The 71,796-nt window shown below is 41.0% G+C and overlaps 4 protein-coding genes and 1 long non-coding RNA gene across 6 annotated transcripts; 4 read left to right on the top strand and 1 right to left on the bottom strand.

The window, feature by feature from the left end:
* The first annotated feature begins 2,948 nt into the window (after positions 1-2,948).
* On the top strand, positions 2,949-3,909 carry LOC120106337 (tryptophan synthase beta chain 2-like). Its single transcript, XM_039119335.1, has 3 exons — positions 2,949-2,955; positions 3,103-3,320; positions 3,394-3,909. The coding sequence occupies exons 1-3, from the start codon at positions 2,949-2,951 to the stop codon at positions 3,907-3,909; spliced, it is 741 nt and encodes a 246-aa protein (XP_038975263.1).
* A 157-nt stretch (positions 3,910-4,066) lies between these two features.
* Positions 4,067-6,344, top strand: LOC120106332. The gene is made up of 2 exons (XR_005508515.1): positions 4,067-4,128; positions 5,870-6,344. It is a non-coding gene; the product is annotated as an uncharacterized LOC120106332 (long non-coding RNA).
* Positions 6,345-9,672: 3,328 nt separating this feature from the next.
* Positions 9,673-15,941, bottom strand: LOC103712730 (protein FLX-like 2). The gene is made up of 5 exons (XM_008799338.4): positions 15,786-15,941; positions 11,478-12,054; positions 11,212-11,369; positions 10,997-11,097; positions 9,673-10,362 (listed from the first exon to the last, which is right to left on the bottom strand). Exons 2-5 carry the CDS (start codon positions 12,032-12,034, stop codon positions 9,949-9,951), a joined length of 1,230 nt encoding a protein of 409 aa, XP_008797560.2. The 5' UTR covers positions 12,035-12,054; positions 15,786-15,941; the 3' UTR covers positions 9,673-9,948.
* A 1,610-nt stretch (positions 15,942-17,551) lies between these two features.
* Positions 17,552-38,472, top strand: LOC120106333 (dol-P-Man:Man(5)GlcNAc(2)-PP-Dol alpha-1,3-mannosyltransferase-like). Of its 2 annotated transcripts, none has more exons than XM_039119323.1 (13): positions 17,552-17,790; positions 17,919-17,953; positions 18,209-18,346; positions 21,245-21,313; positions 28,217-28,374; positions 28,519-28,585; positions 28,678-28,731; positions 31,361-31,449; positions 33,873-33,989; positions 34,777-34,895; positions 35,009-35,087; positions 37,793-37,849; positions 37,957-38,472. In XM_039119323.1, exons 1-13 carry the CDS (start codon positions 17,655-17,657, stop codon positions 38,123-38,125), a joined length of 1,287 nt encoding a protein of 428 aa, XP_038975251.1. In that variant the 5' UTR covers positions 17,552-17,654; the 3' UTR covers positions 38,126-38,472. The 2 variants fall into 2 exon arrangements, with proteins under 2 accessions (XP_038975251.1, XP_038975252.1); XM_039119324.1 differs by having other exon boundaries at positions 17,657-17,790; positions 18,205-18,346.
* Positions 38,473-60,436: 21,964 nt separating this feature from the next.
* On the top strand, positions 60,437-61,348 carry LOC120106338 (putative F-box/kelch-repeat protein At3g17570). Its single transcript, XM_039119336.1, has one exon. The coding sequence runs from the start codon at positions 60,437-60,439 to the stop codon at positions 61,346-61,348; it is 912 nt and encodes a 303-aa protein (XP_038975264.1).
* The last annotated feature ends 10,448 nt before the right edge of the window (positions 61,349-71,796 follow it).

Raw genomic sequence — 71,796 nt, forward strand, 5'->3', positions numbered from 1 at the left:
AAGCGCGAAACGGCGTGCCTATTTAAGGAGGCGGCGTCGATTATAAGGTCGAGCCGCCACCTCATCGGGCCTGGGGAGCCTCGTTATGAGCTCGCCGTTCAAAGTGATCTCGGAGATCTAAAGGGCGTAATCATCATCATGGCTGCTTCGAGATACGTAAGGGTGCAGACCCCGTCATAAGTCCGCTGTATAAAGCGATCTCGACGGGCCAAAGGGCGCAGCCCACGCCATAACTACCTCGAAATGCCTAAGGGCGCGGACCTCATCATAAATCCACCACATGAAGCGACCTCGAAGGTTCAAAAGGCGCGGACTTCGTTACAGAAGCTTTAGGGGTGCGGGCGTGGTCCCCTTCGACCTCGATAACCACGATAACAACTTCTACTTCCCACGTTCGAGCCTGCAGCTCGAACTCGAAAGTCGGGGGGTAGTGTTGGGGGAATACGGTTTTCCCCCAGTAATACAATAACCCTGCCACCGGAAGATTACGCAGTCGACGACCCCGGACGACTGAGGTCGGCGCCCGACCCCAGAGCGTCCGATCCCGGATCATCCGACCTAAAGGACTTCCGACCTCAAAGGCGGGTCTTTGTCGACCACCTGCCGCGGCCGTACCTCTCCGAGGTCCGGCCAAGGGCCATATCCTGCCACTGCCCCAGCATTTATTACACATGATCCCGGCAAATCCTCAGTTCACGCAACAATTAATGTGAATCTCCGGCCTATGCAACAATTAATGTGAATCTCCGGCCTACGCAACAATTAATGCGCGTGGCTCCTTTCATCTACGGATCCTCAGTTCTCCACGGCAAATCAGCTCGGCAGAGTCCTGTCCGCCATGATAAGTCTGACCCCAGCCTCACCGCCGACATCAATGCAATGATTCACCCGATCGCGTGACGGCTCAGGTCGTACGACGGCCTTACCTCCGACATCAGTGTAATTATTTACTTGTCCGTGCACCGGATCAAGCAACATGCCGAGCTGTACGACGGTCTTGTCCGGTCACATCGCAGGTAAACCCCCTCCTATAAAAAGGGGAGGGGGGAAGAGAGAAGGAAAGAAGACTACTGCTCCCATTTTCTTTAAACACTATTTGCCCCCTCTACTTAAGCATCGGAGGGCCGGCGCCGGAAGACCCGGCCACCGGCTTTTCTGCAGGCACCCGACGAGGACGCCGCCCGCCGACGCATCATCACTCCCTCGCGTTCGCCGACAGCTCCCCCTCCTCGACGGACGATCGCCCCCGGTCCAATTTCCAGCAATAGGTTATGCTTTGTGGTTGATATCATGTCCAGTCATGGGACTAGTTTGATACTTGGTTCATTGGGCAAGAATGAAGTCATATGCTGCAAATATGATTGCACTCTATTTGCAGAATAGGTGACCAATTCCCATGGTAGCAACATCGCATTTGTGGAATGCAAGCCCATTTAAATGTCATCATTTTGGAACTTCCACTACTTGACTGTTAAAACTCACTAATCACGTCAAAAAGCTGAAGTTACACAGACAGTTGCTTGCTTAAGAATTAAGGTGAGTATATCGAAACCAAGAGAAACGGATGTAAAGAAATGATTAAAGGTGGTTCTTCGGATAGTCCGTGGGCCAGCTGTCTTAATCGCACATAGTTGAAAATTTCAAGCTGAAACTGAAATGTTTCCGTCAAAACGTTCTATGATTTTGAAACGGTCAATCCAAAATGCGAAAGTTGAACCCAGGTTTTCCTTACTCAAGACGCCGCTCTAGTAGTTTTTCGCATTGAAGCTAATAGAGGTTACTTAAAACACTGCCGTTCAAGCTCACAATCGGGACCCATATAAAATCTGTTATCTCTGGCCTTGGCGACTGATATTTAGTTTCAGGGTAAGAAGGAAACATATTCATATCTGGCAAAATGCTTCTGACTACATCTCTAGCTGAAACTTGGCTTGGCCCACAAAGCCTTTAGACACTGATGATCGGATGAGCCAATGTGTAGGTGTAAGCAGAATGAAGGGTTGCTATCCGGCTTTAGAGAAAAAACTGTTGACTAAGTAAATATGCAGAATCTCATGGCATGCTTTAGCAAGTTCAACGAGATGAAAGCCTTTGTATAAACAATGTAGCTAAATATTGAAGATAGTGAGATTCAACAACCTTTTTATTTTGCATATTAAGTAGGTAAACAAACCGTAATGGTTACACATTGAGCATGATCGAATACCAGCCTGCCTTATAGCAGCCCATACAAAACAAGAGAAGAGAAAGAATGCAGACTCAAACTACATAATTGCAAAACTTGGACTTGGACAGCCCCCGATAAGATTCATACTAATCTCAAGAAGTTTCATTCTCCTTGGGTGGATTTTGAGCAAGCATTGTAAATTACCTAAGTTTGAGTAACATGAGCCATTATTTACCAGAATCTCTACTGTGACGCAGAATAAAAATAGGAAAGCTTTTTCCTATACTTCAGATGAATCTTTTGATTCCTGATTGTTATGGCCTCTGTTCCTTGGGAAGACATTGTATCTAGCTTGTTTAAGTATGCTGCTTCTACTATATTTGCTACATAATTTTTCACTGAACTGTTCTAGTGTTTATCTTTTGAGATATTTGGATATATATCTATAATATGTACAAGCTCATCCTACTTCACGGACAGAACATAAATATAGATCAGTTTTGCTGTTTGTGCTCCATAGATATTGAGGAGCCATCACATGGTTTCACACACCAGTTAAAGCTTGCAGTGTATAAGAGGCACTCATGCCAGTTTGCCAAATAAGAGTCAGAGCAAGTTCCAAGGATCTAAACATAGTAGAAATCCTAACCGATGGTATAATCTTGTTGCTGACCTCCACTGAAACCTCCTCCAGCTCTGCATCCAAAGACGCACAAGCCACTAAAATTTGAAGACTTGTCGCCCCTTTTCCCAGATGAGTTGATTAAGCAAGAGGTGAGTAATGACAGGTTCATTGATATCCCAGATGAAGTTATTGAATGTCTATAAGCTCTGGCGACCGACGCCTCTGATTAGGTTTTGTCTTGTGACATCGTCATATATTCTGTGACCATTTAAACAAGAAAATGGAACTTATATTTCTTATTGATCAATAGAGCTAGGAGACTGGAGAACGCTGATCGACACCCCAGCAAGAATCTACTACAAGTATGAGGGCACTAGCCCAGCTGGTTCACACAAACCCAATACTGCACTCCCACAAGTCTGGTATAATGCTCAACAAGGAGTGAAAAATGTTGTAACTGAAACTGGTGCTGGCCATGGGGCAGTTCTTTGGACCTTTGCATGCAGTCTATTTGGACTCAACTGTGAGGCAGGTATATTAAGTTGTTGCTAAGGAAGTTTTTATTCATGCAACTAACTAGCTTAGTTGATTCATTATCCAGGTCTGGCAGGTCCGTGTATCCTATGATCAAAAACCTTATAGGAAACTGATGATGCAAACTTGGGGAGCCAAAGTGCACCCATCACCATCTGGTGTAACTGATGCAGGAAGGAAAATCCTCGAGACAGATCCTTCAAGCCCTGGTAGTTTGGGTATAGCAATCTCAGAAGCTGTAGAGGTTGCAGCTACACATGCTGACACCAAATATTGTTTGGGAAGTGTTTTGAATCATGTCCTGCTACACCAAACTATCATTGGTGAGGAGTGTCTAAAACAGATGGAAGCAGTAGGTGAGACACCAGACATGATCATTGGCTGCACTGGTGGTGGGTCTAATTTTGCGGGTTTGGCATTTCCATTCATTCGAGAAAAGTTAAATGGAAAGATAAATCCAATTATAAGAGCTGTGGAGCCTGCAGCATGCCCTTCACTTACCAAGGCATTTACACCTACTGATTATGGTGACGACGGAGGGATGACACCAATTGTTGAAGATGCACTACCCTTAGGGACATGACTTTGTTCCTGACCCCAATTCATGCAGGCAAAAATTCTGTCTGAGTTCTGGAAATTTGATTTCACTCTCTCTTTTTTTTTTTTTGGATTTTGGCTTATTGATTTGGTCATTAATGTTGCAGGTGGCCTGCGCTACCATGGAATGGCTCCACTAATTTCACATGTTTATCAACTGGTTTTATGGAAGCTGTTGTGATACCTCAGACTGAATGCTTTCAAGGTGACAGATTTCAGCTATTGACTTCTTTAGTGATAAGGACATGCTTGAAAATTGCAAGAAAAGCTATTTAAAACAGAAAGAAAGAAAGGAGAATTTTGCGTAGTAATGGTAATTGAACTTACAACATTGACAACTGTCAAAAATCACATGAAATAATCACCAATTGATTGTTAAATATACTTAGCTGCACTTCATTGAAAAAGAAGTGGTTTAAATGTTGGATGTAGTGATATAAAATATTATACTGTATATACAACACAAATATGCATATTCAGTTGCCCTCCACATATTTTTCTGATATATTCAGTATGTACATGTATGCATATTACACCATCCACATGCATTTCAAGTGCTACCTCTAAGTTCATTGGAGTATGAGTTATAGTGGTGTATATATTGGATCATGCCCTCATGAGAAGATTTATATTGACTACAATTTTTCTCCAAAGGGCTCTAGGACTATTAATGTAGATTGAGAGACATCTTTAATAATCCAGCCCACCAACAGCATTTGGTAAAATTGAAAAGCTTCGTTAGCATCTTTAATGCTGCTTTATGGTTTGGGTGCATGACTTTTTTTAATTTTTTTTGGTTCCAATCTCAACTTTTCTGGAGGTCTTACATGTTAATGACTTTGCACATTATCCTTGAGCTTCATGTTTATACATTCCTGAAACATATTTCAGTTTAGCTTGTGCTCATGGTGCCTTGGTGACTTTATATCCATGTCATTCTTTGGTTCTTATGCCCAGCTTGGTTTCCTCCTTTCCCTTTGATTCATCTATTAGTTACTGCAATGGTTGCTTTTAGTAGATATACAACTGTCTGATGCTTCAATATGCGTTGTCTTGCCACTTGAAATTTCATGGATTGAAATATCCATAATTTTATATAAGTGTTCTTTGAACAGGGCACTTTGGAAAACCATACCATGTATCAACACTTTTGGCTGAAATAAATAGGATACTCTTTGAGAAGTCAAGAATTGTAGTATCTTTTCCAAATTCCCAGGAGTGTCAACAGGCTATAAATCATGAAATTGAAGTGTCCATAATATTGGTTGGGATCTGTGGCACTATATCTCTACGTTACATGACCGGGCTTCAAAACACATTAAATATAATATCTTGTGATTGATGAACTAGACATGCTTCAATAATATGCATGTCTTGGCAAGTAATGTATTATACCTACTCATGGTTAGTTTGTTCGCAAGCATCTGTGGCTTTGGAGCAAATGTGTATGATTCTATACACATCATGCTGGAATTTTACTGAAAAAAAATGAAGATGTCCCATTTGGTTAAATATTGACCTCAAGTAAGCTGTGGTTTCCCAGTAAATTTTATCAGTTGTAGATATTATGCTCTTTTTATATAAGAAATTCCAAGAAAAAAAAACCAGCAGGTTCTTGGACTTCACCATACTCTGCACTTCATGCTTCTTCCATCCACAAAGAAGGTCAGGGTAAATTAATGCGTCAATACTTGGTAACCGGTCAGTCTAGGCTTCAGTTTTGCGGCTTTCTCTTGCTTCTTTCTTGAAATATTATTCCTTTTTTAACACATTAGAAGTACATGCATATACTTGTATCATGTGGTTATTATAAGTCAAAAGGATGAACAACCTATTTTGTTACACTCACTTTTCTCTACTTAATAGGTTGCTAAAAAGATAGGCGGATACTAAGCAAGGATTTTATAAACAGAGTGGTTCTGAAATTATTATTTTTTTGATTACAGCTGCTTTACAATTTGCCCGTACAGAGGGTCTGATTCCAGCTCCAGAACCAACTCATGCTATAGCAGCCACAATTAGGGAAGCATTACATTGCAAAGAGACGGGAGAAAGAAAAGTTATTCTGATGGCTATGTGTGGTCATGGTCACTTCGATCTAACCGCGTATGAGAAATATTTGCAAGGGGATATGGTTGATTTATCATACTCCAGTGAGAAGGTACAAGCATCTTTAACTGCTGTGCCCTAAGTCATACCCTAGAATATTAGGATCCGACTGCAAATTATTGCTAACAGAATAAGATATTATGAGTGAATGCTGAAAATTATTTATTGCATGGCTGATTGAACAAGCTAAAGTGCTAATACCTGAACTCATTTCTCATGCCTTGGGCTTTCATTGGTTTTCTTCTGATATCAAATCACATTGTTTGCCCCAACTGATTTCAGCTTATATAAGCTCTAATTTTCTTCTCACCACCACTTACTGGCTAGCTGTGGATTTGCCAAATGTATTTTAGTAGCAATCATGCTCTACATAGTCCAGCAATTTGTAGTTTCCTTGTGTAAATATACAATTACTTGGCACATCCAGACTAATGAAGATTACTGTACTATTTTTGCTTGGTGGCACGCCAAGTTTTGCTCTCTGGGAGGATAAGCCTAATGGTAGATCTTATATGTTTTTCCTCTTATGGGTAAGGCTGCAAATGGGTCGGGTCGACCGTGACCCGATCCGACCTGACCTGACCCGAATTTTAGGATCTGCGGGTCTGGGTCGGGTTCTAAAATTGGATCTGAATCATTTTTTAGATCGGATCTGGGTTTATCAAACGGATCCAACCCGATCCGAATGGACCTAGAGAGAGAGAGAGAGAGAGAGAGAGAGAGAGAGAGAGAGAGGAAAAGCCCTAAGGTCTAAGGGGAATAGGGTTCAAGCGTGGAAGGATAGCAACAAGCATAGGTTCACAGAATCCAAAGAACCTCAGCCCGTCAGGATACTCTCTCGATCTATTGCACCGTTGATACCTCTGGTGTCAGGATACTCTCTTGATCTATTGCACCGTTGATACCTCTGGTGTCTTGGTATCTGGCTTTTTTTTTTTTCCTTCTGTTTTTTGGTTTTTGTTTCTTTTAACTTTTGAAGGGAGAAAGGGAGGGAACACTGAACTGAATTTGGGTCATGTGCCTGTTTTCTGCAATGGAATTGGATTTTGGAAGAAGGTCTGGGGTTTTTTTGGTCCTCGTGTGAGGGGACTGGGGAGCTGGGAGACGCCAAGTTCCGTCCAACCAGTCATATAGATAAAAAATAGTGTGATATGAAATTTGGCTTGTAGACCGACTTAGTTAGTAAGTCATGGGTCATCTGTTCTGACTGAAGGTCAATTGCAAGTCTTTCAAGTCATGGGTCACCCAGCACCTCATAATTATGATATGGCCAAATTAGATTTGCTCAAATTTTTTCCCAAAAGCACAAAAAATTGGATCTGAACCCGATCCGACCCGATCTGATTTTCAACCGGATTGGGTTTGGGTCCAAAATTAGGACCTGAACAAAAAATTGGATCGGGTCGGGTTCTATCGGGTCGGGGTAATTCAGAACCCGACCCGATCCGACCCATTTGCACTCCTACTTATGGTTCCTACTTATGGGGGATAACCTGATGGTATGTCATATATGTGCAACAAGGTTAAATTTGGCAATATGAGCTAATCGATTGGGTGTTATGCTAGACCACCGGAGCAAGATTCCAGAAATATAGTCCTGACCAATACCTTTATGCACTAAACATGCATATGTAGCAAATATATCAAACATATTTACAAGATGTAATAAACCAGAGGATGATTCTGTCATTAGTAGAATCACTCAAAGCTGGTTATATGGTTGCAGCTTATGGTTCCTGTAGGGGAGGACTATGTATTATTGTGGAACCAGAAAATAACCTGTGTTACGCGGTGGGATTAAATTGAATGACTAGAAAAAAAGAAAAAGCAGGGAACTACATATAAGCAAAAATGATAATTTTGTTGATGTACAAAATGGAATTTAACTAGGACTCCTATATAGCTCAGACTTTTCAACATGAACAGGTCCAATCACAGCACCTGTTCAAGTATTCATTTGACTTAGCTATCCTTCAACTTAGCTATAGCCTTATGTTTTTTGGTGAGGGAGTGAGAAAGAAGGATGGCATCTGGAACATATAAATGTCCAAGAGGGACATGGTATTTGTCCACCCAAGTGACCCAACCGAGTGCCTTACAACTTGCGTTGTTTGGTGATGCGGCACTTTGAGTTGCAGAATCACAAGTTAATTGAAGCCCTTGAAAATATGAGATCAGTGATCAAATCTCAACCATGCAATTGAATAGATCATCTAAAATTAAAATCTAAAACTAAAAATAAAAAAAATAAAATTTGAAAAATCAAAACTAAATTTCTAAGTCAATGTTCCAAAGTTACAACCACATCACCGATAATGCAGCCTATTGTAGATCTAAGGCTGATTTTCGAGTATGAGGGTTGAATTGACTGAGAGAAAGAGAAGGGGGAGGGGTGAGAGAGAGAGGTGGAGGGTTGCCGCATCCCTTCACTCTCCAAGCCATGCTTAGCTGGACAGGCGGCCATGCTGTAGGATGTCCTTCATGTACAGGGGAATCGAGGGAGGTGAGGGGCATATGGTTGCATGATAGAGGTGTTGACCTCAGCCCTTCTTTCTAAGATGGAGAGCAGATGGTTTGGAAGAGGTGTACTTCGGCCATGCTGCCATTCCAACCTCTATGAGCTATGCTTGGCAAAGATAGGTAGCCATGCCGTCGCTGATCCTCCCTCTCGAACAAGAACAAGGGAGGTGCAGCGAGGGTGCCGGAGAGGGCATGCATCCTTCATATTACTAACCAAACGGATTGGCTGCTCTAAACAGCCACATATGGCACGTTAAAACTGCAGCGTGCTGAACGTTCATGTCGTGGGACATGCCGAGGGGAGTTGAACCCTCCATTAATATAGTTGCATAGATGAGCAGAGATGACTCTGCAGTATTAGTGTCTACAAAAATAAGATAAAGAAGTAAGCTGATTGCATCCCTCTCTACATCTGAAATTATAGTTTGTACTTTTTCACTACTGTATTTGATTAGAGAAGCTCCAAAGCTAAGATGCACAAGCAAGGCTGCTGCCTCTGGCTTTCGAAGTTTCCTAACCAAGATCATCATATATTCACTGACAATATAACTATCGCCAGAATATGGCTCTGGCCTGCATAATAAATGAGAATAAATCATCGACAGCTAGTGTTATCCAGACATCAGATTTGGTGGGATCGGACTTGGACTGTTAATTCGGCCTCAGATTTGGAAACAGCAAACATTAGATAAAGACTCGGATAATTTAGCACCCTGTCAAAGAAGCTAACCATCAGATACCACATGATGAAACAACACAGCGACCATGACCTATGCTTAGCCTCCGGTCATCTGAAAAATAAGTGCACCTCAATCCATCAAGATCACGCTGTGACCACAAAAAACAGCTTAAAGCTTTTGCATAACGCTATTCATCAGCCCACTCAGTGCTGCTAAGAGGCACGTCCTCTGTTTTACAAAACAGAGGCATTGATCAGGCAGCTAACTAGTTCTACAGCAATGAAACCAACATCAACTCACATGACAAATGAACAATTTTGCAAACGTTCAAACTTGCCGGTACAGAGATCCAGGTGCAAGGTTATGCACGCCGAGCTACAATCAAATAAAGGTATCCATGCCAGCAACCCGTAATAACTTGGAGAAACATAAGAAAAAAAAAAAGAAAGGAGGAACATTTGAAATTTAATAAGCAAATGGGAATATCATAAGAAACTCCCACATGATGATTGACCTGCTTGCACATTCCTGTCCACAAAATATTCCCCACCCAATGTAATTCAAATACCAGTTGTAATTCAGATACTAGGAACATTGCCGAGAGCTTCTATCAAGTTTATAGGGTAGAATACCATAAGCCAGAGACGTTTGATGGTGAGAGAACTATCACCAGAAAGTCTCCATAAAGACCAGAAAATTGTGTGATGAGTTGCAGCTTATCTACGTGCAATGTTCCCACCACGAGGTGCTTCATAACCACCTCCTGCTCGGGTTGGTGTCTGTACTGATCCATAGGGTGATGGTACCTGAGCTGACCCATAGGGTGATGGTGCCTGCGTTGATCCATAGGGTGCGGCGGTGCTGCCAGAAGAAACTGCTGCCTGAGGCACCACTGTTCCTCGAGGAGCATCATACCCAGATCCTCTCGGAGCCTCATAGCCAGCGCCTCTGGATGCCTCATAGTTGCTGCCTCTAGAAACACCATAGCCAGCCATCCTCGATGCATCATAACTTGCATTTCTTGGAGCATCATATGTAGGGCCCCTGGGTGCATCATATCCAGCCTGGGCAGAAGCAGGTCCAGCAGGACCTCCACCATATTGAGCTGCACCACTAGAGGGCCCACATCCCTGTATTTCAATAATAAGAGGGTGTCTTAGTGCATATACTAGAGACATATAAAAATAGTACCAATGAATAATTCTTGCTTTATATTTAGTCCATTGATAACAAATTAAGAGCTGAAATAACAAAGGTGATGCCGGGAAGCCCAAAGCAAAGACTGCAATTAGAAACAAAATATTACCACCAAAGTGAAATCCAGAGACGAGATTTCTTTTCTTATCCTCTATAAGTAAAAGAAAAATTAGCAATGCCCATTTATTCAATGTACACTGCCTACTGGAAAGATTCTCAATTTTGAGGTAGCCTTTTATTAATTAAAATTGCCTAAAGCAGTGTCTCAACGGAATCTTCTCAATGGCACAAACCTACTAAATGCCTATTGTTTAATGTCATCAGACTATCTGACTATTGGTTTCCTGAAGCAAGAAAGAGTACATGCGCATGAATGCACAAGCATATAGGTGATGTGTGACTTGTAAAGAGAGAGGACATCTCATAAGTCAGTACGGTTAGAATACTCATTACATTCTGAGGCAAGTGATCTTGACATGTGGGAAACGAGGATGAAAATTATCTCAGTCAAGTATTTAGACAGTAAGTGGATGAACTTTATTCAAACAACGTGAAGATGATGCTCACTTGTGGTACTCCATAGCCGTCATCATAAGCATTTTGTCCAACAGAATGATGCCCAGATGCATCGTTTTCCTTGTGTGCAGACCTGGTACCAAATGGCACCCCTACAACACATTACAAGAGCCATGTGAAGCCCTTGATATCCACTAATCACTATAAGTAAACAAAATGATTGCATTCAGAAAGGCAGTCAGGCGATATATGTATGTCACACATACCTAAAGCACTGGCACCACTTCTATCAAGGTTACTAGCATTTGTCAATTCAGCACGTAGTTTTTCCACCTCCCTAACCATGGAAACATAGTTCTTTTCCATTACCTGGAGAGACTCATAGTGGTCAATGCGCAGTTTTCTTTCATAATCATATGTAGCTCTGCAATGGAAAAACATAAATATTGAGCTTAAACATCTGCATATTAACCCCCGTCCCCAACCCCCCAAAATATCTCTCAACAATAAACTTTACAGCAGAGATTATGACCTGCAATGTTGATATTCCTGTCTAAGAGCATCCAGCTCAGACATTAGTGCTGGGATTTGCTGAGCATCAGCATGGCTCCTCTGCAGATCCTGGGTAAGTTGTTGCACTTTTGAGATGAGTTCCTGTCTCGCTGCAATCAAGCTTTGAGCTTCCGCACGAGCCTGTTGCAACTCCACTTTAACAGGTTCAGAGGCTTTCAAGTCAGCTTCCATCTTTGCTATCTTGTCTTTGAGGACTCTCAATTGTTGCTCTTGCTCAGAATTGACAGCACCATTACGGGTCTGAAATCTCTGCAAATCCTGTTGAGCAGCAGCCAGTTGTTGCCTCAGAGAGGAATGTGTTGCTGCAAGCCTTTCATTCTCTGTTGCAAGCCTTCGCATCTCCATATGTTGATGAGCAAGCTTCTGCTCCATAATTTCTGGAGGAGGCAACATATCAAATGGAAAGGCACCAGGTGGAGGGCGGATGCCTGGACCAAATGGCTCAGGGTGTAGCATGCCAGGGCTAGGAAGAGGCCGACGTAAATGAGGAGGTGGTATACGGCCTTTGCTTCCCATCAGAATCAACAGAATCAGGTCTGCAAATGATGGAATAACAGAAAATTGACACCCTAGGAAAGATGAATAACTTAACAAATATGCATAAATAAAAGAAGAATGTCAAAATGTGCCCCAAGATACAGGAAAAAGATGATTATAAGCTTGACATAATGCAGCAGAGAACTGTGTGCTTAGAATATCTTCTGATATCGGCTCACACGTACCATGGTCCAACATTCAGATGACAGGCAAAACACCAAGAATAAAGAACATAAAGTAGTTCAATTCCAAAGTGGCATTTATTGCACTATCAATTTCAAGCAGCTTATTTTAGACACAATAATAGCTGACCAATATCAAAGGGATAAGTGGATTAGCCTTGCTGCTTGATGGTCCTAGACATGTTCTCCTTGAACTCATTATTGCTTACATCCAACGAACAATTAATTTCCTTGCAAAATTCATCAATCTGTATCCAACGAGTTATCAATTGGGGAACAAGTGTCATGAACCATTTTCCACATATTTTAGCATAAGAATAGATAATAAGCAAGGTTCCAATAATTTTTCCTAAGTACCACAAAGCCAGCCAAGTTAATCAAGCTTGCCTCTTCTCTTGGCAAGGATGCATTATCCAATTCCCTTATCAAGAGTCTTCTGAAGAATATTATAAGTTTTGAGAGGGCTAATCATTCCAGGCCACTGCCGCAAAAAACCAAAATATGCTGCCACTTACAAGGGATGACTCTAATTATTATTGCAGATGAACATATCTACATATGTAAAAGGAGTAAGAAATGTAGAATACATGGAAGTCAATGGAAATAGCAAAAAGAGAAACGACAGGCAACTCTTACTTCATTAGCCATGAAAATTTTACTCCAAGATATGAAAACGAAAGTCAAACAATGACAGCAATCACTTGGAAAGGGAAGCAGGAAATAAAAATCAATTAGGGTAATCGCAGTCCTGTCAAACCCCCCATACTGTTTTTTTCATCTTTAATTTTCATATGCACTTTGGTCTTGTGGATCAAAAACCAGTACAAGTCGGACATTCATCAAACTATGAGCATCTCTTTGGACAAACTATGATAACTGCAGAAACAGCAAAATAGTTAAATGACTTAATCAATAAAAGATAAACATTGATCATCATAATCTTTGGAAACAGCCATACCACCTCGAACATAGCAAAGAATAAATTCCAATTTTGGAAGTAAAACATGCAATAAGGAACGGATGATGAGCTACAACATAATTTGGAACATGATTACCCACCATAATTCACAGAAAATAAGTCTTAAGAGCCTAAAAAAGACACAAATCCCTATAAGCAAACGAGGAAGGCACGTTGTAAACCTGAAATTAGACTTATCCTATAAGTATATATCTAGATACCATACTCCCAAGTTTAGCATTCAAAAAAATTCAGAAAATTTGGAAAAAAAGTTTGGAAAGCATCTAGATAGCAGAAGGTTCAAAAGAAATCGATAGAAATATGACATATACGCTTATTGAATTATTTCAATGGTTATTCACATAAAACAAGCATGGAAGAGGCAAGAACAGTAAATAAGGCAAAATTAACATCACCAGCATCCACGTAGCAATGTTTATGCACGATTCATATATGTTTCTTGAATTATTTATGATTCGGGAATAAATTCAAATTTTTCCAATAATCTGGAATGTATTGTTGCAATACCACGGACAATTATTAACCCCCTCTACCTATTGTATCATCCATCTTTGGTTTTTTGAATTAAAAAAAGAGAAAAAACTCACCAAGGACTCTATCATCCACATCGTCTTTGCTTACGCTTATTGAATTATTTCAATGGTTATTCACATAAAACAAGCATGGAAGAGGCAAGAACAGTAAATAAGGCAAAATTAACATCACCAGCATCCACGTAGCAATGTTTATGCACGATTTATATATGTTTCTTGAATTATTTATGATTCGGGAATAAATTCAATTTTTTTCAATAATCTGGAATGTATTGTTGCAATACCACGGACAATTATTAACCCCCTCTACCTATTGTATCATCCATCTTTGGTTTTTTGAATTAAAAAAAGAGAAAAAACTCACCAAGGACTCTATCATCCACATCGTCTTTGCTTACACATTTGCCACATGTGCAAGAAGCATAGTATGCTGGACCAACACAAAATGCTCTACCTATCAAATTAATTTAGCAATCCCATCTTGCTTCCCATGAACAAAAAAAAAATTAAAGAAATGGGGCAGAAGTCTTGCATGAAAGAAAACTTGAAAACACATCACTCCAAAATACTGGATGCAACTTCCAGTTTCCACTTTATATTTAGTGCTCTGTAACAAGCCAGACACCAGAACTCACACTCTGTGATATCCAATGCCCACCAGAAATGTGATCTATCTGGATTAAAAAAAACCTTAGCCAGACTTAACAAATGGATTGTCTTCCCTCAGTTTATACTATTTGCATGCAAAAAGTCTCTTATGATTGACTGGATTTTTCTCACTCATCAACTAGGATTCTAGAAACAAATACGGATGTCAGAAAAAGGCTACTTGAGGAAGGACGAGAAGGTGCTGAGGTTCTCCCATCCAGCAAGCTAATTTTGTTATCCAAGCACTCTAAGATAACCTAAAAAATGGTTAGTGAGCTAAGAATTTAGTTTTTTCCCTCCTCTTAAATTGTACCCATGGTTCTTGGTTTGTACTCTAATTTGGTTCTTTGTTTTTCAAAACATTGACTGTACACCACCTCTGCTCTCTCTCGCATAATCCTCTCCTTCAACCTTCTCCTTTTTTGCTTCCTTTCTCTTCTTATTTAGCCAAGCAAGCTCTCACAGCATCTCCTCCTCTTCTAATCATCCTTCCTTGCGATGATACAGAAACAAGGACCAGGTGTACCACAACCAAGAAAATCTTTTCACATTTTTAGTGACTTCTTTCATCCTTTCCTTTAGACTTCTTTCTCATTCCCCTAATCTAACATGCCCTGCTTACCATAGTTACAAATTACAATTCCTAGGGGGATCCGTATGATATTATTTGCCCATATGAAGCAATTAACATTGTCAGCCAATAAATTAGCGGGCACGCATCCCTCCTTGGAGTCACCTCAGTTCACAATGAGTGCCATAGGTAGTGCCTAAAATTCATTCGAAGTGTCAATGCTTGAAAAATGGAAATCTTATGCTGTTTACTATAACCAATGAGTCTCATTCCATCCATCTGCACTTGGGATTAAATTTGAATCCTTACCCCACAATCATTCGAGTAAAACTTATGCTATTAGGAATTTTTTCTAATAATTGGGCTTTCGTTAGATGTCTTATCGAATCAGCTCAGCACAAAACTGGAGAACATAGGTTTACTCCACCATCGTCCTTACAGACCCAAATCATTGCTTCTCCCCATTTTTTCTCAAACAAACTGAAAAACCGCCTCAATGAGGCGATAAATGAAGACCAGCAGCGACGTGGAACGATTACTTAATCTTCGAAACCGTAAAAAAAAAACAACCCACCATCTTCGAAAACTACTCTCTGCTTCTTATATTTCTTAGAAAGGAGGCCAAAAATCGAATAAAAATCAAAAGAAAAACGAAACTTTGATACCAGAGAAATCCCATAACAAATTAAAACCATTGAAAGATCGAAGAAAAGAGAGAATGCATCAAAGTAGCCTTAACCCTAGGGGCTTGTAGGTTAGGAGGCGTGAAGAACGAGCAGCGGGAGAACGAAACGGAGGCAAGCGAGGAAAGACTTACGGGTTGCTTGTTTGTCTCTCTCGAGAGGGTCTGAATTGGGATTCCGCCGGCGTTGAGCGGTTGATGGGGAGATAAAAAAAGGAAGCGAGGAAGAGGAAGGAGGAATAGGGTTTGTGGGGGAATTTTCGCGACTCTATTTCTCTGGCGGAGGATGCGGTCACCGGTAGTACGCACCGGGCAGTCATCACCCCCCAGAATCCAATAAACTGTGCCGATATCCGGCATATAGATTTCTATGCGAGAGCAAGATCTGCCCTTCAAAGGCCTAGAAGGTACGGTAGGATGGGAGTCTGCGTGGAAACGTCTATGCGTATATGCGTTGTCCTCTTGCTCGCCATCAGTGGAGCAGCTTGTCATCCCTCGCATTATTATTTGTATTATACATTAACATTAATTTTAAAATATAAATTATACAGATATGTTTAATTATTATAGAATCATACTATTATTATAGAATCATACTATTTTAGAACCAATAATTGACTGATCTACCAAAGATTTTTACTATTAATTTTCATCCGCACGGATCTGAAAAAGTCTATGGCAAAAGTTCATATTTTTTAGAATCTATTTATCCAATTAGTATACAAATAAGTGGTACTTATCTTGCTAGCATAGAGAGCATGATAGGAGATCTAAATTCAGAATCTACTTCATCGCCTTTGATATATTTTAAATCTACAAATTCTAAAAATAATAAATTTTGATACTTAAATTATAGCAAAATAGTATATAATATTATTGTAATTATCCATCTGCCCCGGAGCAAGAATTACCAGCACCTAGGGCTACCATCAAATCTTTATTTTTGAAAGTTCAGCTATCAAATATTTTATATCTAGTGCATGGCGTAACTTGCACTTTATTACATGCATATGATTATATATATATATATATATATATATCTGTAGGACAACACACACGGTATATTTTGTAATAAATTCTATCCGGAGAATGAGTGAGAAATCAAGTTCGACAACTTTAAATCATGTATTGGCCCACTTGAAGAAAATATATTATTAAATCTGATTCGAAAGAACAATGTGAGATGAAAATTGTAGCACTATGTTAAATATTTATTTCTAAAATCCAAATAAGCTGTCTAATTTATGCAAGCGAAGAACCAATCACATTTAACAATCCTTGATTTATGGCACATTTAATAGAACATATAATCTCAGCAACGATAGTCCACTATATCATGCATATGACCTTCTTCTGGGCCATTAAAATATTTAAATGATGCGCTAGTTATACTAGTGCAAATTATCAAATAATTTCACTAATCATAGTTTAAAAATTCCAAGATTGAACTTGAAAATATCTAAATATACACACATACATACATACATACATTATATAGTTACATGCACGCACATCCGTATGCCTACAAATATATGTATACTAGAAAAAAAAAGCACCAATTATTTGGAAAAAAAAAATCTGAAAAGAGATTATATTGAAATGAACTGTAGTTAGTGCTCAAGACAATCCCATCAGACAACTCGAATCGAGTTTCAAGAAACTGAGTGAGTCAAGGTCGATTGGAAACCTGTCTTTTACACGCTTCTGTCAAAAAAAAAAAAAAAAAAAAAAAAAAAAAAAAAAAAAAAAAAAAAAAAAGAGGAAAGAGAGAGACTTTAGGCATTTACCCAAAAAAGGGCATTTATGAAAAAAATTCTGCACTAAGTCGGCGACGACCGCCGACTTCATATTTGGCATCCTAACTCGGTGGAGCTCCACCCCAAGCAAGGGTCATAAATCAAGAACGACAAGAGAGAGAGGCGGGCGGCAGGAGTCGAAGATTTGCAGTGAGTAGCGGCAGAGCGGAACAGAGGAGGGGTCCTTCAAAACCCTCTCCCCGACGCCATGGCCGGAGTCAAATCGGTCGGTAAGAAACCCTGCGCAGCCCTCAGCGGACCCACGATTTCAAAGCCACTCTTCGCTTCGGCCTTGCTGATTCTTGATTCAATCTTGGTCTCCCTCATCATATGCTACGTCCCATGTAAGAGAAAACAGCTATCTTTGATCTTGTCTTTTCAATTCTTTCTCTCTTATTTAGCTAATTTTGATCTGTTTCTGACTTTTTTTTGTCTCCTTTCTTTTCGTTTTCAACGCTTTCCTTCGATTCAGATACCAAGATAGATTGGGATGCCTACATGTCTCAGGTAAAGATCCCGTGAAACGAACCTCAGTTTCATTAAATCTTTACAAGAAATTACGAATCTTGTTTTGTGCATCCATTGTTTCCAAGAAAGCTTGAATCTTGTTTAGAGATGATCTTTCCTTTCGGATCCTTCTGATTGTCGAGAAATTTGGAATTTTGTTCGGTGCGTCCACTCGTACCAAGAAAGTTAGAATCTTGGTTAGTGGAGATCTTTCTTTTGAATTTTTTTGATGGTTCCGTATCGTGTGGAAGGCAGGTAGATGGGTTTCTTGGTGGAGGGAGGGACTACACGAAGCTGGAAGGGGACACAGGGCCTTTGGTTTATCCAGCGGGGTTTCTCTACGTCTACTCTGCCATCAAGTTTATAACTGGCGGGCAGGTCTTTCCTGCTCAGGTGAAACATCACGGCATCTTGATTTTTTTAAATAAAATTCAATTTTAATGTTTCTTGAATGTTTTCAATGCAAAATACATGAAGATGGTATGTGCTGAAAGTTCCTATTCTTTAATAGCTCTAATAATGTGCTACTATTTACGTGCATTTTCTTCAGTTTCTTGGTTTGCAATGCTTACACCTTTTCTTTGTAGAACCTTCATAAGTGTTTTCTTCTTACACAAATTTCTAAAGAGTTGCTTGATGTTGAGCAACAGTACTCAATATTGAAGGTTTTTGAAACCCTAAAATTGCGTGAAAATGGTGTATTCTAGTTTTTAAAAATTTTTGGAGAACAGTTTTGTCATGAGTTTGGGACTTTGATTCTAGGAATTCATGATTTTCTCTGAAATAAAACAGAAATTAAGCTAATTGACCAAGAACTTTGAAACAGAAATTCATTGTTAGAAAAACCCTAGCCATCTATTTCTGAATTTAAGAACATTTGCAGAACAATCATTATACACAATGATAGGAAAATAGGTGCTGGAAAAAAAAGGCACAGACCACAAGGTGGGAATGTAAAAAAGTACTTTCCCAAGTCACCAATATATTCTATTACCACTTAACGTTCAAATATCATAATTATTATAATTCAAGCTTCTTAGACCAGTTGAAAGACAACACAAATCTTCACTTTCCACTCCTCTATACATTCTCCCTTTTTTGATGGATGATGAGCCCCTCTTGCCTTTGTATTTCTCTTTCCAAGGCAGAGAAACAAGAGGAATTCACTAGCCAGAAGTGGGAGTCTATCTGTCAGGGCCTGTTTGGAATATCTAGCAGGATGGGCTAGTTTTACTGCTGGATCCATGGATTCAGCGGCCTATTTGGGTATTGCCCGTATCAACCTAACACCCCCACAAATCGAATTCTGCAGAAGAAAGAAAAAAACCCTCCATGGGTCTTTGTTTCTTCCTGCAGACCAATAGGCCCACAAGCTGGGATTTAGGCTAGGATTTGAGGCTAGGATTTGGATAGGCCCTTTGAAGATCGGATACTAAGTGGGCCAACAAGCTCGATTCTTGCAAAATATTCCTGCAGGAATGCCCAAGCAGGCCCCCTTAGGTTATATTAATAACATACAAAATCTTATATTGGATGGGACTCACAATGTACATGCTTTCTTTCAAATGTTTTTTATGTTCCTATCACTGATATCTTGAAATGAAATATAATCTCATGAAGAAAAATGTACAATATTACATTATATGACATAAAATTAAAATAAATATGATACTTGCGTACAAATTAAAATAACTCAACAACCTAGTCTATCCTGCCTTCTATACTCCCCTTCATCCCGCCCTATATTCCCCTGTTTTTTTGCTATCATTGGCACCTCCCTTAAGTTCTGCCAGTTGGATTGCTTTACTCACATTCTCTAATTGGGACTTTGGCTATCTGTACTCATCAATCATTGTGCATTGGGGGTTGCCTGGCTGCCATCCTCAATAACCTTGGTGATTGTTGCTGTCTCTTGACGTGCCCTTGGTCCATGCCCATATTCTTGCTAACCTAGCATTGACATCATAAGTCATTGTCACCTCCTTCCTAGCCAGGCTCCATTATGGCCCCAGAAATCCATGTAGCCTTAGGGCTAGCCCCATTCCATTTGCATCGTCAAAGGTATACAGGTTGTTTCAGTGCACTCTGGAAGATCATATCTATTTTAAATTTAAATTTGAGTGAGACTTTTAACACAGGATATATAGAGATGTTTTCACTTTAATGTGTTCAAAATGGTTAGAGTTCAGATCCAATGTCTTGGATTTGGATAAAGTAACTCAGATGGAATTCACATTTGCTTATTAGATTTATTGTATTGCAAGACAAGCCTATTTAGGTGTATTCTGGAATGGTAATATATAATGCAACAATGGGTGATACATGCCATGTGGAGGAACTCGGTATCATGCATTATATTTTCACCATTAAAGTTGCAAGTATGATTGGAAATCAATGCAGCAACTTCAAAGTCAGTTATTTTCTAGAAGGACTGGAAGCTTTTATTGTCAGGAAATAAAATTATGAAATACCCTGATCAGTGAGTTTGCATTAGCAAGAGTTTATTCATCTTAGTTTATTATTGGTGACTATAAAACACAGATGCTTACATAGTTTCATGCTCATGTATAAAGTTGAATAGTGTCTAGGTAGGGTAATGATGCATAAACAGTATATGAAGACCACAGTTATCTTGTTATCATGATCTTATATCCACTTCTGAAGCAGTAATTTTTAAATATATACTAATTGAATGATATCACTAAAAGATCAATGACATCATCATCATAATCATCATTTGTTCAAATAGAAATAGGGAAACCTGTTAAATTTAGCAACTAAGAACCCAAAATAATACTGAGGATAACTGCACGCATTCTTATGCATCGTGGCAATATTAGATGCATATTTATGTATACATACACATACCAAGGATAACTATTCACATTCTATTTTATCATGTAAATTTTAGATGCATAATTTTATGTATATATACAAATTCTATATGCATATACACCTTGCAGCAATCATTTTTCCCTGACCATTTGCTTCATGCCATTTATTTTCAAAGCTTAACTCTATGTTTTCCAAGAGAATGAATAGTATCCTTGTATGATAGGACTGCTAGCAGCAATACATGGTCAAAACAGTTTTCTTTCTTTTCCTCCTATTTATCATAAACTAGGCATAATCATTTGTTTAAGCCTTTAAGGTACCTTGATATTTAACATGTTAGATTGGATGTAAGATTTGCGGTACCCTCATTTGTAGATCTGTTGTTAGTTTAATTATTAAATATTTATTTTGTTGTTTTTCAAAACTCTTCTTATATGATATTTTTTGTCATTGCAGATTTTATTTGGAATTTTATACATTGTTAATCTGGGCATTATTCTGTTGATATATATAAAGAATGACACGGTAAGAGAATTTTTATTTTTCAAAACTCTGCTTATATGATGCCTTGTGGCTTTGCAAATTTTATTTGGAATTTTGTACATTGTTAATCTCGGCATTATTCTGTTGATATGTATGAATATTTTTTATTAAACAGAATGGGAAGGTTTTGCTCTTTGTTATCCTGCCTATGCTTGTAGCATGATCAATTTACATCAGCACATTAAAGGTGTGATTACCAGTAGACCATCTGAAGTATTGTACACTTGTGTTTATTTTTTATGCATCTCTTTGCTGCTTGGTTGATTTCATGTTTCTTGGATATGTAGAATGTTTATACTGTCTCTTAGCAGGCTGCTTCAACCTTTTTGATTGTTCAGAAGAGTATTGAGAAATGTCCAACACGTTCCTACTAATTCAATTAATTATTGTTGCATGTTTTTTATTGTTCACAAAATTAATTCGTTGGGTTGATGGAGCAGTTGTTGGATGAAATTGTGACATGTTAAAGTATCAACTGTCTTTCTTTGCACATGTTGTGCGACACCACAGAGTGGTGGTGTGTATAGTAATTTGTTAGATGTACACTCTCTCTATCTAGATGTACGTAGAAAGAGAGAAATTACACTTCTTAGGATATTGTTCATTCTATTTGGTCAACATACGAAAAATACTTCCAGTTGTATTCTGGTTATCCTTGATCAGACACGCTCACACAACTAGCACTGCTGATCCTGAAATACTTCCATTCTAAGAGACTATGCTGTAACAGTGTACCAATAGCCCTCTTTTCACATTCAGTCACAAACATATTGTTGCTGGAAAATAGACCCGGGGGTGACCGCGAGCCGAGTGGGAGGCGCTTCTGCTACCGGTGCAGTGGCGGACGGCTATCTCCGGCAGACCTGCAAGAAACCTTTGGCCGGGGGTTTTGGCGAAGGTCCTCCAATGCTTAAGTCAGAGAGGGGCTTTGGAGATAATGAAGATTATGGAGAGGTATTTTTTGGCCAGGAGAGATGATTCCCCCTAGAGCTTTTTCCTCCTTATAGGAGGGGGTGTAGCGGTTACACACAATCTGGCGTGATTGCGCGAATCTTGGTTTAAATGAGCTACCTTAAACGGTCCGAGATTTCGGGCTAGCCGGCGATCAATTGAGATTGCGTGAATTCAAATATTGACAGCCGTTGAAGTGGAGATTGCGGGATTTAATCTCGTGTATGGAGGATTTGATGGTCCTTTCCTTAGGCGGACTGGCTTGACTGTTGGTGGAGTCGGGGTCAGCTCGAGGTCAATCGAGCTTTTCTCAGCCGAGACCATGCGTGCCGAGGTCGTGCCTGCCGAGGTCGTGTTTGTTGATGCCGTGCTTGGCGAGGCCATCCTTATTGGGATTGCATCTGTCGTCAGATTCAGGTGCTTTAATTGCATCCTGTGGGGTGGTCCACTTTTCCCCCCATCACTACCTTCCGACTTTCGAGTTCGAGCCGTTTTCAAGTTCGGACAAAGGAAGTAGCTAATTCTGTCATGCTGATGAGATTTAGGCGGCTTCCAATCATTTTGTCCTTTTGAAAGGAGGGAAAAAGACGCTTTTAGATGTTTTTAATGAAGGCGCGAGGCGGCTTTCTGTCTTTCGAGGCGATTTGTACTGTGGCTTCACAATGGGACTCCAGTGATCGAAGAGACGACTGCTCCCATTTTACCTTTAAAGCAGCGATCCAGGTTGATACGCTGGGCCGATCTTCGAGGCTGACACGTGGTATGATCTGGACGGGAGACGCGGCTTGCTTTTGTCGATCCAATCCGTTGGGAGGGTCTATATAAACCCCAGCCCAGCCCTAAGGACCTTCATTTGGCCGCCACAGTCTTTGCCTTTGCCTTCTTCTTTCTCCATTTTACTTTACTTCGACTGTTGTCTAGTCTTCCCCGAAGGTGCCTCTGAGTATTTTCTAGAAGTTCTTCTTGATTTTCCATTTCTAGCCGTCGGTGCTTTCGGCGAGGACCACGGTAAGTCTCCCACTCACGCCTGCTTGGAGGCTTGCTTTCTCTTCCTCATCCTTCTTCCTCTCTCTTTTTTTTGTTAATTTCGTGAGCGGGACAAATGTCGGGCGGTGCTTCATCTTTTGTTGGGACTCCTTCCGGTAGGAGGGAGGTCGAGCTGTAGGAGGGCCACGGCCCGGACAGAGTCGGGTCGAACCTGACGGAGGAGGAACTGGGCATGCTTCAGACCCAATTCTTCTTTCCGCACGGGTTCGCTTTCGAGCTCGCGAGGCCGGAGCACCGGGCCACGAGACCCTCCCTAGGTCGGATTGGAGTGTACTGGGAGACACTTCAGGCCGGTCTGAGATGCCCCCTGCACGAGTTTGTGAATGAGCTGCTGACGATGTATCGTCTCGTTCCAGCACAGCTCGCTCCAAACTCGTGGAGGACGATTATCGGCTTCCTGTCCCTCTGCCTGGCTTATGGAATACCCACCTCGGTAAATGTCTTCTACGGGTGTTTCATGCTGAAGTCAAACCCTGCGGATGGAGGATGGCTGTACTTTGCCCTCCGAGAAGGTCGGCCATTCTTCCGAGGTGCTCCTTCTTTCATTCGTGGGTGGAAGGAGAAAATTTTCTTTCTTTCCTCCGAGCGTCTATGGGGGTTCGATCCATCGTGGGACCTGCCACGACTCAAGGCCAATAACAAGACCCCCGAACTGATCGCGAACAAGCAGAAAATTCTTGATGCTCTTCGCAGTTTGAATGGGGACATCCTTCTGAACGACCTCCTGAGCAAGGAGACCTTGGTGAACGTCGGCCTGAGCTCGACGCGCCCTGAGGGTAAGGGCGGTCATACTGCTCCTCCCTTCATTTCGTCGTCCTTCGTTTTCTTCCGCTTTTCTATACTTTTCTCTTTTTTGAGCTAGTCTGAGACTTGAATTTTTTTTTTCTTTTTCAGAAATCGCAAGGATGGTGTCCAGCAATGAGGTCCTTCTTGCCAGGTATAATAAGAGGGCGACCGAGGTAGGCGAAGCTCGCCCCATGCCTAAGAAGAAGCTTAGGCTGGCCTCGACCTCTGCTCCGGTGGAGGTTGAAGATCTTGAGGCCGGAGGCCCCCCAGCTGGTTCGGAAGAACAACCAGAAGAAGGTAGAGGAGCCTAGATTGGAAGAGGCTCCTCCTGCCGAGCGCGCAACTCCTGCCGAGCGCGCGACCCCCTCCGAGGCCGTAGAGGAACCATCAGCCTGTGCTTGCCCGTCCGCGGGCTTTTTCGAAGTCCGCAGGGTCATTCGTCTGCGGCGCTCAGGACCCGAGCCGGGTAGCGGCCTCGGGGTTCCGAGCTCTTCCCACGCTCCTTTCCCGAGCTCTTCGAGACCCGACCTCCCGAGCTCTTCAAGGGTTGAAGATCGCCCTGAGAGGAGGCCCTACTGCCCTGAGTGGTCGATCTGTAAGGACGACTTGGCCCTCCATAACGCCGAAGTCGCCCGTGAGGTCATCCACTGCGCACTGCTTCCAGCTGACTGAGCCGAGCTCAAAGCTGGTGGGGTCAGCAAGTTTGTTGATCAGGCCTACTGTTCCGCCGTCTGAGTAAGTTTTTCTCATACTTTCACTTTCATATCCTTCCAAGTTTTTAATGTCGGCTAACTTTTACTCCTCATTTCAACACCTCCATGAAATTGACGTGTTAGTCTCTGCGGTGGCTGACTACCAGAGCCAGTTCCGGAGGAGCCAGAGAGGACGGGAGGTCGCGGAGAAGAAGCTTGTCGGGGGTGAGGCCAGGTGGAAGGAGTCCACCACGAGGGCGGAGGCCCTCGAGTCCGAGCTCAAACTCAAGGCCGAGTGCCTCGAGGAGGAGGAAGCTTCACACACCCTCACCAGGTCGACTCTCTATGCTGCCGAGGCGCGCCTAGCCGACGCCCAGTCTGAGCTCGCTGGGCAAAAATACGAGGTGGGGATCCTTCGCCTGAAGATCGAGCAGCTCGAGGCTCGAGAGAAGGCGGTGGAGGACGCTCGGAACGCGATGCAAATCTTCCGCGAGTCGGCCGAGTACCGAGAGGAGCTCGAGGAGGAGGCGGTCGACAGGCTCATTCGCAGCTTCGAGGACTTTCGGGCCCAAGTGCTGAGGCTCTGCCCCAAGCTCGACTTCAGCAACCTTCGGCCTCGTCTGTTCGGGGCCGCTGAGGACGATGCAGATGAGGCTGAGGAGGATGACAACGCTCCTGAGAGTCCTACCCCTGTAACTGTTGAGGCCGAGACCGAGGCGGCTCCTGAGGTTGAAGCCAAGATGGCTCCGGAGGTCACCCGCAAGATTCCATTTGAGGTGGTGCCAGAGTGTGCCCCCGAAGTAGCTCCCGAGGCTCCTCCAGCAGGCGACGGGGTTGGCGCCGAGGCCTCCACTTCAGGGGCGACCTGAAGTTTTGCTGCTTTCTCTTTTCTTTTTCCTTTGTTGTTGTTTGTAAAGGAGGTCGGCCGCTAGATCCATTGTTCGGCTAAGCGGGCCGACTTCAGAGTCAGTGTCTTTGTATTTGGCCTTAGGGCTCTTCATCAATAAAGAACTCATTTTCTTCAATTCTCTTGTATATCTTTGAACTTATCTCTTGTGTTTTTGGCGAATCCTCTGTCTTCGATTGTTTGGGCAGGATTTCGCGCGTCTTCTGCTTTTGAATGTGATTCCGACGTTTTTTGAAGAATTTCACTAAGTCTTCAGGCTCGGATCTAGTCGTAGTGTGGGTCGAGGTCGGGCTGCTATTCGGCCATTGGAACTTAAGTGCCCTTCGACCCGTAGTATCTGCCTTAGGCATCCCGAATTGTAGTCGGATCTCCGTTCAGTAGTGCCCGAGGTCGAGGGAGACTTGGCTCGCGGTCAACGCAGCGGGTCGTCCCAAGCTTGGTCGGGATGTCATTAGGTTGTGCCCGAGGTCGGGGAAGACTTGGCTCGCGGTCGACGCATCGGTGCGTCCCGAGCTTGGTCAGGACGTCATTAGGTCGTACCCGAGATCGAGGGAGACTTGGCTCGCGGTCGACGCAGCGGAGCGTCCCAAGCTTGGTCGAAACGTCATTAGGTCGTACCCGATATCGAGGGAGACTTGGCTCACGGTCGACACAGCGGGGCATCCCGAGCTTGGTCTGGACGTCATTATATCGTACCCGAAGTCGAGGGAGACTTGGCTCGTGCTCGATCAGGCAGGAGAAAGGCGATTTGGTGGTAAAATCAGGGTCTCACGCCTTACTTTTTGATCCCGGAGCGCCTCGATTTGCCATTCGAGCTCTTCGACCTTCTTGTCGAGCTCTCCGCCTTGAAAAGTCGCCGTGGTGGTTGGTCCCGGTACTGAATGACCCGAGGTCGATCCAGCTTCAGAAGGCTGCGGCCTCCTATCCTGACGACTCTTCGGTGGCTCCCCCCGGGGGGACGCTCGGGAAGAACCCTGGTGACGACGCCTTTCCCCATTATTGATCCTCAAGGAACAATGGGGATCACGGCCTAGGGACACAGGCCCGTTTGGAGGGAGTGCTGATCGGATGTGGACTTGTGGAGGCGGCACAAGAGGGCCTCCCACTTGTTGCAAACTTTGGACTGCGGTGGCTAGCGCTTGGACTTGCTGTACCAGCACATTGAATTGTTCAAGTTGGATTTGCGGAACTTGATCTGTCGGAGGCCTTGGTGGTGGATTCTGGACTGAGCGTCCAGGGCTTGGTGCACGATGCTTGGAAGCATTAGAAGCTCCTCTGCTCCTTAGTCTCATGATCACGACTCGGTCCCCTTACTCTAGCATCAACTGTTGCTGGAAAATAGACCCGGGGGCGACCGCAAGCCGAGGAGGAGGCGCTTCTGCTGACGGCTGTCTCTGGCGGATTTGCAAAAAGCCTTTGGCCGGAGGTTCCGATGCTTAAGTCAGAGAGGGGCTTTGGAGATAATGGAGATAAGGGAGATAAGGGAGATAATGGAGAGGTATTTTCTAGCCCGGGGAGAGGATTCCTTCCTAGAGTTTTCCCCTCTTTCTTATTGAAGGGGGTGTAGCAGTTACACGCAATCGGGCATGATTGCGCGAATCTTGGTTTAAATGAGTTACCTTAAACGGCCCGAGATTTCGGGCTAGCTGGCGATCAGTTGAGATTGCATGAATTTAAATATTGACAGCCGTTGAAGCAGAGATTGCAGGATTTAATCCTGGGTATGGAGGATTTGACAGTCCTTTCCTTAGGCGGACTGGCTTGACTGTTGGTGGAGTCGGGGTCGGCTCGAGGTCAATCGGGCTTTGCTCAATCGAGACCATGCATGCCGAAGTCATTCCTGCCAAAGTTATGCCTGCTGAGGTCATGCCTATCGAGGTCGTGCCTGCCCAGGTCGTGTTTGTTGATGCCGTGCTTGGCGAGGCCATCCTTATTGGGATTGCGCCTGTCGTCGGATTCAGGTGCTTTAATTGCATCTTGTGGGGTGGTCCACTTTCCCCCCCATCACATATAACTAGCATTCCTGATCCTCAAATACCTCTGATCTAGGGGAATGTTTGCTATAATAACAAAAGACGATCCTCTTTTCATCCATTTGGCTCCCATTTGAAGTTCATAAATGGTCCATTTGAAGGTTTTCTGAAGTCCAGTTCTATTAGCTGGATTATCTTTCACTACTTACATGCTTACAGATGACTAGGTTATGGATGCCTTGGATTATAGGCACACACATTGGCTATTAAATATTTTGGTTGAGATAACCTTCTGTTTTATGTTGAAGAAAGTGTTTGCGGGCTGTAAAACGTTGAAGATGTCTCAGCCATTCTTTACTTTTTCTCTCAACATATCTAACTATTTTTAGGTGCAATATGCAATAATGCTTTAATTTACTTTTTTCTCTTAGGCGTTACATTCATTTGTCTTTGCGGCTATTGCAATTTTTGCCCTTTTTTTCCAAGCCGCTATAGCTTAGTTCTCCTCATGATTGAATGATTGTGGCAGCTTCCATGGTGGGGTCTTGGGTTGCTATGTTTGTCGAAGAGAATCCATTCCATATTTATTCTTCGTCTCTTTAATGACTGTTTTGCAATGACCCTTCTCCACTGTTCCCTAGCTTTGCTTCTTTATCAAAAGTGGCATCTGGCTTTGATCATTTTCAGGTAATCTTTATTTTATTTATTATATTTTCTTGTTGATGATTCAAGCAGCATTGGGAATAACTCAACTAACTTATGCATTTCTCTTCGCATGTAAAAATATTGATGCTATGATTTTATTTTTCTGTTGCTTTCCCCTGATCACAGTGGTGCTGTATCAATTAAGATGAATGTGCTTCTTTATGCTCCCTCCTTGTTTCTACTCATGTTGAAGGTATACTGACTAACTAAAAGATATTGATGGGATGTCTTTGTTTACTGTTTTGTATTTAACACATGATGTGCTTAGAAACATTTTTGATGCAGGGTATGACTATTCAGGGGGTTTTTTCTGCCTTGCTGGGTGCTGCATCATTGCAGGTATATTTGCGCACATCTTAGTCTTGTTTTATCAGGTTAAGAAATTATATTATACAACTTTTGCTTGTATGTCTTCAGAATTTGTTGGGGCACTGATTATCCTTCTTCACTGGGATTTTTTAGAGAATCTTAACACTACTTGATACTGCGTTTGTTTGCATGCATTATAAGTTTGTATATCTCATGTATACCTTATACTACAGAAGCATATTTAATTGTTTATTACTATTTTCTGGTGGTAGTAGGCAATCTAGATATCTATGACTATGATGAATTCTTTTTCTTTTCTCTCTCTCTCTTTTTGTTTGCTTGGGGTTGCCCTTATAAATCCTCCTTTACATTTTATTTTAGAAATTTGCTTGCATTGCTAGCTATACCATTTTGTTTCTTTCAACTTCCATCCATGCCAAATTCTTTTCTTTTTTTCAACTGCTTTATATAGGAGATTCTGATAAGTATAGGGATTAGATTTGTGCAAAGAATCAAACATCTATATATATATATATATATAGATGTTTGATTCTTTGCACAAATCTAATCCCTATACTTATCAGAATCTCCTCATTTTACTTATATCATATCTCCTTATAGCCTTCTGTAACATTGTTCTCAATTGGTATAACTCATATGCTTCTTCTGATCTTATTCCTCATCTGATCTATCTTGGTTTTGCCCAATATACATCTTCATGTTTTCATCTCATGTGCTGGCCTTTCCACTATATTTCAAGTGATTATTTGTTTCAGTTTGACTCTTTGGTTTATATTTGGTGCTTTAGAGATAAATATAACTTTCTATATCACTTGTCCTCTTCCTTTTTATCTAGTTGCTTTCCGGTTATGGGGGAATTTCATTACGCTGCTTCCTAGCTTTGTAAGCTTGAATTTTGATTATAAGATAGGTGTGGTTACCTACTAAATGGATTTTTAAGTTGAACGGGAAACTCCTGTTATCTTGTCTAAAGTTGCTATATCTAGAACTTGACTGCTGATGTCAGATGGATAGCCAAATCTTAAAAATCTGTGCAATTCTTTAGCGAATCTTTCTTATCTTGCTATTGTGCTCCATAGCTGATTTGTTTTGATGCAAGGTTCAAAGACTCGGTTTTGGTTTTGGCTGGATAAACAAGTTTCATTCTTGATAGTTTTGGCTGAAAATCAATTAAAATCAGAGGAAATATAAATTACTAAATAGTTCAAGTTAAACATTAGTGTAAGATATATTGTATGGTTTGGGGATCTTTAGATGTATCATTTTGGTTGTTTTGCACTGAAACAACATTTTTCCTTGAAATAGATTATTAAAACCTAATATCGACAATTTAGATGTTAATGAGATTTGAGTTTCAGGATTGTCAAAGTTATGCGAAAAAATATTTAACTTCATCTAATCTCTTTGGAGACTAACACTAAAATGCTTCCAAATCTACTTACAACTCTTGTAATTTGAGCCTCATCTGGAAAACATGCTTCCCAACACATAAAGAAATAAAGAGGTGACAAAGAATTAGCAAAAATAGCTCATATATGCACTTAATTTGTCCCATAAGTTATTTCTGCCCAAAACTTTGACTGAACCTGTTTCCAATTGGTTTTGGCTAAAATCAACATGTTTTGATTTTGATATTGGAGTTTGGGATGAAACCTTAAAACATCTTTTTGATGGGAGAAGATTTGTATGGTGGTAATGAATGATGACAGCATGCTGGGGCTTTCTATATTGCCCGATATATTGATCATGCAATGTTCTGGGCCTTACTATATGTCTTACAAAGTATTGATTTAATTCTGGAAAGGCATGTACCATTCACAACTCTCTAAAAGAACTCTCTGCTTCATACTGTTGTTTCTAATTTCATTAGATATGTACTTTGTCCACCTTTCTGTTGGTGTGTCCTTGTGTACAATATCAATATAATTATATTACTTATCACATGGTTTCTCATTGACCATCAACTTTGACTTGGGACTCATTTTTGTTACTGTTTCTGCTGAAATAAGCAATCCAATCTTCAGTAAAAATATTTATGATCTGGTTATTGCTAAAATTGTCAAACTTAAAATATCTATGAAATAAGCAATCCAATTCTTGCTGATACATTTTAATACCTGTTATGAGACACAGTAAAAGTCTAATAATGCAAAAGATGTATGTCAAAACAGTGCAGGATTCTTAAATATTCTATAAGATTTCTTATCAATGCGGCAATATGGTTGGTACTTGGTAGTTTTGTAAATATATATTCTATATTCTGAAATGATGGGTCAATCTCATTGAGATAAGAAACAATTTAGAGCCTGAGATTTCTGAATTGGTTTTGACGGGCTTTATGGCTTAAACTTTAAAGATTTTTTCTATATGTTTTAGCATGGTGTAAGATTCAGTTTTGTCCATGATTACTACATTGTGGTTGATAATTTAGTATTATTTTTCTCATGCATTGTTTTCATTCTTCTAATAGAGAATTAGTTACTTTATTTCTTTTATATTTTCCTGTTTCTGAAAAGGTTAAGTGGATGTAACTATCTACTTGACAAGTTGCCAAAGTGATCAAGTATCAAGTTTAGAGCCATTTGTTTCCATATTTTAAAAAAATTAAATAAAGCTTAGTTTGTTGAATAATTTGCAGATTCTTTTGGGTTTGCCTTTCTTGTTAACACATCCGATTGGGTACATTTCAAGAGCCTTCAATCTTGGACGCATCTTCATCCATTTCTGGTACACATATCCAGGCTTGAAACTTAACAGTTCTTTGTACAGCATATATGATGTTTCATTGAAATCTAGAACTTACCCAATAATAGTGATGTGAAGGAACCAAAACTCGTAGATAGCTTAGGCTTGGTTCAACAACAGGCCTATTCAAGCTTGTTCCTTCAGTTAAATAAGCCAAGGTCAAGATCCATTGTTAGGCTTGGCTTATAAGCCCACTGAGTTTGAACATAGCCTGCATGTAGAAATGATGAGATTTTGAGGCTAGTGTTGGGGCTCTGGTCATTTATATGTCTCATCACTTAGCTTGAATAGCTATGTCTGAGCAGCTTGAGCTGAAGCTGACCATATTGCTTACATGATTTAAATGAGCCTTAACAGCTCAAAGTTCTGGATGTTCGAACTATTTGTAGCCTTACCCAAAAGTAGTCTAGATTTCAAATAGTTCTAATCATAACTTGTGTACAGTATCTATCAACAAGGCTACATTTCCTTCAATGTCCATGTCCCTTCAATATTGGCATGCCAAGTACTCGTGTGTTGGAATGGTATCACAAGAGCCACATATCAGGTAACCAATAAGGGCACAATACGTGACAATGAAACGCATGCTTGCAATTTTCAAACTATATGGCATTGTGGCTACTTTCTTTTATTCTCATTGTTTGCTCCAAAACATGAGAAGTGACTTTGTTTTTCTTGAATTGCCTGCTTTAAGGGCTTGATGTTTGCTTTTTTTTTTTGGCATCTTTTCCAGAAGTTCTTATTTATTTCTTATTGTGGCCATCTGTTGTTTCAATAACTACAAAGACTATTATCTTTTGTAAAATGTTCCTATCTAAGCTCAAATTTCTTGTGTGCCACATGTTATGTCCATCAATACTAATATTTTATCTTCTTGATAGAGGGACCATATGATTCCTTTTTGCATCTAAATGTTTTTGATGCATGAAATATGTGCATGGTGGTTCAACATTTGGTTATTTCTTGAGCTTGAGAAGCAAGTGTTAAAGTCAAGCCAACTATGCATTATTCTGCCAGCAGGGGTACCAGCCCATATGCATACACAGGTTATAAATTATATTACATAAGACTAACATTATATGAGAAATGCATGCTTGATTAAATCGGATGCTTCACTCCACTGGGACATCAAGTAGCATTGAGGAGGTAATTTTTATGCCCAGAACGTGAAAACCTTGCTCAGCTTCTTTCTTATGACATTGAAATACTAGATGTTATTAATGATGGAAATGGTATCGGTGTTAATTGTATTGTTGTCTACATAGTGTTCTGATATTTTATTGCAAATTGGGTTATAGATATAATGGCAGCTCTTGCTGAATCAAGATTGATTGCTTAATTGAAATGATCTCCAGGCATAAGCAAAGGTAGCAAACATTGTAAGTAATGGAAAGTGAAAAAGCTGGATAAAGACCTCAATGGAAGTGACCTTTTAAAGCACCTTGTGGCTTATGGGATCTTTCTAATGGAATGGGAATGAGATTCCATGTTTAGGTTTGTTCTAGGGCCTGAGCCTTTTGCCATGCATATTCTTCCATAGTCTGTAGAGGAGTTAAAGGACTGCTCATAGTGAAAGTAAGTTTGAAGGAAGCCAGGATGCTTAGGTTTGTTTCACTCACCAAAACATTAAGGTTTTGAAACATGCTTATGACTCTATCGATCAAGGTTTGATATAACAAGTATCCAGCCATGTAAATAGGACCATGGCAGGTGGCATACCTTAGAGGCAGCTATTATTAGAGGGAGGATTCATGGAAAGGGCATCCAGAGCTTCATTGTCCTACTGATTGACCTATGGTGCCACATCTACTAAAGACACCTGGCTCCTACTCATCTGCATCCTTCCTAATCTTTGCCACCTACTTTGTCATAGGTCAATCTTAGTTTAAGTGATTTCATAATGATTCATTATTTTATCATTTTTCCTATTCCTTGTGTCATAAATTCTTAATTTAGATTTCTTGCATCTTCCATTCATTTTTTGACACCCCCCTCCCCCCCCCCCCCCAAAAAAAAAATCATTAAACTTCTCTTGGCTGGAAAGTGTATGAGTTGCCAATTGAGTTTCATATCTTGTATTGCATATTATATTTCATATTACCACTTAGTTGTTAATGAATGCTGCCGTAAATTATGTAGGCATGCTTGCATCTATTTATTTATTTATTTATGTATGTATTTATTTCTTTCTCAATTTGCATTATGTTGATCTAGATTTTTCAGCTACTCAAAATGATGATTACTGTCAAAATCTCCTGTAACTGTTTTTCTTTTGTTTCTTATCTGCGGTTTTTCTTTCTCCTAGAGTAATTTGAGCCCTAAATGGGAGATACATGCTTCTGATGTGCATACTTATCATGTGGAGTTTAATCCTTTGCAAGATGATTATTTTCATTTTTTTTCAGGTCTGTAAATTTTAAATTTGTTCCAGAAGAAATTTTTGTATCAAAAGAATTTGCAAGTGCTTTGCTGCTGCTTCATCTTACCTTGCTTGGAGTATTTGCACATTATAGATGGTCACAGTGAGTACTCGAGCCTTGATGGTTGCTTATTTTCATCATAATTTTCTTCTTTTTCTCATGTCTTCTCTAATTTTTGAGTATTGATGCTGTCACATACCGATATTGTTTTGTCTACACAAGCAGTCTGGGTTTGTGACTTAAAAATCAAAGAACATTTTTTGTCTGGTGCAAGGTGTCATGATCTCTTCATAGCGCATATGTATAACAATTAACAAAATATTTTTTTTTCATTGGTAATTCTTCTCTTTTCCCCAATTTATATAATATTTCTAGCATGCGGTACTAACTTTTCTTGCTGTTGTCATCTTTCCTTTTTCTTAAATGTGCAAAATTAATTATTTAGTCTGTTGTTAGGTACTCCTTATGCAGAATTATCTTTACTTGATCCTCACACCCTGAGAACTATATATGTATGCATGAATGAATGAAAGTGATATGTATATGGTGCCTATTTTATGTTAAGTAGTTGAATTTATTTAACAACCCTTGTGCGCAACATACCTGTAATGCAGATATGTCAGGAGGAGATTGGGGAACATGTTGGTCCACAAGATACTCGATGCAATCTGTATGGCAAAAGACTAATTTCTGGAGTCTGGCATATTCTCCATCTTCCTCTGACATCCTGCAAATGCAGACTGCAAACTTACCTATGAGAACAGCTCGACCCAGTGACAATTAGTTCTATCTACCATCTTTGAATATATTGAAGCACGGTTCATTTTTGCTCCATGTTATTGGACTTTTGGACAGCTTAGAGTATACTGACAGTGTCAGGCAATGGCAGGCATGAAGGAGGACTTTTCCATCTGTTGCATTCAAGACTGAGTAATGCTGTATCAAAACTTTTCTCTATTCGACAGTTTCTTTCTTGTGAATCAAGATTCAAAACTCTTAGTAGAGAACGTAAGCTTGGAGTTCTTTAAGATAAAGATTACAAGTGTGACAACATTTATTTTTGGTTAGTGTTTATGTAATCTAGTGAAACTGAAACTAAATTGTTTCTGATATTTACGCAGATATCACAACAGTAATGTTTGTTGGGAACTTCATCGGCATTGTGTGTGCTCGATCTCTGCATTACCAATTCTATTCATGGTAAGCATTACCAAATCAAAATTCATTAATCTATCATGAATTTGAAGACAACACTTTAAAGCACAGTGCATCTGTGAAAACTGATTGTAATGGGTGAAGATCCCTGTGTATAGCCATGATACTTATAATTTGTCAGAGGTAAAACTAACATTTATTCTTGCTTTGATATTTCTGCACAATTCAAAATTATCTCTGCACTAATATTTTGTTTTATTCCTATCAATTTTTTAAAGCTGGACCATTCATCAAACCGAAAATTGGAGGGGTCGTGTTTCACTAGTTCAATCATTAGGTCAACTAGAATCAAACCAAGACCTCATGATGATGTAATAAAATATATTAATTATTAATATATAAATTAGATTAAATAAGTGTATAATAAAATGTAGAACTAGATTTTGCTACACTTGAGTGGATCTCCACTCAGATCCAGTCAAGTCAGATCGGATGATGTGGGTCTAATATGTATATTCAATGTTCGCTGTCCGGTACCTGATTTGTATTGTTACCATCCTATTGCTATATCGTTATGCCCAGCATGGGGGCCAGTTCGGTACTGGTATAGTCAGTATGCACGGGTATTTACTGGTATGGTGAACATTGGGTATATTACATGGCTTCCTCTGGACACTTCTAGTACAACAATTTTTCACCGGTCAAAGTCCTACTTGAAGATACACAAAATGTCTCGGAGTCTCTCCGAAGTAGTAGCCTCACTATGTACCCACAATTACTTCAAATCTTTTGGTAGTGTAAGTTTAGGAAGTCTCTCACTGTAAAACATAATAAATATATAGGTGAGCTGCACAGCTCAATATGTAGCTAAACATAGCTAATAATATAGAATAAGAAAAGATAAAATGATGAAAACAATAGGAATTAATACTTGTTGAAACTTGAACAATTACGAAAAGATGTCTTATGAAAGTTTATCAAAATATGTGCATTTACTAATATTCTTCATAAAATATTAGAGTACACTGAACGGTCAATGCTTTTCAATGTTGGGTTATCATAGTCACGTAGATTTCCTCTGTAGAGGAATATGAAGAGGAGTGTTGAGAAACTCAATCGCGTCCTCTTCCAATCGCCCAACTCAACTCTATAAGTGATCCAAAAACTGTCCGGTTCATTTGAACTCAGAATAAGTTCTGATGAATCACCGGTTTGACTGGCAGTTCACATGGTTTTAGCAAAGTATCCCAGTTTTCTATTAGAAGCAGTTCAAACAAAACATTCCAGTTTTTTATTAGAAACAGTTTAAAAGGTTTGTGTGCAGATTGGAGACCTTACTGACCGATGATTTAACTGGTTCAACCAGCCAGTCCTGTCTGTTTTTTAAAACATTGATTCCTACTAGTCAATGTTGTTTACAGACAACTGGTCAGGCTTTAACGTTGAGAGGCATCAATGTGAAATTCTTGTGGATAATAGTGCACTCTTTAAACTACAAGAACATTCCATGGCTTTATATCATGATTTTGTATCTGGCAGAACCATACTTTGTAAATTCTGACCAAAATTGCAGCAGAGAAGTCTGAAACTAGATTTTGTTTTTTCTTTTTTTTCCACACTGCGTTTACGCACAGGGCATTTTATTTATGAAGCAAAATTTGAACCCATTTTGTGGCTAATAAAAAGTTAATGCTAATCACTTACTAAGATTTGAACGTGAGGTTAAGTGGGTCATGTATTTTGGTCATGCAATGTTACATCCCATTTTTCCAGTTTGATACTTGGTATGGTTGGGCATTTGGGTGCAGTTTTGGTACTTGGTAGTATAAATATCTATCTGGATTTTACATGCTCAAATGATAAACTAAAAATAAAACTTCTAAAAACAATAAATTAATAGATATGGATTTGAAGGATGTTGTGCCCAAACTTGCTGCTATTTCTGGTCATGGATAGGAAAGTGTCATATATTATAACCATGCCAGTTTGGGGTTGGCAAAAATATGTACACTGTACCATATTGTGCTAAAGTTGGCTTGTATTGGTAGAAATGTATGCTAGATTGTTCACCTCCTTTATTCTTGATTCCTCTCCAACAGTCCAGAATTCCTTTCAGAAACTCCCATCAGAACCACCAAGACCTTGGAACTAATTTAATGATGGTTCATGTAAGTCCCTCCATCATGGCTCTCCAATCATGTAGCAATCATGTAAGACCCCACCTGCAGACCCTGTTCTGCTACACCTCTAATGCCCGCTGCTACAGGTGCTCCAGTTCCCCAGCCACCCACTTCTATACTCATTACTTAAGTCACAACCCAAACCTAATACCCAAATCTGATACATAACTGAAGTTTGGTTATTTATTACTGGCTTCTGGACAAATCAATTCAGATTGAAGTTTGAAGAGCAGGGAATCTGATCCACATTCCTGCTACAATCCCTAGTTAAATAATTAATTATTACTAGATTGTGATTGACGATTTCTTGCATAAATGAATACATTCATGTGGCTCTTCTCGTTAGTTAATATGTGAGCATCATATACTTAGGGAAGTGATATAAGATATTAATATTGTAATAATTGTGGGTCTGACATCTCGCTGTGTATTGCTTACCAACTTCCTCTGACATAGTGTGGGTGACTTTCCCTAAATTGCAAAAGTATATGGCTTTTTGCGTCAGTTCCGGGAAAATTGTTTTCCAAAATTTGTTGTATTCATGGAATTTGATCTTTCTAAATTGTACAGGTATTTCTACTCTTTGCCTTTTCTTCTATGGAAGACGCCTTTCCCTACTTCTCTTCGGTACGATGCTGGGCACACTTGCTATTAGCTTTTATTCATGATGAAGCATCACATCTCAGTGATTGCAGAGTATCATCTGTTCTAATGTTTTTAGCTTTGGTATCCAGGCTTGTTCTGTTTGCTGCTGTGGAGCTCTGCTGGAATATTTTTCCCTCTAACTTTTATTCTTCTTTATTATTACTCTGTATACATCTCTCCATTTTATGGGGCCTCTGGATTGCCCCAAGTGAATATCCCTATGTCGATGGAAAACCATCCCAGACAAAGGAGGAATGACCTCTGTCATGATAGCAACCAAGTTGTTGGTCATCTTTGAGCCATGCCAACTGCATCACAATTCTTACCAAACAACAAAAAGCTGTATCAGGATGCAATTTTAGGCCTTGATTGAATAGTATTGATGACCTGCATTGCTGGGGCTGTTCCCATGCTTGTAAAGGAATTTTATGCTTTTCCTTCTTCTGTTAACTGCATTTCCATGTTTAAAACAGCAAGAAAGGTGCTTAACTGCAGCTCTTGGCCTGGAAAGCGTGAGAAATTGATTCAAGGGCAAACTTTATCTCACCAAGGGTAAGTTAATTTCCAAAGACAATCGGTGACTGCGAAGGAAATGTTGTTGTTGTTGTTGTTGTTGTTTTATTACTTTCTTCTTTTTGCAGCACTTGTCATGTGCTCTCATGACATTTCAATCTTCCTGGATAACCCCTTCACTTTCTGATATTAGTTCTGATTGCGTGAACCCTCTTCGGTGACTGGTGTCAATTTCTTTTTTCTTTTTTAGCTGCTTCAAATTAATAGTAGACCTAAGATGAAATTAACAGAGTCCTACGTCTGCAAAGAGGAGTTTCATTGATGAGCGTCCGCAAAGGCCTGCTGCTGGAGAGAGGTGTCCACAGATATTTAGTGCTTTTGATGGAATATTGACAACCTTCATCATTTTCCTGAACAAGTGGAATTTATTGGAGGCGTCTCCCTTTAATCTTTAAAATCAGAGTAGGTGATATGGTTTCATCATGCTTTGCGGAGAGTGGCTGTCTTGTGTATTTCCCCAGCCAGCCAGTCAGCTTCTTAGCTAAGTTTCCACTTGCATTTCATGTGCGTGATTCGCCATGTAAGTGATTGATCAAAGCACAAAGGTTTATCTGAGTAATATCCATGATCCATGATGAGTGCACCATGAATATGGATCGGAATCTGACTTTTTTTGGCATTTCATACATCACAGGTATGAATACATCTAGTAGAATCGGAATACAAAAGGTTCCGAAGTGTTTTAGGCATCTCTCTCTTTCTCCAACTCATAGGGTGCCTTCTGAGTGGTCCGCTACATATGCCGCTATCCAATTGGCCATTCCATTGGCCTCATGATGTACATGTATAGTTTGGAATGTAACACCCTTCTTCACCATCATCCAAATATCGTGGAGTAGGAGATGAACATCTTTATGACTACTCGGCCCCTTGCGGATTCAGCTAATCACCGTGGCCGAATCATCCTCCAGAAAAATAGAGCTCGTCCGAATCATCCGCCACGCGTAGAACAAGCCTAATCAGGCTGCCCGTAACTTTGCCTCTGGAACCGAAGTATCAAAAATTTGACACCCTCCTCCTACCACAGCATCGGAACTCGGGCTCCTAATGACGAATCCAGCCCCTCCCCTCCTACCACCATCCAAGATAGAGCCATCAAAATTGACCTTGAGGAAACTCGGGGGTGGGAGCTCTCAGGTAAAGAATACCTTATGTGGAGCTACCGAAGCAACGTGGGGGTCCCAAATGTCCCGAGCTGTCAAAGGTCTATGAGTTGACTCTACATGGATAATCTCTGCAGCCTGAGCACGAGCCCGCTCCATCACGAGCCGCAAGGACGGCCGATGCTCACCAAATACTTGGGCGTTCCTAGGCAACCATATTTGATACGCTATACAAGACGTTCTAATAGCCAAACTCCGCATCTGAGGAACACCAGCCTAATGCCGAACCTCCTTCAGGAAAATATCTCTCCCACTCCAAGCGTCTACCGGGATCCTAGTCATACTCCAAATACCTCTCGCCCACACATATTGGAATAGTACATGATCCACTAACTCGTCCACCCCACAATCCGGACATAGGGGGGAAAGGCTCATACCTCGTCTACTCAACACTGAGCACGTCGGCAGACGCTCCCAAGCCACCTTCTAGAGGAAGAGAGCAACCCTCTGGTGTAGCCCAAACCTCCATAACCAACCACACTCTAGGCCCGGCTCTGAACCCGGCTGAAGAACCCGGAAAACCTCGCCAATCCCAACGCTGGCTCTACAGGTGGTACTCCAAACCCTGACATATGGACCTGTGGATCCCGAAATGGGAAGCGCCCGAACCCGCTCTGCTAGATGCTCTCCAAACAGCTGGCCCAGCCTATCGCCATCCCACTTTGCCTCCCCCGGCCTGAGCAGGTCAGAAATCCGAAGTCCCGCCACCGCCTCAGCACTAAACATCGTGGACCATAGTCTCAAAGGAAGTGCATCCACCCACGGGTCCTCCATCACATCAATGCTCCGTTCGTCGCCGATCAGCCACGTGGAATGCGCCGGGGCCATAGAAAAATACCTCCAAATCTCTCACCACATAAAGGATCTCCTCCAGCGAGCTGTCGCCTGCTCCTCGAATCCCGCTCGGCCATACCTGGCCGTCATGACCTGACTCCAGTGACCATGTGGCTCCAGGACAAACTGTACCGCCCTCCGTGCCAAGAGAGCCTCGTGTCGCACCAGGAATGACTGCACCCCTAGCCCACCTTCGTACACTAGCAGACATACTCTCTCCCAAGCACAAGGTGTATCCCGTGGCCCCCCTCCATGGGAGCCCCAAAGGAAGCTCCACAAGCCGCTCAAACCTGACCTATTCCAACCCACTCAATTGGCCAAAACCCAAGCACGTTGTCATTTTGCTTATTCCTTTTCTTCTTGGTGAAAAATAGGAGGGGAGGGGGAGGGGTAGAACCCCACCCACATAGCAGCCTTCACTGGGCCCCCCTTCCACCAGAGAATGTTCGATGCAGGTCGCAAGTTTCCGCGTGCCTTTCCCAATCCGTGGAAAATCTCACTGGGCCATCCACGTGTGAGTATGTCACCCCAGCACTACCTCAGTACTGATGGAAGAAAAGCATATCCAACAGAACCATCCGGACGTGGGGCATGTGGTCCCTTGATTTAATCGACGTCCGTACGTTTCAAATCCGAACAACTCGGATGGAGTCCAAGCCCCTTTACCACCTGGCTACCACCTTGGTGGCTGCTTATTCCTTTTTGTTTACCTTTACGCAGCACCACGGGATAACCCAACCGAACTATGAAATGCTAACCGCAGATGCGCAGAATAGTTGCAAGGTTAAACTTCTCAAGCATCTAAAAGATAACTTGCAGTTTAAATCAGACCACCTTTATTTTAAAGAGTCAAATTTCAGCCGAGGATCACTTGGGCAAGGACCTTATGCACTTCCCAGTCACTTTTGATTCGAAGTTCGCTTCTACCAAGCCTCCTCTCTTTTTGAGCGCGTCCGCGAAGTGCTGCCATGTATCTGCAAGGTGCCAGGATGGTCACAATACTTTTATGGTTAATATTAGGTAAACAATATTTTAATGATTAACGGTTGCTCGGATAAATCCTGACTTCTCTTTTTCTCGTGGAGTTATATACTGGGTTGCTAGCTGAGTGGATCCCGTGAGCCTTGCGTCTTGAGAGAGAAATAATGATAGGTATTCAAAAATAACTGAATACAAATTTAATTGCCATCATACATTAAATTGATACTGCACTGTTCTCTGGCTGATGTAATGTTTTAGGAATTTCTGACAGTGACTGGATTTGGAATTCATATTGCGAAAATTCTTTTAAGCTCGCATCACAACCATCCATTTAATCTCAAACGCATCGTCATAGCATCCATCCCTTTTCATATCACAACAATCCATGCAACCTAAGATGCATGATCATACAGCCACCTACCTCCCCTCCAATGAATATTCCAGGTTTTTCTTTCTTTTTCTTTCTTTTCTTAACTAGCCGTTGTTCCGTCCATGGACCGGTCGGTTTTTATCTTTCTTAACCCTTTAGTTTCCCTCCTTTCATTCGCATCAGATGCCGAACAAGAGACGTAGGAACAAAAGAAACACACAGAAAGCCACAGAGTTTGATACCCCGTTCACAGGACCAACATTACTGCAGCCTTGAGTTAGTATGGCATGATTCCACAAGGCGCTAATAAAAGTGGGGAAAAAGATCCATCGCAACAACATGGAATTGCCCCGCCAAAACTCAAGCTTCCATGGTTACATATATGCGAAAAATATCAATTACGTCATCAATAAAATTATTGCATCAAAGGAATGAATCCGCCATGCCCACACCGATGAGCAAATTAACGTAAAAGCTGACCATTGATCCATTGTAAACATAATTTCACCATCCCATGTTATTCATATTGTTGACAGCCTGTATAATTTAAAATCTAGAATGCAGATGGTAGCAAACAATTTCTCTCATCACAACCAAAAAATTGCGCATGTACCCAGAAAATGGACTTCAAAACTCGTCCAGCCGTCGTCTCAAGCAGATGTTAAAACCAATATTCCAAATCAGTGAAAGTAGGACAACAAGAGACACTTTGGCTACTGCTACACATAATATCGGATGATGTTGCTTTTACATGTGCAGCCCCGTTTATATATCCATGGAAGAAATTAGCAGCATGAACTCTCAAGACCGGTGGTGAGAAACATACAGGCAGCCCTGCATACACTATGAAAAGCAAAATCCGGATTTCTTGGAATATAAATTACACATTGTACCACAATCAAAAGCGAGGAAACGAGGAGAAAATATGCTGCATCTTCCCCAAGAACTATAAAACCATAAATCAGTAATACAGGTCGAAATAAGCTTGATATGAAAAAGGATAAAAGGGAGAAAATTCCAAACATGTCCATGATCCTGGGAGAGCTAAAAGTTCTCGTCTTCAAACAAACTAGGGTACCCTCCCAATTTGCCCTGGTGATTGAATGTGGTCAATGACTTGGTAGTGCTGAACTTGTGATCGGCTCAATCAAAACTCGGATCAATTAGTGCTAAACAGAAATAGTAGTCCTATTTTCAGAAGGCTTAATCTAGCAGTCCATCTTACATTGGTTTTCGAAAAGTAAGAGTTGCTTATAGAAAGCAAGCCTTTTGATAGGCTTTTCTATGCCAACTTCTTGAGTTTTGCCAAACGTGGACTTGGTAAAACATTCACTTTTCCATCCATGATCTCTAGTAATCTTGAAACATCAGCAGAAATTCTCTGTGCAAGATTGATGATATGTGATAGTATAGTAAAATCGCTTCAGACCTCCAATGCATATCACAGGACCACCTCTGCAACACCATGCTTCTCTGGCTAACACATGCCAGTATGGGTTATGATTGTACCGCAGGCCACCCTCATAGCAAAACAGTTCAAGCATGACTTTGTCAACTCAAATTCCAGCAGTGTTGTCCCTAGGTAGTGGGTTCCAAGCATGCCTTAAAACACGACAGTATAAAAGCCAAGAAAGCGATTATGTTCAGCTAGCCAGGGAAAACAAACTGGTTCCCTAGAACTCCAAAGAGCTGGAGAAAGAACAGATTTTTCTCAGAAATGATGATTTCAGCATGTCTCTGACAGTGATGCTTGCTATCTAAGAGAGATTGTTGTCTCTCAAGTTAAATGGAAGGGGAATGGAGCTCCTTGAGTTGGAACTCCAGCAATGATGGAAAAGACAAATGTTGATGTGGATTGCTTACCTGCCAGGTTCATGCTTCTCCATATCTATAAGACAGGATCTGCAGCGGTTGTTTAGGCCTCAAAGAATGGTTACAATAGGTACAACGCTTGGGTAGGCCTGATTCCATTTGTAGATTTGACCTGTGATTTTGGGCATGTATGCAACTGAATTTCTTGATGACAGGTTTGAGAGAGATGTCTTGGGACCCAAGTGTTGACATGGAAGCATTGCTGATCATGGGCCAAGCTTGGGTGTAGAAAATATCAAATTTTACATAGGTCCAGCCCGAAACCCGATTAAAAATGAATAGAGTTTAGGCCCGAGACCCGGCCCATGATCAGCTCTTGATGGAAGATATCAACAAAAGACATTTCCTCAAAAACGTGGGAGACAGAAATTGGTTATCAATCTACCCAAATGTAATACAGGTCAACCTGAAGTGCATAGATGCCATGATACCAAGGCTACATCGATCACACCAATGACAAACCGTAGTTGGCTTGGTTTGCACCAGAGATGCACTTAGGTCATACTGTAAACATGCTACAGTGCCGCAACGGATTGACATCAACATGACTGCTTAGTGATGAGGTCACGAGGAAGCATGCATCTGTGACTCACAACTTACCCAAGTTGCAGTGCGAACTTTATTGAGCTCAACCAAAATCTAACAAAAGAGAGAAGTTTTGAACTAGTTGCTTCTTATGAACATTGTAACATTTTAACTAACAAGTCACCTGAGCAGTTACAAAAGCAACAAAAATTTACCTTGACTAATACTTATTTTGAAACACCAAAAATATTGTTTTGATCCTCAAAATCTAGAAAACTAACTAATAATGGTACCATCCACCAAGGTTTGCCATCTCGGTACCAAACCCCGTACTGATACCATCCTATTACAGTGTTAGTATGCCTATTACAGTACCCGGTTCGGCATACCAAATGTCGGTACGCCCTCTGTACCACATATCTATTTGGTACCAGTATAGAACGGTACGGTTAGTATACACTGGTACCGACCGGTATAGCAAACGTTGCCATCCACAATTAGTTGGGTTTCAACTCAACCATATATATAATGCGAAAAAGACACCTATCTATAGGGTGCAAGGTTATATAACAAGGGTTGGGCATTCAATCCTCAAGCTACCATTCCAATCATTCCCAACATTTTTGTCCCCCAACAAGCAAGAAGCAACCACATTGCTAATAAGATCACCTTTTGGCTAATTCATCTGTATGGCTTATTGTCTCATAGCTTGATTACTTGGTATTTCTTTTTGTTCAAAAGTTACAAAAGAAGACCCTTAGGTAAGATAATTTGAATGTGAAAGTGTATTTCCAGCTCATGCTACTAATATCTTATATGCTGGATGCTATTGAGGCTACAATAGGTCCATAACCTGAAGCAATAAAGCACGTACAAGTAAGACTATGAAACTTCTGCAAGTAGGGATAAAGTTGGAGTGCCCTATCAAAATAGAGAAATATAACTAAAAAAACCCATGGTGGTTGTATTCCAGGTATAAGAAATATCAGATATATAAAATAATAGGGCAGCATTTAGCATAGCACACATTGACCACAAGTTCATTCGCACAAACTAATAAGGATGGCAGATAGTGTGCAACGAGAGGTGAGTAATGTCAGGTGACAGGTGCTTTACATAGTGCAACAAGGCAGGCATAAACTTGAGCTATTGAGATTCCAAACAAGTTAAAGGAAAGTTTACTACATATCTGATGGTCTCCATTAAAGGCTGCTTAAGAGTCCTGCAATGTATATCACATGCTGCAAATGTTGATCTATAGATTAAACACTACATTCTTTCTCCAAAAGAAAAGTACATTCTATATGTGTATAAGATTGTCCCTACTGAGATAAGGGTATATCATAGCATTATGATAGTAAAACAGCTTCGCCGGATTGCAAAATCTCAGATTAGCTCGGCTGATACTAAACTTTAAAAAGAGAAGTATAATTATGATGATGGCCAATACAATACCAAAAGATTGATCATCAAAATGACTGGAGCTACTATTTTTATGATGAAATCAACTGTATGCAAGAAAATTACATTATCATTTCGAGCTTCTTTGCAACTAGGCTTAAGTTCAAATCAGTGAGATATGACTGCACTTATCTCTGGAAATTGCAAGCTGACAATTTTTTTAGAGATTCAAGCAATAAGTATAAGAACAAAGAATTTGCAAACATTTATTCATGCGGGCAAAGCTTGACCCAGGTAGGAAGTAAATTGTAAAAGAGACCAGGGAGATCAAAATATATAATGATTTACATGCATTTAACTTAAAAATGCAAGTGAAATTTTCAGCACAGAAGCAAAAACAAAGCAGGAATGGCAAGGGAAAGCACTGATAAAAGAAGTTTAGAACTACATACCTATTTAACATAGAAAAGTTAAAATACTACTCTAATCTCTAGTCTTTGCAACAGTCAATAAAAATTTCCATTTACATATGTTCCCTTCACAGGGTCTGGAAATGATATATACAAGATTTTGACTACATCATTTAGACAAAAACCTCCATCTGATAAAAACTCTTTCTACATGAACAGATTTACTTTTCATGGTTCTCTAACAATTTTCCCCCTGTTATTCTTTAAATAAGAATTTGAATTAGTTGACAATAAATCAAATTATTAATAACACTGACTAAATTATCCTCATTATACACTATAGACATCTAAAACTCCATTTGCTCATTTATATGGGTTTCTTAGCATTGCATGTAAATATGCATGATAAAACCTGAGTAAAAGCAAAAAGGAAGGATTTACCTGATGATTCAAACAAATTCAAGAGCAACTACTGATGTATAACATAAGGTATACATCAAGCTCATTGGAGCTAAATGTTTTGTTAGAATCATGACAGATAAGAAATTCTCTTAGAGCCAGATAAGAGATTCTCTTAGAGCCAGGCAAGTATAGAAGATTCATAAAGCTCTCAACCTACAACTAGAAGGTTTTAGATCACAATTTTGGATGTTTCAAGAAACCATCCTTCAAATACATCATTTTGAACTAGATATACAGCCTTCCTCAAAGCAAACCTGAAATATTTTCTATTATGGATATAAACAAAACACATCTCAGCATTAAAGTTCAGCTAAAAATAACAAACATGAAAGGTGGTAGATAGATAACTAAGCCACCAAAATTCGACATTTAAACTATTAGCCACACCCAGTTAATGTAAACGTCAGAGCAAATCTTCTGAATATGGATTTCTTCACCAACGCCGTCTGCTAGATTGTTATCTTAGAAATAACTGTAAATGCTTAGTTTGCAGAGGACAAAATGAAAAAAACTACAACACATTAAACTGCTGGTCAAGTATGAAAATTAATGCAAGTAAACAGGGAAGCATATAGCAATCTCTTATGTAAAGCATCTGAATAAGACTACAACATTTAGAAAATGAAGAATTAATTGACAAGGTTTCCAAAATGCATCTTGGCCATCTCGCTGGGTGGCTGGAACCAAGATGTACCAAGATCTCGGTTTATCTCAGTCGATGAAAAACTGGAAAATTTGGTAAGCAGCAAGAGATTCCTAGTTCTTGGCCAATATACAGAAACTAGGATTAACTACTACTTCAAGGCATCAGCTTTGACATTCAATAATTCAAATACCCATTAAGATTGTTTATTGAAAAATAAGAAAAAAAATCAAGTCCAATATGCTGAGTATCAGCCAATGTCTGAGGACGCGCTGCTTTACATCCTACTCTTACAAACAAACAAAACAAAAAGTAACAAACAAGGCAACATACCATGATGTTTGATGATGTACCAATAATGGCTGATAGACAAACAAACAAAACAAAAAGTAATAGGAAAAAGAAGGAAAAAAAAATCAACATCTCGAAATTTGTATTTTTTTCCCCGATAAAGACTCCTACTCTTACAAACGGCTTAACAGAACATGAATTCTCAAACAAGGCAACACACCATGATATTAGATAGAAATTTACCATCGCATTCTTGACCTTCTTGAATCTGTAATCACACACCGCAAACATCTTACCCATAACATTATGTTGCGCACAAGCATTCGTACCATCCACCTTCTTATAAATTATAACTATCTTTCGCCACTTGATATGTCCGATCCGATATTGTCGGAGTTGTATCTATAACCAAATCCGCAAAATCCAGATCAAAAATTGCATCTTATCAGCCTAATAGTTTTCGCTTATGTGCTTAGATGATCTGATGTCGAACCCGCCGCAATTGTAACCAGTCAACCAGCCGATAGATCCAGCTTGACAAACCCAAACTTGTTTTATTTCGACATGGAAAGACGAGATCACCAAACTAGAGCTTAAAGGAAGGCGACGAGAAAAGAAGCCCTAACAACAAAAGAAAGAGAAGGGAGATTGGGCGTTGGGAGTGCGGGGTATGTGAGAGCCGGATGCAGAGGTTTATCGACCGCTTCCCGCTTTGCTCCCTCGACTCGTTCCTTTTCTTTCTTTCTTGACGTGACAATCCACCCACCAGACCACCGGCACACACAAGGCCAGGAAGAGATCGATAAACCGCTGCGTCCAGAAATCACTGGGACAAAAAATACTAGATCGAAAGAGAGGAGAAGAGCGAGCGAGCGAGCGAGAGCGAGAGAGAGAGAGAGAGAGATTTGATTCAGGGATATCAGATCGCTTACTCCAAAGAACATGACGATTGATTCACCCAAGAGAGAGAGAGGAACGGAGGAGGAAGGCCAGATCGGGGAAGAATGAGAAGAGGGTGACAACATGGGATGGAAGGCTGGAGCTATGATCTCAGCATGACCAATGTCAATGCGGCTGAACTAATTTTATAGCGGAGGTTGGTTGGATTCCATTTTACTATGATATCCCCTTGGCCAGGACATGAGGTATGGTTAAAAATAGAACGTAATGCTATTTTTATAAGTAGATTGTTGTTGATTCCGTGATGTCCAAGGTTGGTTGTGGCCCATGCATGATAGAGATGCCTCGTATGTGATCGACTTTGGCAGCACCTGTAAATGCAAAATATCCAAGTCTTGTCATCAAAGATGGGTTGCGTGAAGGGTAATATTTTTTTTTTCCGTAGTTCATGTACACATGGATTTGTCCCTTTTGAGTGCAATATATAATATCAGCATTTGCACGTAATATCTAGTGATGCTTGCAATATTTTGAGCAACATATATATATATATATATATATATATATATATATATATATATATATATATATATATATATAGTGAGATTAAGATGAGATTTCCACTCAAATTTGATTAGACCTATATCAGAAAACGAAAGTGCCATATCGATTAACATATATATTAAGTGGTTCAAAAATGAATAATCTAAATGCCAATAAATTATATATTTTTTGATCATTTGATATATAAGTTAGGTGTCTCTAAGTCATTTAATTTTAAAATATAAGTAATTTAAAAATAGTAAATCACATCCAACAATATATATATATATATATATATATATATATATATATATATATATATATATATATATATATATATGCTTTTAGACAATGGACTTTATTGTCTTTTTTCTTCTTGTTCTCTGATTCCTTTGCTTGGACAAATTTAAGACTTGCTTATCACCACTTCTTGCTTGTTTCACCTAAATAGTTGGACAAGAGATCGAGTTTTCAATTCTAGTTGATATCTCCCTTGCAAATTACCTTAACAGGATGTATTTGAGGAAGATCATGACCACTCACGGTAAACAAATTCCTAAAATGAAGCAAGAGTAAGATGCATTCTAGCATTTCTAATTGATAACAAAGGATTAGATCGTTTCTTAACATCAATTCACCACAAGGATTATTTCTAGGTACATATATAATATGCAGACGAGTATTTGTTGCCACCATATTCAGATCGAGGTAGTAGCGCAGCTCAGATGACCCTAAGGTCGGCTGGAGATGAACTGAGCAGGCTGGTTGAAGCGTTAGGCGTTGGACTCCTCCACTAGGTATCCTGCTAGAAGTCCACTTGCCGGAGGATTTCTGATGGGGACATCAGAGCCCTTCATCCAGATGATCCTGAGCCTCCGGATTGAGTCAGACTCGTTTATTTGCATATTTATATTATTATTTTATTTCTGGGCTTGTTTGCATTTTAGGGCTTATTTATGTTATTTGTGGGCTTATTAGGAGTTATTTTTGTGGAAGGGGGTTTTATGTTAATTGTTCTTATTGGGCCCTATTTATAGGAAACTTTTATGTTGATTAGGGTTAATGAATGATTAAGAATTTCTTTTCCCCCACATCTTATTCTTCTTTTTCCTCTTCCTCCCCTGGCTTATTTGTGTTATTTGTGGGCTTATTAGGAGTTATTTTTGTGTAAGGGGGTTTTATGTTAATTGTTCTTATTGGGCCCTATTTATAGGAAACTTTTATGTTGATTAGGGTTAATGAATGATTAAGAATTTCTTTTCCCCCACATCTTATTCTTCTTCTTCCTCTTCCTCCCCTTCTCTTCTTCCTGCGTTCCTAGAACCTCTTCTTCCTTCTCTCTCTCTTGTTCTTCCTTCTTCTCCTCTTTCCCCGCACTTGTGCGGCATCAATTTGGTATCAGAGCTAATCGGTTTTGCTTCTATTGCCAAAGCCCGATCCACTATCTTCATTTTTTTTCCTTTCCTCTCCCTCGGTGTCCACCATCAACTAGACTTCATCTCTGTCTCTTCCCCTCGGTGCTTGCCAGAAGAACACACACACTTCAAAAAAAAAAAGAAAAAAAAAACCTTATGTTGCCCATTTCTTCTCTCTCGGCTCCCACATAAAAGTAAAAAAAAAAGAAACCCATGCGGCTGCTCCTCCCCTTCCACCCGTCACCGTGCCCGAGGCCACCATCACCCCGCATCGTGCCGCCTCCCCGCCATTGAACTTTGCCGACGAGCACCCCACCCGAGCCGCCCGCGTCTGCCACCTGCCGCCTGCGCCGGGTCCGCAAGAGAGACTGCCGCAGTGGAACAATCCATGGTCGGCCGCCATCTGTCGCCAAAAGTCCGCAGCCGCCACCAGCCGGAGCTCGTGACCGGCCGCCGCCCGTGATTGCCGCCCCGCCCCGCGATCGCCGCCGCCGAGATCGGCGTATCCTCCCGAACCCATCGGGAGGTTGAAGAAAGGATTAACGAGTAAGGCCTAAACCCGTTAACCCGAATACGGTAGCCCGGACCCACAAAAAAAAAAGAAAAAAAGAAAGAAAAAGGAGAGAGAGAGCCGCACGTGATCTGCGCGTGCTTCCCTTGCACATGAGTCTCACATGCTTGCCAAAAAAAAAAGAAGAAAGAAAGAAAGAAAACCCTACCTCTGTTCATCTTCTTCCGCAGCTGTTTCGCCGCATCACTGCCTCCGTCGTTGCTTCCCCGCCACCGCCTACGCCGCCGCTCCGCCCGTGCCGCCGCCGTCTTCGCCACTTCGCCGTCACCATTCCCGCTTCCGCCGCCTCCGCCGCCTCACGCTCTTGCCCGCGCCCACCACCCGAACCCCATCGCCATCTCTCCCCTCCCCATCGCCTTCGCCTTCGCTTCCGCCTCCATCCGACACCACCGACCGGACCTAAGGGAATCTCCCCTGCAGCGCCGCTTCCGCCGTCGCCATCCGCCGCTTCGCCACCCGAGAGCGCCACCACCCTTTTCACCTTCGCCGTTCTCCACCTCCTCCTTTCCGCCACTACGACCACCACCTCTTGGAGGCCTCTTCTCCGGTCCTCACCTTTTCCCCTTTGTTTGCTCCCCACCCCACACACACCCTGACTCCCGATAGCCCATCGGATCCACCAACAAGCCGACACCACCATAACACCATACCCCTCCCCTTTTCTTTATTCAACGGGCCCAACTCATAGGTCCAACCGGCCACTTCAAGGCCCACACGGCCGACTCTCTGTTTGTTCGATTCTGAGCCCGATAGGCCCCTTTTCACAGCAGGCCCGACGAGTTGCGGCGCATAGATCTAATTGGAGCCCTTTGACAAGTCTACTGGCTACGCCGCGCTTTTGGTCGTCGCCCCAGCCCACAAGCACACATTCTGGTCGACTACTTCACGACAGGTGATAGGTTTCCACTTTTTTTGGGTTTATTCATTTAATTATGTTCTGGTTCTCTTGCATGATAGCCACATTTTGAAAACTTATATTGCTGTCAAAATTCAGAACATTAAACCTTTCACTTCCGAACCCGTCCTATTACCCATTAAATCTTGATATTAAATTAGCACACCCTAGCAACAGGACGTTTTTCGATATTATTCGATCAGATTACTTTAGGATCAGAATAACTGTACTACTTGATTGCAATCTAACTTCTTAAATTGAATAATCTTAATCCTTAATTCTGAATAACCGAAGTAAAAATCAGCAACATTTAAATTTTAAGATTATTCAATAGATTGCATTAGTAGGTTGTCCTGCATCAAATTTGCTCCTACATTATAGTTATTAGGGTTTCATTAGTGACACTGCATTTCACATCATCACCCAGTGTCATCATTGCATGCCAACCTGTAGTGATATGGAGTACTATCTCAGTCAACCTAAAACCCCTGTAGCTACCATGAATTCCGACATTTTGAGGTCTATCAAGGAACAGATCGTTGCCATACGGGCTGGATATAAGGAATTCACACAAGAGATCCGTGAGCTCATGCAAAATTCTAGGACCCCTACACTGCCAACCCCTATTGCAGCCCAACCTAAAATTGGTTTGGTTGCACCACCTGTAATCCTTCCCCATTTTCTTGGGCACCAAACCCAATGCTCAAGGTGTCAACAATTCGACCACATAGCATCCCAATGTTCCATTAGAACCTACCTGATTACTGAACCAGAAGTTAGGAGCCAAGAGGTCGAATATGTCGAAGAAGTCTATGAACCAAATATAGAAGACTATGAAGAAGACTTTGAAGACGAACCTACAGAATTAGACTTTGTCCAAAATAATTTTCAAAGGGAGACTATTGATCTAAGTACAACCAAGCCACTTCACATCACTACTATCGAAGAGGTAGTGACAGATATTGAGAGCCAGTCACCTGAATTGACACTTATAGCTAAAGATATCCATGTGGCGTCCAATCTTGAACATTCCCCTATAGTAGTTTCTCTTTTAGAGGAGCACAATGAAGGCGCCCATGGGGGTGAGGGCAAAGAATGAAGTCTCCCACCTCATTATTTTTACTTGCTTTTCTTTTTGCTTGAGTGAACCGAGCTTGATGTGCCTTCTTTCTGTTTGGCCCTATTTGGTGAGTGCAGAAGGATACAACTTTAATGAAAGCAAGGAGTTTCTAAAGTACCTAACTTCAATCTTGATTTGTATCGTGTCATTATTTACTTTTTGTTTGAGTCTTGGTCATCATCCCCAGCTTTTACCTTTTGCTATATCTCCTTTTGCTCGATTTTTGCTGAGGTTACTGTACGCACCAGAAGATAATAAAAATAGAGGAATTTTTTGAAACACCTGGCTTCGGTTTTTGCTTGTTATCGAGATTTTGGCGCGGCGGCCAATTCTCCTGCTCAAGATTGCCAATTTGAAAAGCCGATAGATTTGCCGAGCCTTCAGTGCGACAATCGATTCTCCTACTTGGATCATTATGGACCTGAAGAGGTCGCTTGACTTGTCGAGCCTTCGATGCGGTAGCCAATTTTTTTGCTCGGGCCATTATGAATCTGAAGAGGTTGCTTGACTTACCGAGCCTTCAACGCGGCAGCCGATTCTTCTGCTTGGGTCATTATGGACCTGAAGAGGTGGCTTGACTCATCGAGCCTTCGACGCGTCAGTCGGTTCTCCTGCTCAGGCCATTATAGGCTTGAAGAAATCACTTGACTTGCTAAGCCTTCGGCGCGGTGGCCGATTTTCTGCTCGGGTCATTATAGACCTAAAGAGGTCACTTGACTCATCAAGCCTTCGGCGAGGCGGCGAGTTCTCCTGCTCAAATCATTATGGACCTAAAGAAGTTGCTTGACTCGTCGAGCCGTCGGTGCAGCGGCCAGTCTTTCTATCTTGAGAGTGTGCTTCTCGAGGCATATTTAGGGTTGGCCACTAAAGAAAATTCGAGTGGGCTCGATCTTTGGAAGGTTGACACCTTCATTTGTCTCCGCAGTATGCTTTTGGAGGCATCTTTGAGTTTGGCTACCAAAAAAAAATCGAGTGGGCTCGGTCTTCGAGAGGTTGATGCTCTATTCATCTCTAGAGTATGCTTCCGGAGGTATCTCTGAGTTTGGCTACCGGAGGAAAATTGAGTGGGCTCGGTCTTTGAGAGGTCAGCGGTATCGTTTGTCTCTGAAGTATGCTCCTGAAGGCATCTTTGGGTTTAGCTATTAGAGAAATTCTGAGTGGGCTTGATCTTCTCATCTTCGAAGAATACTCCTCGAGGCATCTTTAGGGTTGGTTACTAGAGAAAATCTAAGTGGGCTTGATCTTCGGAAGGTCGGCGCCTCCTTTTCTCTCCGGATTGGGGTCTCAGAGGGATCCTGAGGGAGCTCGATTTAGAGAGTCCCCAGGCGTCCCTAGGGTGTCTCCTTTATTAGGCCCTGAGTGTCTCCGGGTGTCCCAAGTCGAGGCACAGTTGTCTGATCTAAAAGATAAACACAATGAGAGAATTTTTATTGAAAATAAGTTTGGACTTCAATGAGCCTTACTAAGAACAAGCGCGGAGGTTGTCATAGTTCTAAGCCCGCGGGATTGGGGAGTTGTCGAGGTCTCCCAACCCATATGCTGAAGATACTCAGTGCTGGATTCCAAGATTCTTTAAAGATTTGAGTTTGGTGATGAGTGCCTTGCACTTAGCTTTGCTACTCAGAGTGGAGAATTCAAACCATGGGGCGTACTCCGCTAGGGTCAATGAGCATGGGACCGGCTTTGCTGCCCCTGTCCCCCCCCCCCCCCCCCGAGCTCGATGATCTATCCACATGCACGATTTATGGTGGCTTTGTGGTCGTCTTTTTTTGAGGACTTCGACTATCCGAGGCACTAGGGGCCTCGGCAAGCTCGCTTGCAATGGTGTTGATGATGTATGTTGTCGAGCAATTATCGATCAGTTCCATGGGTGGCGGCCCAGAGGAGGAAATAGGCGCTTCTCGATCATGCTGAGCATGAATGTACCGACCCAACTACCCACGTTGGATGAGCGCCTCAATCTCGTCTCTAATCTGGAGACACTCCTCGGTGTTGTGGCTGTGGTCCCAGTGAAAATGACAGTACTTCTTCTTGTCCTTGTTAAACATTGTGGCCTTTATTCGACAAGAGGGGTGTAGCTAGCCTTAACCTTCAATTTTCATGAGGACCTAAGTCCTCGGGGTGGTGAGAGGGGTGTACCTCTCAAACTTCTGAGAGGGGCTCTTGAGCCATCGCAGGCCTCTTTCATTGATGGGGACATTAGAGCCCTTCATTCAGATGATGGAGCCATCAAAGCCACTAGCTCACGTCGCACCAGATACCGACATCAGTTTGAGTTGGACCCCCAGATTGGGCCCAATCGAGTCCACGTCATTTCTACTTTATTTCATTATTAGTTGCTTTTATTATTGGTCGAGTCAATTTGGTTAGTTGCTTTTGTTATTGGTCAAGTCATTTTTTTTAGTTGTTTTTGTTATTGGTCGAGTCAATTTGGTTAATTATTGGGTCAAGTAATTAGATCAATTGATTAGATCAATGTTGGTAAGTGATTAATTAATGTAAGGGTCCAAGTTTGGTATGTAATCAATTAATTGACTTAGTCAATTGATTGAATTGATGTAAAGGCCCAAGTTTGGTATGTCATCAATTGATGGACTTGATGTAAGGCCTATATAAAGGCCACACTCGTTATGAATTAGGGCATTAATCAAAGAAATAAAAAAATTCACTTAGCTTGGCCGACTTTCTTCTCTTCCTCACACTGGGTGTGAACCCTTCTTTCCTTCTTTCTTCCTACGTCTCCAAAGCATCTTCTTCCTGCGTCTCTACAACCTCTTCTTCCTCCTCATTTTCTCTTCTCCCTGAAGTTGTCCTCCATCACTCATGCTGAGGCAAGACACTCCCCGACTCTCTTCACTTCTCGCGTCCCCTCTTGGTTCCTTGGGGGAGGCCATGGCTGCCTCGGTGTTGACATACTTGTCGGCTCGTGCCAACATTTCAGCAAAGTTGATGGGGAAGCAGTTCTCTAGAAAGAAGAGGAAGCTCGATGGTTGTAGGCTGCTCTTCATTGTAGACATTGCGATCGACTAATCTAGATCGTGGACCTCCAGTATTGTATTAATATGGCTAATATATTCTCTAAAGGATTTCCTCTCTCTCTGCTTGATGCCAAGCAGTGTGTCTGAGCCACGATGTCGTCTTTGATTGGAGATAATGTGCGCCGCGAAGAGATGGGTGATCTATCTAAAAGAGTGGATAGACTTAGGCCAAAGCCTGAAGAACCAAAACCAAGCTGCCTTGAAAAGGGTCACAGGGAACACCTTGCAGAGCATGGCATCGGTGGCTCTGTGCAGCATCATAGGAGCTTTGAAGCTCTCAAAGTGATCCAAGGGTTCTGAGGTGATGTCGTACAGCTCCACGTGAGGCATCTTGAATTGATGTGGGATCAGCTCCTCCATGATCTACCAAGAGAAGGGGGGCTTCGAGAAGTTGAGGTCGTTGCTTGCCTTTGGAGCTTGTCCTTTAAGAGCCTGAATTTGCCGGTTCATTTTCTTGATTCTTTTATTTAGATCGACTCTTCGCTGGGGCGGGAGCTTTAAGAGGCGAACAGACAAGAGGCTCTGGACGGAATCCCCGCCAGAATGAGGACTTGGAGTGTGTTATCTCCCATTCCGGTCGAGGGCACCCCACCGAGAGTGTCGACTCTAACGCGACCGCTCAGGATCTCGGTCTTGGGGGCGAAGGTTGATCGGATGCATGTGGTGCACCAGTGTCTAAGGGTGCAGGTTGGGCTGGCCGAATTTCGGTTGAGCCAACCCTGGTTGCACTACTGCCTACTGTAGGCCCTGGACCACTGCGGTCAATGTTCGTACCTATTGAGTGAGCATGTCAAACTTCTCCTTGTCTACAGGCGCAGTGAGATGTTTCGGTGGAGCAGGTCCAAGGCTTTATAACAACCCTCGGAAAGTCGGAGCGCAGCACTGCAAAGCACGCGACGTGCTACGGGTTCCTTGCGACTTCATGCTAAAATCTCTCCCTTTGATTGAGGTTGATGTAGCTGGGGGCTAGGCCCTTGAGCGCCAATTTGTTGTCGCCGTATCCGGACCGAGGTAGGAGCACAGCTCGGATGACGATGAGGTCAGCTAAAAACAGACTAAGCAGGCTAGTTGAGGCTTTGGGCACTAGACTCCTCCGCTGGATAGCCTGCAAGAAGTCGACTTGCTGAAGGATTTTTAGGCGAAAACCCTTCAATGCTTAAGTCAGAACAACGAGAAAACAATATGGAAGGAAGAGATTTCAGCAAAGTGAGGGCTTTGTGAGAAGGGTAGCATATCGCATGTATATTGCGTACATGAGGCCCCTGGCCCTGGTTTGCTCCCCTTATATGGGGAAGCCAGTTTGTCATTCTCTGGACCGACATGGTGTGCAATAATGACCAGACAGTGGTCGGTGGTACGGCCGCGGTGTGGGTGTCAGTCCATATGAGTAGCAGAGTACACTAGTGGGGCATAGGATGTAATGTCGCCACGACTGCGGACTGTCGGGGATGTCAGGTGTTGGGGCCAAGGTTCGCCGTCTCGATACCGAACTCCATACCGATGCCACACTAGCATAGTGTCGAAACAGTATGTGTTGAATTTTTTTGACGTACTGAGTGTCGATACGCCACCCATATCGAATACTGGTACCGAACCAGTACGGAATGCTATGCCCCGTACTGCCCTGTTCGGGCCGTTACGTTGTACCATGGTTGGGGTTGTTAGCTCTTGTCGATGCGTGCCAATTGTTCTCCGCGTCTGGTGACTCCTAGGTTGGAGTCGAAGTCGTTTACCTCGGTTTACGTCCGAGGGCAGAAAGGTCGGTCAGGCCCGAGGTTGGGGTGTCCAGGATTTCATACATTGAAAAAGTGGTTTTCTTGTTTAAATGACTTCACAAGCATAGCTGTTCGTGACATTCCATTCTTAAATCTCAATCGTGCTTTGTTGAAACGGGCTTCGTCAACCAACATGGTTTCAACAGTTCATGGCACAACTTTGAAATGCAGCATTCCTTGTAAGCGGAAGATTCGCATGCAGAAGTTTTGTATTTTATCACAATATTGTATAATTAAATAAACTCTTTCATATCACCATTAGATATTATCCAAGATGCTCTTAACTCGGTGAATTCATGTATTTTATTATTATTATTATTATTATTTTAAAATAGATCCCTTTTTTCGCCATTGCACATTTGTACTTCACAATGGACAAATGTATGACACATTCCAAATACTAGGTATGAGTTTTCTTTTCTCTTCATTTTATCACAAATCAATTTGTAAGGCAAATTACTCTCTTGATAGAACCTAGTCAGCTAATTAACTAGCTGAATTTCTTTTTCTGGAACTGAGAGGATGCCTCGCAGCTCTGGTTTGTTCCGTGGGAATTTAGGGTTACATGGGAGAATGCAGTGAGGACGTTCCCTTTGGATGGTGCAGCAAAATCAGGTCTGGGTGCGATCGGCAATGGCAAAACCCATAGGGCTGGGCTGGCTCGTGAGCCTCTTGATTTAGCCTCCATTTTACACAGATCAAACTTAATTGGTTGGTACAAGGCTGGGTTAGCCGAAGCATAGGTGTAAACATTGCCTTGGAGCCACCGGCCCACAGTGAGCTAGATAAATAGATAGCCCCATCACTTGGATATAACTACATGCACAGCAAACGTTACAACACATGAAAATAAAAATAAAAATAAGAAAACAAGTTACTCCTTCAATAAATCTTCCCTCCTCTCACCTGTAATTTCTTTTTCTAATATTCAATAAAAGCTGGGTGGCTATCTCTGCCTCCCGTTTCATTCAAAAAAATAAAATAAAATAAAATAAATATAAGGTAGCAATTTTGGTCAGGCATTTAGAACTGTAGGAAAACATGTTACTTTTCTCAAGGGAAATATAAAGCAAAGGAAAAAAGAGTCGTCAATAATCAAATAAGAAGGATTTGCTTTGAAGTAAAATCGGGCCTAAGTCTCCCTAAGGCCCAAGGAATCTCAATATATGAAACTATCCTGGGTTCCAATTGAGATAATTGTCAATCTTGTCCCCTAGCTCTGGGCCAACCTATTTGGGTTTGTTGGTACCGAGCTGGGCCCCTTGTCTCTCCAATGTAACCATTTTTTTCTTTTGTTTTTTCCTTATTTTTTCTTTGCTTCCAGCTTAGTACTCGCTGCCACTACTTCATAATTGGAAATGGATTGGAGTAAGAATTGCAATGACTATTTTCTTCGATGCATTGGTTTGTTTCTGAAATCGGAATCAAAATGGCCAATTTTGGGATACTTTTGGAAAATCAATTAAAAAAAAGATATTTTTAATGGAATGTGATTTGAATACCTAGGAAAGAGCTAGGATTGAGTTTTGTGGATTGGGGCATTCTTATTTTTCCTTGAATAGGAAAGAGAAAGAAATTCCCTCTAATCAAACTATTGGAGTAGAAGTCACTCATTGTCATTTCTATTCTAAAGCCCAACTTCTCCATATCAAATATATCCCTAGCAACAGTACTACTACTACTACTACTACTGCTGCTGCTGCTACTACTACTTTAGTTATTTTTGATTGGATGCCATGATGTTTTTTTTCATTCTCTTCCTTCTGTCAACAAAGTCTATGCTATGACTTTTGATATTATTATGTTTTCCCTAACTCTTCACATTTTAATTTGTAATCCATTAATCAACAATACTTGTAAATAATTTCCTTTCAACAAACTTAAGTAGATGCATAGCCATTTAGAATCCATATGCAATCTTCGGTACATACCACAAACATTTTCGTAGTTTGTCGTTAGAAAGTGGGGAAAAAAAAGATAGAAAGCTACATATTGTAGATTACCACTAGATCTAATTAATCTAAGAACTTGTCCCCCGGATTTAAATTTAAATCTTTAGTGGCTACTAAATTTATTTTGTAAATTCCTCCCATATTTATAATATAGTATATATGCAGAAATATGTATTGCCATTAGATATAATCTAAGATCTAAACGTATATGCATGATTTTGGATCTTGTGCAGTGCGACTTTCATACCATGGAATTCTGTGCCTCTATGGACAGCCGCCACATCATCTATCTCGATGACGGATGGCTCGCATTTGTCCTAAAAGATATTCATGCACTTTCTAGTGTAATACACAACACATCAAGAGTTAAACAAGAGCCTCATATCTTCCACATGGATGATATAGCAACTATGCATGATGGCACTCTACGGTGCAAAAATAGCACTGCAATGAATCCTGTTTCTATATATGGAGGGTATAAATCTCTTCCATTAGTAAAGTTATTAATGCATCCATAAGGATTTTCTGGATTTGAGTCGTTTAGTTACTAAGAAACCATCCGCTGTGCTCCAATTTTGGATCCAGTGAAATGTAATATGAGAAATACAACCCCTAGTCGCTAAGGAACCTACCACGTACTTCTCTCTCTCGAATTTTTATTTAATGGTCCAAAGACAAACAGGGTCTGCATAGTTCAGCATTCACCATTTTTCCCAGTTAAGGTTGCGGCCCTAGTGCTCTTCCCTCTTTCTCCCATAGAGGATCTTATCCTCTCCTCCTATCTTAATTCTCCTAGCTAACAAATTTGATCATGGAGACTACAGAGGTGATGAAAATGGCGTCGTCCTCCAAGCCAATGATAGGTGAAGGAGGAGATGGCCATCTTGCTGAAAAGAAGGAAAAGGAGAAGAGACGCATACTTCCAGCCGACATGCAGAGAGAAATCCTGTCGAGAACCCTCGCAAGGTCTCTCCTGAGATTCCGACCGGCGTGCAAGATCTGGTACGAACTCACGTACGATCCTGCCTTCATAGATTTGCACGTCGAGCGTGCCCATCTTCGAAAAATTTCTGGTGGTACCCCGCATCTCCTCGCCATATCTCAACGGATAGGAGGTGGTCATTTTGGTTTCTCCATCATCATACTAGACGAAACGATGACACCTATAACTAAGATATCATGTCCGGGATTAATAGATGAAAGATGTTTGAGACTGTACTTTGGAAGGAACAGATTTGCACGATCTACTCCACCATACCGCATGACACGTCCTTGCAATGGCTTGGTCTGTGTCTACAATTATTTTGGCGATGCACTCTTAGTCAATTCAATGACTGGTGAAGGGCTTCCTCTTCGACAGCATAGCGAGCCTGTGGAAAGCTATTATTGCTTCCAGAAGTGCTATCTTGGATTTCATCCGGTGACCAAGGAATACAAGCTAGTCCGATTTCTAGATTCAGGGAGGGACTCTATGGCGGAGGTTTTTTATGAGGTTCTCACACTCGGCACCGGCATCTGGAGGCGGAGGCGGATTTACCATGGTGACAAAAACTTGTCTGCTTGTAGTGAGGACTTCCTTTCTGGTTATGAGTGGCATCAAACAAAAAAGATACTTGGTGATGGTATCAGTGCAAATGGAGTCGTGTATATTCTGAATCAGATTCACCGAAAAATTGGATTGTTCGATCTGAAAGAAGAGAAGTTTTCAACCGTGATCCCCTACCATGATTCAATCAGCGTGGATTAACATCGACCCAAACTAGTAGAGCTCGAAGGCGGCATTTGTTTGGTGGTTCGCTCATCCATCCCTCAGGAAATACTGGATATATGGATGTTAGAGGATGCTGCCGACCATGTCCGCTGGATACATAGATGTCGTGTAGCTCTGCATCATCAATTAATTGGGTCAAAGATCATACCCATCTTGATCCATCAGGGCGAGCTTTTGGTAGGGCACATGAATCGTGATTTTTACCATCTTAGTCGCATGAATTGTAATTTTCACTATCTTAGTCTTAGGAGCAACACGGAAAGCCCAAGAAAAGTCAACAATGAGCAGCTCCAGGATCTGCGTGTTGTGCATGCTTACGAGGGAAGTCTGGTCTCTTTTGGAGGTAAATCACTCCGTTCAGATGATGATCAATTTAAGCATGCCGCGCTTTATCGGAGCCCATAAGTTTGTAGCCAAAGAACTCAGTGAATTTTCTAAAAGAGACGGTAATAGTTTTTACCTAATTTTTTTTTTTTTTTTAGTTCAATAGTCCTAGACTCCTAGTGTAGTTCCTTTTATTTTGATTGAGTTTCCTATTTCTGATGAAATTTTGCAAGGATTATCCATATAAAGCAACCCAGGATATTATTTGTAACAGATTTAATTTTTCGTGGAGTTTTCTTCCATTTTTCCTCTTAGTGTTCTTTGTAGTTCTCTCTCCACATCATGTGGACGCAGTTACCATATTATACGGTTGAGAACAAGTTTGATAGAATTCGATTGTTTGTGCTTTCATATCCAAATTGGATCAAATTCGGATAGAAAATATGGTAACTGTATCTGGATTCAGATTTAGATCCAGTAAAAGATTATCTAAATTAAATTGCAAAACCTTGAATTTGAACTAGTGAGCTCCTGCTTGCCATTAACCTAGGATTCGAAGCAATGAACTCTCACCTAAATGGCAGGCACCTATCTACCAAGCTACTACATGTATTTCTAGAATCCTCACATTGGTGGTGTTCTTGTTCATCTAAAATATCATGTCTGGATGAAACTTCAAAGTTTACCTTAATTGATGTGGCATGAGGAAATTGTTGAACAATTAGTTTCAACTTTTTAGATGTAGAGGAATTTACGAATTTCAAATGTTTCACAGCATGAAGATTACTATGAACATCAGCGAGTTGTTTCGCGCGAAGAATTATGAAAAGTTCCTAACTTTGTTTGGGTTACCTTTGGTGATTCTAAATCCATAGTTTTGTGGTGATTGATCAATGAACCAAGAGTCCATTTGATTCTATATTGAAGCCTAACCATGAGGCCGATATATCAAAGGAATAAATGCTCCAAAGGAGATTGCAAAAGAGACGATCATGGTGGGAGAGAGATACTTTATATTGGTGATTTGTTCTACTTATTAAAATATATTCAAATCACTAAATAGCCATTTCATATATTGTGATATTTCATATTTTAATTATGATTTTTTATAAAAGGTGGATCCTTTTCTCTTTGATAAAAATGAAAAAAATATTATTTATGATATTTTCAAAACTTCGTTGCTAACAATATTTTAAAATATTAATAATTTCTATGTGCTCCAATAATTTTATAAATTTTCATACAAGCTCTCCAATAATTTTTATAAATTTTTATATCCCTAGCAACAATACTACTGCTACTACTTCATGAAATGAAAGATGGTAATGAAACCTTTTTGTTTGGAAATTGGTAGCCCTGGAAAACGGTTATGTCTTTGGTTAATTTTGATTGGATGCCATGATGTTTCTTTTCATTCTCTTCCTTCTGTCAACAAAGTCTATGCAATGACTTTTGATATTATTATGTTTCCCCTAACTATACACATTTTAATTTCAAATCCACTAATCAACAATACTTGTAAATTATTTCCTTTCAACAAACTTTAGTAGATGCATAGTCATTTAGGATCCATATGCAATCTTCGGCACATACCACAAACATTTTAGTAGTGTGCCGTAAGAAAGTAGGGAAAAAAAAGATAGAAAGCTTCATATTGTAGATTACCACTAGATCTAATTAATCTAAGAACTTGTCCCCTAGATCTAAATTTAAATCTTTGGTGACTGCTAAATTTGTTTTGTAAATTCCTCTCATATTTATAATATGGTATATATACATAAATATGTATTACCATTAGATATAATCTAAGATATAAACTTATATGCAAGATTTCGGATCTTGTGTGGTGCGACTTTTGCACCATGAAATTCTGTACCTCTATGGATAGCCGCCACATCATCCATCTCGAAGACGGATGGCTCGCATTTGTCCTAAAAGATATCCATGCACTTTCTAGTGCAATGCACTACACATCAAGAGTTAAAGAAGAGCCTCATATCTTTGAGATGGATGATATAGCAACTATATATGATGGCACTCTGCGGTGCAAAAATACACTGCAGTGAATCCTGTTGCTATATGTGGAGGGTATAAATCTCTTCCATTGGTAAAGTTATTAATGCATCCGTAAGGATTTTCTGGATTTGGGTCGCTTAGTTACTAAGAAACCATCCGCTGTGCTCCAATTTTCGATCCAGTGAAATGTAATATGAGAAATACAACCTTCAGTCGCTAAGGAATAAGGCTGCAAATGGGTCGGGTCGACCCGTGACCCGACCCGACCCGACCCGCGTTTTAGGACCCGCGGGTCCGGGTCGGGTCCTAAAATTGGACCCGAATCATTTTCTGGGTCGGGTCTGGGTTTACCAAACGGACCCGACCCGACCCGAATGGACCCGAAGAGAGAGAGAGGAAAAGCAAAAGAAAGTTTTTTCTTTTTCTTTTTCTTTTTCTTTTTTTTTTGGCGTGGGTTGTGGTACTGTTGGTCAGTGTGGGAGGATAGCAAGTTAGCAACAAGCATAGGTTCACAGAATCCAAAGGAACGTCGGCCCTTCAGGATTCTCTCTCGATCTATTACACTGTTGAGACCTCTGGTGTGTAGCTGCCTTTTTTTTTTTTTTTTCCTTCTGTTTTTTGGTTTTTGTTTCTTTTAACTTTTGAAGGGAGAAAGTGAGGGAACACTGCAACTGAATATGGGTCATGTGCCAGTTTTCTGTAATGGAATTGGATTTTGGAAGAAGGTCTGGGATTTTTTTTTGTCCTCGTGCGAGGGGAGCTGGGAGACACCGAGTTCCGTCCAATCAGTCATATAGATAAAAAATAGTGTGATATGAAATTTGGCTTGTAGACTGACTTAGTTAGTGAGTCATGGGTCATCTGTTCTGACTGGAGCTCAATTGCAAAGTCTTTCAAGTCATGGGTCACCCAGCACCTCATAATTATGGTATGACCAAATTAGATTTGTCCAAATTTTTTCCCAAAAGTACAAAAAAAATTGGACCCGATCAGACCCGGACCCGACCCGAATCAGACCCGGACCCGACCCGAACCCGACCCGACCCAACCCGATCTTCAACCGGGTCGGGTCCGGGTCCAAAATTGGGACCCGAACAAAAAACCGGGTCGGATCGGGGTCACCTAGGACCCGACCCGACCCGATCCATTTGCACCCCTAATAAGGAACCTACCACTTCTCTCTCGAGATTTTTATTTAATGGTCCAAAGACAAATAGGGTCTGCACAGTCCAACATTCCCCATTTTTCCCAGTTAAGGTTGTGGCCCTAGTGCTCTTCCCTCTTTCTCCCATAGAGGATCTTATCATCTCCTCCTATCTTAATTCTCCTAGCTAACAAATTTGATTATGGAGACTACAGAGGTGATGAAAATGGCGTCGTCCTCCAAGCCAATGATAGGTGAAGGAGGAGATGGTCATCTTGCTGAAAAGAAGGAAGAGGAGAAGAGATGCATACTTCCAGCTGACATGCAGAGATGTTGCCCAAGGTGACAATCCAAGAGGGGGGGGGTGAATTGGTTTCTTTTAAACTTTTGGTGCTTTTAAAAACTTTCGTAATTAAGTGAGATGGATGCTTTCTTAGGTTATTTGTGTGAGTTAACTAATGCAAGAATAAAAGATAAAGCAAGAGAGAATGAAAGCACAAGCACAATCCAAACACAATAATGTATAGTGGTTCGGTGCTCTCCTTAGCACCTACGTCCACTCCCCAAGCGTACCCTTGGGATTTCACTATAATCTCACGGATTACAGTTGGATTGTTTTCCGGGCTCACAATCCAAAAACCTTGTTGGTTTTACGGGCTCACCAACGAACCTTTACAACTATGGTTTTCCGGGTTCACCAAAAACCTTGTTGGTTTTGCGGGCTCACCAACGAACCTATACAACTTTGGTTTTCCGGGTTTACCAAAAACCTTTGTTGGTTTTGCGGGCTTACCAACGAACCTTTACAAAGTGTTTAAGCAAATGAAAAGAAAAGATTTAAACTCCTAAATGAGCATATAAAACAATATGAACAATAAAGAAGAGTTAGAAAGAAATTATCGCTTTGAAGTCGCTTTGCTCTTCTTTTTCAAGGAAGCTTCACTCTTCAAGGGGGGAAGGAGCTCTTGATGCCTCTTTGAATGTGCTCAATCCCTTTCTTCGATTCTTGAATGAAGCTCTTGATGAAGGAGATTAGGGCTCTTTGGTTTTCTTGTGTATTCTTTGATTTCTCACTCAAAAGTTGTTTATTCTGATGAATAGTGCCCCTTTAAATAGCCTCCCACCTTCTTTGGTCAAGCCCCAATGGTTAGAATTCAAAAACTAGCCGTTACTGACCTTGGGAAGGACAAAAAGTACATCTGCAGAACTAGCCGTTACTGTTCAGCCCGTGTTTGGGTCGGCTCAACCTGTCCTTGGGTCGACCCAACTTGGCCTTGGGTCGACTCAACCATTTCTTGGGTCGACCCTCTCAGTAACCACAGAAACCTCAATTTCAGTCTTCCTTCCCATGGGTCGACCCAACCATTTTTTGGGTCGACTCAAAGTTCACTTGGGTCGACTCAACTTCTTCTTGGGTCGACCCTCTCAGTAATTCCAGAGAACCGTTTTCTGTCTGTTTTTCTGTCTTGCCCTTTGGGTCGACCCTCTCAGAGTTTGGGTCGACTCAAGCTTGGGTCGACTCAACCATTGTGTGGGTCGACCCTCTCAGTAAATCCAGAGAGCATTCTTCCTTTGCGTTTTGAGGTTCTTTGGAGGTTGGGTCGACTCATGCTTACCTTGGGTCGACCCAACTCACTGTTCATTTGTGCTGTTTTTGCAGGAGTGTGCCAAATGATTCCTTGATGTGCCGGGGTCGACCCAATCAACCTATGGGTCGACTCAATTCACACTTTGCTGCATTCTCAAGGTTAGATTCATCCAAATGAACAAGACCATATATATATATTTTCAATTAAGCAAATGTACTGAGAGTAATGAACTTATAAATGAAGTATCAATTTAACTTATAGCATGCTCTAGATAATTCCTTGTTAATCATCAAAATAACACTATCATCCTCAATCTCCCCTTTTTGATGATTACAAAATAAAGAGTATAAGCCTATTGATACTTGTCTTTAAAATCAGTTTATAAAAGGGATTGAATTTCTGAATTTCAGCTTTTCATATATATAAGTGAAATCTCCCCCTATATTATTCAAAATTTGCCAATTTGACTTTTTGAATGGCTCCCCCTTTCATTTATAATTCATTAGCAATGAAACTTCAAAAATTTGAGATAAAATATGAGTTTCAGCTTATGTATCGGGGTGAGAGAGGAGCGTGCCAAATTTTGAATTTATATGTGCCAAATTCTGAATTATGATAGAAATTTTTGATTTGATGGTTTTCATTGTTACAAATTGCTCCCCCTTAGATATATAAGCTTTCTTATATGATTTTCAATTTGTTTGCCCATTTATTTCTCTTTTCTTTTCATAACTTCTTTACTCACTCTTTCTCACAAAATTATTATTTCTCTTTTCTTTTCATAACTTCTTTACACACTCTTTCTCACAAAATTAATATTCTTTTCTTTTCTCAAAGTGAATACTCTATCTTTTCTTCTCCCCCTTTATATACTCTTTCCTTCTCTTCTCCACTCTTTCCTTCTCTTCTCCACTCTTTCCTTCTCTTCTCCTTTATATACTCTTTCCTTCTCTTCTCCCCCTTTTTGTTATCATCAAAAACATATATATGGGAAAAGATGCAATAAAGAACAAACTTCAGACTTCATTGATCAAAATAGGAACATTTTCATACATTAATGCCCAAAATAAAGATAAGTACAATGTTCCTCAATCAAGATTTAAAGATATAAGGAAAAAGCAAGATACATATGAGAAAAAGCAAGATACATATGAGAACTAGATTTCTAGCCTAGGCTCTAAACATAGATACTAAGATCAGCCTAGGGGGAATCTAATGGCTGGGATCTAGTCCTCATCCGCCTAGCATACGTGGCGAGGGGAGGTCGAGCCTGGTGAGACTGAGTCTGGCGTGGAGCACGTCGAGCTGGATGACTCTGTGCCGATATCTCTGACTCAGCAGCCTGTGGCACAGATGGTCCATGTGTCTCCCTCTCTCTCCGGAGTGCTCCAATCTGCTGCCTCAGATCACTGATATCAGCAGACATGACATCCAACCGGGCGTCTAATCGGCTCGTGAGCCCGTCAGTAATAGTCCTCGCCTGGGCTGTCATGAGCTCTGTCATCCTGCTCCAGAAGTCATCCGTATCTGTCGGAGGAGCAGATGACGATGGTCCAGCCTCTGAGGGTGCAGTAGGATGATCCATAGGCTCCTCATCCTCATCCTCTGGTGCCTCTCCCTCTGGTGCCTCACCCTGAATGCCTGCACCGGTGTGAATCCACTGCCCGTTCACTTTCGCATATCCCATGCGTATGAGTGTCCGTGCAGTGTACGTGTCTGTGGGATGCAGATTCTTGAATGCCTCCTCCTCGAGAGGTAACCCATGCTGACGGAAGATCAATGTAAGTATCATACCATAAGGTAGTGATACCCTGTTGTTGCATATTACCTTCCTCATCTGCCTCAATATCATGGCCGGAAGATTTAGGGGAATCCCCCGAATTATACACTCCATAACTGCAAGATCTCGCTCTGAGATGAGATCGAATCTCCCGGTCTTTGGAAATAAAATCCTATTGATCATGTTGAGCAATAATCTCATTTCGGCGGAAAGAGAACTAGCTATTACCTTCTGAGAGAAGTCGAAGTTCTCATTTTCCATGATCAATCGTAAGGCTCCCATTTTGTCTTCTGGCCTCTCCGGAGTAGCTCCTATGCAGGGTAGGCGTAGTAGCTCACTCAAGCTCTCCTCGGATACACGGATCCGAAACCCTCTAACATTTGAAATAAGCCCTCCCATACCAGTCTTGAGGAAGGCGTAGAACTCTTGGACCAACCCGGGGTAAACCACCACATCAAGGGAGCAAAGATACTCCCAACCTTGTCTTTGGATCCATTCCCAAATCCTAAATCCTTCTTGGTTGAAAAACTCCGAATGGATCCTTCTCCCGGTAGTAACCGGCCTCCCCGCAAATCTTGCAAGGATCACTGAGGGGGAAGGAGGAGGAGGGACCTCCGCACGTGCCTCACGTCGTGGAGACACGGGAGAAGGCTCGGTAGGGCGCCTTTCCTCTTGTTGGACTTGGGTCACTCTTCCGGATCTCTTGGCTACGGCTCGTTTGGGTCCCATTTCTCCAAGATCTTTAGGAAATCTACTGTTTGGAAGAGTTTAGTGGAGATTGGAGAGTGGGGACTAGGCTTTTCGGAAGAAGACAAAGGGCAAACAGTGCCCTAGATGAGCTCTCGGGCCCCCCTTATAACAGTGGGGTCCCGACGTTGGGTCGACTCAAGAATTTTCTTGGGTCGACTCAACGTTGGGTCGACCCATATTCTGGGTTGGGTCGACCCAAGTGCAGAAATTTGTTTTCTCTCCCTTTTTGCTTCTAAAAGGTTTTCCTTGCTTCCAATCCTTATAAGCTCTTTATGGAACAATGATACATGAGTAAGAAATCTATAGATAACAAGTTTGACTCATGTTTCATGGGATTTTTGAAGTTAGAGGAATGTATCATGAGACTACTAGCTCCCTCTCATATTTATTCAATAAAAGGATCACATATACCTAATTCCCTCCTGAGCATACAGAATCTATCTTCACTCAATGGTTTTGTAAATATGTCGGCCAATTGTTTTTCTGTGCATATATGCTCAATACATACATTTCCATTTTGCACATGATCCCTAATGAAATGGTACCTTATTTCTATGTGTTTGGCCTTAGAGTGCTGAACTGGATTTTTAGTGAGATTGATAGCACTAGTATTATCACATTTAATAGGAATATTATCTAGTTTAACTCCATAGTCCTCTAATTGTTGCTTGAGCCATAATACTTGGGCACAACAACTACCAGCAGCTATGTATTCAGCTTCAGCTGTGGATAGTGCCACTGAATTCTGCTTTTTACTAAACCATGATACTAAATTGCTTCCTAAGAATTGACATGTGCCACTTGTGCTCTTTCTATCTAATTTGCATCCGGCAAAATCTGCATTTGAGTATGCAAGCAAATCTAGACATGAGTCTCTCGAGTACCATAATCCAATGGTGGTAGTTCCTCTTAAATATCTAAGGATTCTCTTAACTGCACTTAAATGTGACTCCTTAGGATCCGATTGGTATCTAGCACATATCCCTACACTAAATACAATGTCGGGTCTACTAGCAGTAAGATAGAGCAAGGATCCAATTAGTCCTCTATAAAGCTTAATATCAACACTTTTTCCTTTTTCATCTTTGTCTAGCTTACTAGTAGGATTCATTGGAGTGCCAATTCCCTTATGATTTTCATTCCCAAACTTCTTCAGTATTTCCTTTGTATACTTAGTTTGATGAATGAAAATGCCTTCTTTGGTTTGTTTGATTTGTAATCCTAAAAAGAAACTTAGTTCTCCCATCAAACTCATCTCAAATTCTCCATGCATTAAATCAGCAAATTCTTTGCATAGAGTATCATTAGTGGCACCAAAGATTATGTCATCTACATATATTTGTACCACTAATAGATTTTTGTCCTTTCTTTTGATAAATAAAGTTTTATCTACATTTCCTCTACAAAAATCATTTTCAAGCAGAAATTTACTTAGTCGATCATACCATGCCCTAGGTGCTTGCTTTAATCCATATAATGCCTTATGTAGTTTAAACACATGATTTGGCAATTCATGATTTTCAAATTCTGGAGGTTGTTCTACATATACTTCCTCCTCAATAATACCATTTAAGAAAGCACTTTTCACATCCATTTGATACAATTTAAAATCCATGAAACATGCAAATGCTAGAAGTAATCTAATAGCCTCTAATCTAGCTACAGGAGCAAATGTCTCATCAAAATCTATTCCTTCTTCTTGATTGTATCCTTTAGCTACAAGTCTAGCCTTATTTCTTATAACTACTCCATTCTCATCTAATTTATTTCTAAATACCCATTTTGTTCCAATTACTGAGTTATGCTTTGGTCTTTCAGTTAATGTCCATACATATTACTTCTTTTAAATTGATTTAATTCCTCTTGCATGGCATTTATCCAATTAGTATCTTTTTCAGCTTCTTCATAAGTCTTAGGTTCTAATTGTGAAACAAATGCAAGATAATCATTTAAATTTCTAAGAGATGATCGGGTTCTTACCCCTTGTGATGGATCACCAATAATTAAGTCTTTAGGATGTCCATGTGCATACCTCCATTCTTTTGGCACGTCTTGGGGTTGTGGTGGCACGCAATCATCTTCCTTATCTTGATTTGGTATGTCATCAATTTTCAACTTCTCAAAATCAATAATTCCTGTATCATCATCAATAGAGTTTTCTTTCCTAGCAGACTCACTATCAGACTCATCAAATATAATATTGACCGACTCTTCCACTACTAAGGTTCTTTTGTTGAATACTCTGTATGCCTTGCTAGATGTGGAGTATCCTAAGAAGATACCTTCATCTGACTTGGCATCAAATTTACTTAAGTCCTCCTTGCCGTTATTTAAGATAAAACATCTACATCCAAACACTTTAAAATATTTTGCAGTGGGTTTCTTATTCTTCCAAAGTTCATAAGGAGTTTTCTTAGTTATAGGTCGTATTAAAACTCGATTTAGAATATGGTAAGAAGTGTTTATAGCTTCAGCCCAAAAGTACTTTGGAAGATTTGACTCGCACAACATTGTGCGTGCCATTTCTGCCAATGTCCTATTTTTTCTTTCAACAACCCCATTTTGTTGAGGCGTTCTAGGTGCTGAAAATTGATGTGATATTCCATTTTTAGTGCAAAATTCCTCGAAGTGTTGATTTTCAAATTCCGTGCCATGATCACTTCGAATTGCTACCAATGTGAGTTTCTTTTCATTTATGATTTTATTGTATAGTTTCAAAAATTCTGAAAATGCTTCATTCTTATGTGCCAAAAATGAAACCCATGTATACCTTGAAAAATCATCAACAATGACTAGTCCATATTTCTTTCCTCCTAGACTT

The sequence above is a fragment of the Phoenix dactylifera genome, unplaced genomic scaffold (genome assembly GCF_009389715.1).
Source record: "Phoenix dactylifera cultivar Barhee BC4 unplaced genomic scaffold, palm_55x_up_171113_PBpolish2nd_filt_p 000529F, whole genome shotgun sequence".
Taxonomy (NCBI): domain Eukaryota; kingdom Viridiplantae; phylum Streptophyta; class Magnoliopsida; order Arecales; family Arecaceae; genus Phoenix; species Phoenix dactylifera.

What these genes read in the sequence shown, in the direction of transcription:
- LOC120106337 (XM_039119335.1), top strand. An exon ending in TATTTGGACTCAACTGTGAG is followed by an intron (nt 3,321 to 3,393) that starts GCAGGTATATTA and finishes TTCATTATCCAG; the next exon opens with GTCTGGCAGGTCCGTGTATC.
- LOC103712730 (XM_008799338.4), bottom strand. Translation starts at nt 12,034, where the DNA reads ATGGGAAGCAAAGGCCGTATACCACCTCCTCATTTACGTCGGCCTCTT. An exon ending in CAGGAATATCAACATTGCAG is followed by an intron (nt 11,370 to 11,477) that starts GTCATAATCTCT and finishes TTTCCATTGCAG; the next exon opens with AGCTACATATGATTATGAAA. An exon ending in ACGGCTATGGAGTACCACAA is followed by an intron (nt 10,363 to 10,996) that starts GTGAGCATCATC and finishes ATTGAAATACAG; the next exon opens with GGATGTGGGCCCTCTAGTGG.
- LOC120106333 (XM_039119323.1), top strand. Translation starts at nt 17,655, where the DNA reads ATGGCCGGAGTCAAATCGGTCGGTAAGAAACCCTGCGCAGCCCTCAGC. An exon ending in TGGGTGCTGCATCATTGCAG is followed by an intron (nt 28,732 to 31,360) that starts GTATATTTGCGC and finishes AATAATTTGCAG; the next exon opens with ATTCTTTTGGGTTTGCCTTT. An exon ending in CATTACCAATTCTATTCATG is followed by an intron (nt 35,088 to 37,792) that starts GTAAGCATTACC and finishes TAAATTGTACAG; the next exon opens with GTATTTCTACTCTTTGCCTT.
- LOC120106338 (XM_039119336.1), top strand. Translation starts at nt 60,437, where the DNA reads ATGGCGTCGTCCTCCAAGCCAATGATAGGTGAAGGAGGAGATGGCCAT.